Source organism: Lactuca virosa, chromosome 2 (assembly GCF_052849685.1).
Source record: "Lactuca virosa cultivar CGN04683 chromosome 2, Lactuca_virosa_CGN04683_v6, whole genome shotgun sequence".
Taxonomy (NCBI): Eukaryota; Viridiplantae; Streptophyta; class Magnoliopsida; order Asterales; family Asteraceae; genus Lactuca; species Lactuca virosa.
Window position 1 is genome coordinate 20,357,850 of NC_136427.1, and position 72,089 is coordinate 20,429,938.

Here is a 72,089-nt window from a genome sequence, read left to right on the forward strand (position 1 = left end):
AAACACTTTAATTTCCTTTTTGTAAGTCAATTTGAAGTTTGAACTTGTTTGATTTGTAGTTTAACCTAGTCATGTATGGTTGATTTCATTATCATTTCCGAATCTGAATTCTTAAGTATGTGTTGTTAGGTTGTAATTTGAACTTGATTTGTGTTTAACATCTAGTAATCTTTGATTTGATCTTAATCATGTGTTTGGTTAGTTCTCTTTTTCACTTGATCAATGAACTAGGGTTCTTATCAATCTAGTTAATCAAATTATGAAATTTGTATATGTTTTATGATTTGATGTTAGTAACACACACTTACTTGGTTGTAATTAGATCAAAATTAGTGCAATCAAAGATTAAATGTTTATATTCCCAAGCTTAAGAGGAATGTTAAACATTGTTGGTAATTAGTGCAAAAACTTAATGTCATTTAATGATTTGATGCAAGAACTTATTTGAATTGAATCAATTAAATGAAGTTTTATTTGAAGAGCTTGTTTTGAATAAAATACTTTTGCCAATTTGGATATTAGAGTTTATTAATATCTAACTTACCAACCTAGATTGAACATGAGTTATAATCATATTACATCTTTCAACATAATACATGTATAAGAGTCAGAATCGGAAATGTACTTCTTTTACTGCGTTTTGTTATCAATCTTTCTTATTTATGAAGTTTAATTCAAGTTCAAACACAATCCCCCATTTTAATATTATTTGTATTATGTGTGAAAATATGGCAAGATAAGAAGTCCTATATTCCTGTGGACCGACCCTGCTTACTCTATACTATCTTTAGTATAAGAAATAGCAGTGACTTGAGCTTTATTAATATTATTTTATCCCATTATTTGTTGGTTTGACACGCTTAACAATGGTTGACCAGGAATGATTCAGAGGCGCTGAATAAAAGACAATGCAACGTCATTCAGCGTTCAGAGGTTACTGTTCATAGTCAACGCTTCGACCCCTTCGAATTCGTAGATTTATCATTTTTCAAGGGTTGATAAAATTTCGTCTATTTGCAACAAGTACATTTCGTTTGTCATTTTATTTTCGACAAATTAAAAATCCAAAAAGATTTTCGTTTGTTTTGTCATTTTATTTTCGAAAAATTAAAAATTCAAAAAGATTTTCGTTTGTTTTGTCATTTAATTTTCGAAAAATTAAAAATCCAAAAAGATTTTCGTTTATTTTGTCTTACATTCGAAAAATCAAAAACATCAAAAAGATTCTCTTCATTTCGTTCTTTATTTTCGAAAAATCAAAACAACAAAAATATTTTGTTTCTTATTTCTTTTTAGTACTTTGTTGCAGATATTCATGATGATAAACAGTGGATAATGCTTGCAGTACTAGGGTCAGGTAAATTTATCTTACGAATCTTTAAATTTTTGAACTAGTTAAGTTGTCCCTAGAAGCATGCTGCTGCATGTTGTCCAAAGCCTCCAATTACTCAATGTGTGTGTACGAAAGCCTTAATGAAATATTTCATACGAAAATTTCTTCCAAATCAGGCTTCTATTCACATTAGTCTTCTGAGCTACCTGACTCTTCTCACAATGAGTTAAGAGTTTATTGTTTTGTCCAAATATAGCAGAGGTACATTTCGTGTCTTTTATCCATCTTTTTCATCCAAAAAAAAATTCTTACACGATCAAACACGAAGACATATGTCCGAGAGGTCTCTGAACACACCAATCGAGACTTAGACATATCAAAAATTTGTGTTCATGATCTGACATCATGAGACCGTGATGAAGGTGAAACCCAATAATCTAAACTTTTAAGGAATTGACGGGGAACTATGTTCCAGATTTTCACGAAACCTTTGTTTCAGTACCCACATTCGAAACTCAAAATCATATTTTGTTCATATGAGTGGTCTTAATCAAACATTCGAAACCAATGATGTTTGTTACCCAACAAGATCCAGCACAAATTTTTTTCTCGTGAATATGCTTTCCGTGTGAGTTTCATTCGAAATCCAAAGTCACTTAAAAATTTTCAAAGCAAACTTGTCACTGATTACAATGGTCAAACAAGTAATTTCTGTTACAATTTATCACCTTATGTTTAGGATGATATGTAACGAAATTTTTATAGCTACCCATGAAACCTTATAAAAGAAGCCCTTCGATACTTCTCTTCAAGTATTCGATTGTATTTCACGGGAACACACACAAGCAGTTGATCATCTCTCTTGGTGATTAACGAAGAAATCTTTGCCCGGGGTTATATCAGGCTTTGTGTCAAATTGAAAGTTTGACATCACAGTATCCCAAATTTTTCTTTTTATTGCTTCTTGTCTAAATTTTTTTTTGAAACACTGCACTCACGAAATCCTTGAGGTTCTTAGTAATACCAACTCAGGCTGATGATTTCAAACATCTGGCATATGACTTCGCTTTTCATCCCAAAAGTGAAAGAGCCTTTCCTCCATCCGAAGGATGCTGACGGTTACTATTCCTTGACGAGACACGAACAGACTATGGGAGGAGCCGTTTCCTTGTTTCAAGGCGATGTGACAGTTACTTTTTGACACCTGGACAAATTTTGGCAGACTGATGCGACTTTTAAGGTGCCACGTCGGATATCATTAATTGAACATCCGCTTCAAATTCAAATTCTAGGGTTACATATAAAAGGAAATTTCAAGGTCTCTTATCAGTTTACGCGTTCAAAGTAAAAATTCCCAATTCTCTCCGATCATCAAATCTTTCAAACTCTAACAATGGCGACTTCTGTTCATGTCGATGCTGATCCTTCTCACACCACTGAAGATGTGACTTCATTACTGATTATGAAGATTCAAGGGACTAATTATCAATTGGATGCTGATGTTTCTCAATACCCTGAAGAATTGAAGATGTTAATTGTTGCTTTAAAGAGTTCTGTTCTGTTAAAGGCTATGTTCAGTTCGTTTTCAGTTCCGATGTCATGGATTTCTCAAGCAGGATCAACAGCTACATACAACAAAGCTTTTGATGCTATTACTTTTAATCTGGTTAATGACAAAAAGGTCAGATTGTCAAAGAAACTCTTTTGCCAAATTCTTGAAATTCCAAATTCACCACCATATGTTGATTTCACTTTCCCTCAAATTGTTCATATGTTCAATGAGATGGGTTATCAACCACCACTAACTAAGATCAGTGATTTTAAGAAATCTGGTCTTCCTAGTATCTGGAATTTTCTATTTGGTATTTTTCTGCGGTGTTTAACTGGTAGAACTGTGGGTCTCGATAAAGGATGAATGGAGGTATATGCCATGGTTGCTAGGTTATACTATGATCTTCAAGTGGACTATTCTACACAGTTATGGAAAGAGTTTCAAAAGAGTGTAGAACACACGGATGCTCTTCATGGAATTTCGTGTGCGAGGTACTGGAGCTTGATTCTTCAATATTTTTACAACAAGGAGGGGATTTTGGTACCAAATGATGAAGAAAAAGCTGTTTTCCAGATCTTTCATAGTCCGAAGGATGTCACAGATAATGTAGAAGATTTTCCATTTGTGGCTCGTATTCCTGATGCTATGCTCAAACGAGTTGATCCTTCGAATTCTGTCTTGGTGGCATATTTGAAAACTATTGATTCTACTGTCGAAACTGGGATACTATTGGAAAAGGAAGATAAGAAATCCAAGAGGTCAAAGAATAATGAAACTACTTCTTCTGAAAACAAAGTCACAGAATTGAAATCTACGAAATCTCCAAAGAAGAAGCCTATTACAGTTGAAGTGTCTGTTGCTGAGACAAAAGTGATTGAGCCTGTTGTTGAAGATACTCAAGAGCAAGTGGTCATTCCTCCGAAGACCGGTATGTTTCGAAGAATCAAAATGAAGTCTACAAATAAAAGCAAGTCTCCAACACATAAAGTGGTCCGAAAGCCTCAAGTTACCCATCAAGGTGTTTTAATTCGTGAAGTGCCAGCACCTGTTTCTCCATTGTCAAAGAAACGAAGGGCTGAGGATATGGCCAAACATTTGTCAAAGAAGAAGAAGAAGAAGACACAAAAGCTTATGCTTTCCACTGAGTCTACAGAAGATGACGATGAGAGAATTCCTGAAACAGCAGAAGTAACTCTTCACGAAGAAAGTTCAACTCCTGAGCAGACAATAGTCATACCACCCGAAGATTCGGTTGCCAAATCAGTTTCTGAGGAGGTACGAACTTCAGGTATCCCTGCAAACGTATCTGATACGGATGCAAATGTCAATATGGGTGAAGGAGATTCGAAGAAAGAAGATCAAGGTCATCCTACTTCTATAGCCTTCGAAAATATTGTTTCTTTACCTCCACCAATCACTCCAATTACTTCAACCATTGATTCCCCTACATTCGAAAATATCATCAATCAACCCTTTACTTCCATTTTTTCTTCTCAATCCACTGATACACCCAAACTTAATTCGCCTGTTCAAGAAACTGTTCTTATGGAAACCGACACTGACAATGAAGGTTTTGGAGGCACGTTTGATGAATTAAAGTTTGATGACGAAGAAGAAGATTTTCTAGATCATATGTTGATGACGATGAAACAGTTTAAAATTTTGAATAAGAAGTTGAATTCCATAATTCAATCTCAAGCTGATTTGGGGGGTGGTTCGTCAGTCTCAAGTTTGGAAGTTGATACTATGTTACAAATGTTCGAAGCCAAGATAGTGGGTAAAGTCTCTGGGATGGTTAGAGACTCCGAGTCAAGAATTTTGGAGAAAGTTGATCATATTGATCAAAACAATGAGCTACGGATAAATTCTCAAAATTCAAAGTTTGCTGGAGATTTAAAAGACTTGAAGACAGCTGCAAAGGAACGACATGTTCTCTTTGTTCAAGATGTTAAGAAAGTCAGGGAGGATGTTAATTTGCAGATTCGTGAACTTCGCGAAGATATGCAAAAGGAGGTTGCTAGTGTCCAACATGATTTTGCATCTCTGAGTCAGAAGATTGACATTATTTGTGATGTTGTCACGAAATTTGTCAAGTTATACGAAAGTATGAGTCCTCAACTTACTCAACTTTCTACCATTGAAAGTAACAACTTTGTGGAAGTTCTTACATTGCTGAAGGAGTTAAAAGATCTATCTGTCAAGCCAGTTTCGTCTTCTTTGATTACTCCAGAATTCTTATCCCAGAAGTTCACCCAATTCGAAGCTATTTTACACAAGCAACTGGCCCCTCTTTCTCGTATTTCAAGCCTTCTACCAACAACAGATGCCCCACCTGTTTTTACAGGGGTGCAAGGGGGAGAAAGAAAAGTTGAAGATACGAAGGCTGGAGGTGAAGATGCGAAGGTTGTGGGAAAGGTGTTTTCTTCGAAGATCCCATCAACAAAGCCAATTGTTACATATGTTGGGCCAGTTACTTCAACAGTCGTAACAACTATGCCAATTACAAGACCAATTTCGAAAGGAATTGTGATTGGTAAATCTGCTGATACTGGTGGGAGTGGTTCGAAAACAAAAGAGGTAATAGATAATTCAGCTTTGAAAGATAAAGGGAAAACGATAGTTGTGGAAAAGTAGAAAGAAGAAAAGAAAGCTGAAGCTGAAGCTGAAATTGAAAAGCTAAGGTTGATTCAAAGCATAATGACTCAACGTGCAAGTGATCCAAAGGGTATGGACAAAGGTGATCCGTCCAAACACTACAATTACGAAACAATTTAAGCCAAGGTAGCTTTTAATCATATGTATTCGTTTGAGAAGAAACCAAAACAAAGTTATATGGTTACGAATACTGATACAAGTCAGCTGGACTTTCCAATGAATGAAATGATGTTCATCATGCCTCAATTTAAAGCAGAAGGAAATTTCAAAGAAAAGGATGATGGTACTCACATGAAAATTAGATTTCATGTTGTTCTTGCAAAAGCCCCTGAGGAAGTTTGGTCTTTGATGAAGATCAAGAAAGTAATAAGTATGAAAAAGGATGTGGTATTCGAAAACGCAGTCCAAAATATCAAGTATGTGGTTGCCAGGGCAAATGGAAATATTTGCGAATTCATAATTGCTGATTTTCCATTAATGAACTTGTATGATCTTATACAAGTTGCATTGATTCTGAAAGATAAATCATTTTCATATCTTCAAAACACTGAACCTGATGAATTTAAGCTTGGGGTTGCTCACATCAAGATTTTCATCGAAAATTATTATGAGTGCTTGGCTCTAACAGATGTGGAGTTAGCTACAGCTAAAGGTATGGAAATAAAAGCACCAATGGCACCTACGAAGACTCAAGCAGAATTGAAAAAGTATGCTGATGGTGAAATCTGCTTGAAGCCTTTTGGGATGGTCTTCGCAGGAAAAGACAAGGCTGGAAAAGCAAAACGTTTCTTATTCCAGGCATGCGAAGTGGAGAGATATTCAACGTCTCAATATACGAACTTAATTGTTCGTATGAATCATTGTAAGAAGAACAATGAAGGAGATAAGAAAGAGCTAAAGAAGATAATTTCCTGGTACACGGAAATTCGAAGAGTGATGTTGTATTCTATCCAGCTTCTTACAAATTAAGAAGTTCAACTATGATTACAAAGGGGGAGATTGTAAGGGTCAAAATGTTGTAATTAGTCGAAGTGTATTTTGCACTCTTCGAATGTGTTGTAATCTATTTTACTAAGGCGCTTTTATTCGAAGCTTAAGTGTCTATGCCTTAGTATATTTTTTGTACGCTTTCTATTCCCTACAAAATAGGGTTATTTACCAGAGTTAGATAAGAGTTTTTATAGACCTGTCTTTGTACTCGGTAAACATTCGAAAGCGTAATAGAGCTGAAACAAGATCATATTTACATCCGGTGTTCAATCTCGCATTCTTACTTGATTTTATACTCTGATTCATTTTGTACTCGATTCATTGATTCTTCAGAGGGAGTTCATCTCGTCTGAGATCACACATACTATTCTAGACCAGACTCCTGTGATCTTTGGTTCGGTCAAGGAGGCTATTTTGGAGCTTCTAGATGAGAAGCTGAGCGCTTTCCGCACTGAGGCTGTGGCCATGATGGGGTCGCGCACACTGAATTTCAGGGAGTTCATGGCTTGTAGAGCTCCCGACTACCATGGGGCTCGGGACCCCATTGCTAGCACCAGATGGTTCGCGGATGTCGCCAACGCATTCCACACCAGCAGATGTCCCGAGGGGGACAAGGTCAGACTTGCGTCCTGTCTTTTGAAGGACAGGGCACGTGACTGGTGGGAGGAGGTTGGGAGAGCCATTGGAGATGATGCAGTTTTGGATGCGATGGCCTGGGGTGATTTTTCCACCAGGTTTAGGGCCGAGTTTGCACCTGTGATTGAGGTGCAACGGTTAGCGAGGGAGTTCTAGGATTTGGAGCAGACGACAGAGACTGTGGCGAAGATCACCGCCAAGTTTAGGGAGAGGTCCCTTCTCATTCTGCAGTATGTGGCGGACGAGGAGATGAAGAAGACCCGATATCATGAGATGTTGCGGAGTAATATCCGCCAGTTTGTGAGCCACTCCAGCTGCAAGACATTGGAGGAAATGATTGTTAGGGCTAGTGAGAGAGATTGATTTGGAGATGGAGAGGAAGAGGAAGCCAGAGTCTGTGTTTGGTGTGGAGGGCTCGGGCAAAAAGTCCAAGGTAGATTCCCAAGGGAAGGGCCAGCAGGGCCGAGGCCGCTGCGACAAGTGTGGCAGGGGGCATGATGGGTCGTGTAGGGCTGGTAGTTCGGGTTGCTTCAAGTGCGGCCGAACTGGGCATGTCAGCAAGGATTGTACTGCTACCACCACTATCACATCATCTGATCTGATTTGCTTTCAATGCAATCAGAGGGGCCACAAGAGGTCCAGTGTCCGAGTTTGGCAGCAGCAGGGAAGGTGGCGACACATGCCCCTGCTACATTGAGGATTACAGACGGTCGTCAGGGTCGAACAGAGACGCTAGTGGCGAAGAGCAGAACCTTCCAGTTGACAGCAGAGGAGGCACGTGCAGCTCCTGATGTCGTTACGGGTATGTACCTTCTCCTTATCTCTTTATTTGTATTGATTATTGCTTATATTTATGTGTTTGTTATAGGATCGTTCTTAGTGAAAGGTATATCGGCCTTCGTACTGTTTGATTCAGGCGCTACCCGATCTTTTGTGTCGCTCACACTCAGCAAGCGATTCGTAGGAGCTCCGGGGGAGCTGGATTGCCCACTTGATGTGGAGATAGCTGATGACAGGACCGTTAGGGTTGCGAAGGTTCACAGAGTTTGTACACTATAGTTATTCGACGAGCAGTTTTCAGTGGATCTGGTTCCTATTCCTCTGCGAGGGAATAAGGTTATAGTGGGTATGGATTGGTTGAACCCCAATGGGGCAGTGATCGACTGAGAGCAGGAGCTAGTGAGAATTTGGACTCCTAGTGGGGGAGGGTTAGTGATACAAGGTGAGAGGCCGCAGAGTGGATTGACTTTATGCTCAGCAGCGAGGTCGAGGCGCTACCTTCAGCAGGGTTGCATCGGATGTGCATAGACTACCAGGAGCTGAATAAGGTAACGGTGAAGAACCGTTATCCCCTCCCAAGGATCGATGATTTGTTTGACCAGCTACAGGGTGCATCTTGGTTCTCCAAGATTGATCTGCGATCGGGTTATCACCAAATGCGAGTCAGAGATGAGGATGTGCAGAAAACAGCTTTTAGGACTCGCTATGGTCACTATGAGTTCGTGGTTATGTCGTTTGGGCTTACCAATGCTCCAGCCGCATTCATGGACCTCATGAACCACGTGTGCAGACCGATGTTGGATCGGTCTGTGATAGTCTTCATCGATGATATCTTGGTCTATTCCAAGACTTAGGAGCAACATGAGGAGCACCTGAGGGATGTGCTGGAGACACTGAGGAGGGAGAGACTTTTTGCGAAGTTCTCCAAGTGTGAGTTCTGGTTGCGCGAGGTGTAGTTTATTGGGCATCTCGTCAACCATAAGGGTATTCTGGTTGATCCGGCCAAGATAGAGGCTGCGATGCAGTGGGATGTTCTGAGGTCTCCAACTGAGATTCGAAGTTTTCTTGGTCTAGCGGGTTATTATCGGAGATTCATTCATAATTTCTCCAAGATCGTTGTCCCTCTGACCCGACTGACCAAGAAGTCGGTGACATTCCGCTGGGGGCCTGAGCAGCAGGCAGCCTTCGAGACTCTTAGACAGCAGTTATGCGAGGCACTGTTTTTGACTCTGCCCGAGGGAGTAATGACTTTGTAGTTTATTGTGACGTGTCGATTACGTGCATGGGTGCAGTTTTGACGCAGAGAGGTCATGTGATAGCTTACGCGTCGAGGCAGCCGAAGCCTCATGAGGCTAACTATCAGACACATGATTTAGAGCTGGGGGATGTGGTTTTGGCCCTCAAGATTTGGCGGCATTACCTCTACAGAGTCTGTTGTACCATTTACACGGACCACAATAGTTTGAGGTACCTCATGGATCAGCCGAATCTGAACATGAGGCAACGTCGGTGGTTAGATGTGGTGAAGGATTATGACTGTGAGATTCTTTACCACTCGGGCAAGGCCAATGTGGTGGCCGACGCCCTGAGCCGCAAGGTGGTGGCGGCTCCGATTAGAGATATATGTTTGAGGATGACAGTGGTTACTCCACTGTTGGAACAGATTAGAGAGGCGCAAGTTGAGGGCCTGAAAGAAGAGCGCCAAAAGTGTGAGCGGATTGTAGGCCGGGTGGCCTTGTTTGATTATGACAGTTGACGGTTGTTAACCCTGCATGGGAGGGTTTGGGTTCCGTACTGGGGTGGAGTACGGCAGGTTCTGATGGTTGAGGCCCATAAGTCGAGGTTCTCCATCCATCCTGGGGCGACGAAGATGTATCGGGATCTTCGCCCTGATTATTGGTGGCCCTGCATGACGTGGGGCGTTGCCTGGTACGTGGAGCAGTGCTTGACCTACAGGAAGGTCAAGGCTGAGAACCAGAGACCACATGGCAATATGCAGCCGTTAGACATTCCCGTGTGGAAATGGGATGACATCACCATGGATTTCATTACCAAGCTTCCCAGGACCGCACGTGGAGTAGATTCGATATGGGTCATCGTGGATCGGTTGACCAAGAGTTCTCATTTTATCCCGATCCAGGAGAGCATATCGTCCGAGAAGTTGGCCGAGATATACGTGCATGAGATAATGGCACGGCATGGAGTATCTGTCTCGGTGGTGTCAGACCGAGATGTTCGTTTCACTTCCAGATTCTGGAAGCGGTTTCACGAGGAGATGGGTACTCATCTCCACTTCAGCACCGCTTTCCACCCTCAGACGGACGGGCAGAGCGAGAGGACGATACAGACTCTCGAGGACATGCAAGGGTTCAGAGTGGACATGGGAGCCCGATGACTCTACAAGAAAAAGACTCTTTTACAACGCGCAAACCACGACACTCATTGATTTATGTTACGCAAAAGAGAGTGACATTAAAAAAAGTGTCATCTCTTCAAAAATTTTAAGGATTTAGGTCACACATTATTGCGTGCCCTTAAATTAGTGTCTCATGTAAAAAATTAAAAACACGGAGGGCACTTTATCTAAAATGTGCGTCCTCTGTGAACGCCGCTTTATGATTTTTACTCAAAACGCGCGTTCTTAAAAGGGGGAAATGAAATCCTCTTAAAATTCCAAAATTTTTAGATACCCCGCTTCAAGATCTCCTATCGTTCTCTTCTTCCTTTCTCTCTACAAACCCTAATCACGATACCATATCTGCTATAAACCTCGACAACTCATATAATCGTTCTATAATTTTTTTCTTAAAAACTCGCGTTCATTCCTAAAGATCACAAAATGGCGACCAACAACTATGGCTTTTATTTCCCACTTACATATGATCGTGATTTTCATCTAGAGTTTCAAAAACACTTCCCTCACGTACGCTTTTCTTCTTCAATCTCACATCTATTTAGGGTTTTGGCATACAAGAACTCTATTCGACTCATCACACACCCGCTATTAAGGGAAGACGTCAAAGCATTCATAGGCCGGATGTAGCAACAATAGAAGATTCACCTCGCCTCGCCTCGTTCATTCGACAACCTCTTTGGTCACCTCTCCTCCGGTGACCTCGTGCTCACTTCTCCTCGTCGGAGACCCTGGAACCTGACCTCGTTAGAGACTTTAACGATTGCTGAAATTTACACGCCCTAGTTCGACTAAGGTATGTTTTGTTTTCTCTCTCTTCCTAATGTTTTCGTTCTCCTATCCTCACTCCTCCATAATTTCTGAAAAATCCCGAAGCTTACTAGTTTTCTCATGATAAAAATTAGATATTAGTTGTTTTAGTCAATAAAGTTTTCATGGCAACATCTCTCTCTCTCTCTCTCTCTCTCTAAAACTGTTACCCTCCATGGCGACGTCTCCATTTCTTTTATCTTATATCTTTTTCAAAATTGATCCCTATCTATTTTTGGTGGGTGATTAATAAATAAATTGAACTCCCCATGTCAAATATCTCACGTAATTAGCTTAAGGTTCTTGGGTTCAGCTCCTGGTGTGTTTGGCGTCCTTGGTTGGTGGTTGAAGGTGCAAGTGTATATCGGTCATGGGCATTTTTGGTATATGGAAGATTATAAGTTTTTTCTTGTGGCTGCCTGGGTTCTTTTGAGGTCAGTGGGTTACAACAATCTTTCAATTTTATTTTTGCTTATCTATTCTGGATTGTATTGCTTTCGAAAATGGTGGTTACTTATTCAGGGGCATTTTGGTCAGCTTGTTAATTTTGATAGAATTCGGTATTACTGGGAAAAAAATGGGTGCACCCTGTTCCTTTTTATCGAAGTAGCCTCTTCTTTGATATTTTTTTCTTCTAATCTCCTTGGTTTGAGAAGCAGGGGCTGCTTGATCAGAAGTTTTTCTGTTATTGGTCCATGATTGACAAATTTATGGAAGGGTTTCTTGTTCTTCATACTGCTGATTTTGATCCTAGTCAAGACTATTGGGTTCATTGTTATGTCATAAACAAAGGGCAATACTGGAATCTTCTTGTTTGATTTGCGGTTGATCAAAATAATTTCTTTCCATTTGAAAATGCTGCTGCTGAGTTTGATTCTTGCCATGGCTGTTGGGTTAACTTTAATTTTAAAAGGGGAAATTTTGGAATTTTAAAGGGGTAATATGGGAAAAACCCCAAATCTCATAAAGTTGACATCACAGATGCAGTGGAACTAGTTGTTTCAACATCAGAAGCATTAACAATCCACGAGGTAGTAGTGAATCGTGTATGTCTATGTTTAGTTTCATGGGTCAGCTTCAGAATGTGGCCTTTAAATTTGCACGCTAAGTGTTTGTGAAAAGTCCTTATCAATGATTTGGCATTTAGAGACACCTTTTGGGATTGAGAAAGATGGGCATTCTTGAGTTGATCTATTATAATGTTAGAAAGGGTTAGAATTTAGAAGAATGAACTCAAGTTATATGAATGTTTGATTTTATAAAACAATATGAATGTTTTAACTTTGTTGTCTCTCTCAATTTCAGATGATTCATTATGTAAAAAAAAGGATAGAAATTAAGTTTACAACAAAACTGTTCCCTTTTTTTTGCTTTTATGTTTATCTGGTTTTACATAGAAGTTTCAATTCTACCGGTTAAACATGCAATGCGAATGGCTCCTAATATCTTTCCTCTTGATATAACGTAAGAATAAAATTAATTTTTTGTATTATTTGATATGCTTATTTTGCTTACATAATTTTTTTATTTTTTATTTTTGGTATTGCAGCGTGTCGGATATGCATTCCAGCAAATTTACTGGAGTGGGTTGGGCACTTGGGTTGACCGAGTTCTTGGGAGCGAGGTCATGCTAAAATTATTTTCTAAAGAGATGAAAGATTGAAACACCATCTCATGGCTTCAAAGGAGCTTCATCCATCTTTAATATTTGCCCAGAGTGAATATAAGGTGTAAGATGAGAGTTCTGATGAAGATTATCACAATCTTCATTGATGTTTTGTGAATACTTTCATTAATGGTTCTTATCTTGTAGTTTGTTAAGCAGATTATGGGAGTACTTTTGGTTGCTGTTCTTAGACTACAAGAAGCTCAATTCCCTTTAGTTCAATACATTACACGAGAGCTTTTAACATGCTTAATAATGGAACATGTAATGAGACTCGCAAGCCCCGAGTGAGTATTCAAGAATCATACTCTTTCTATTTCTAGTTCTCCACACTTTCAACTTTTGATTTATACACTTTTCAATAGGCGTATTAATGAGTTGATTGAGGGTATTTGTCTTGCTACCAATAAGGGGGAGAAAGAAACAGTTGATGATCAGTCCAATGTCACTATTCAACCCTAGAATCAACCTTCTGTTACAAACAATGAAAAAGGTCCAAAGTCAAACAGTGGGTCTTCTTCTAGTCAAAAGTTAGAGAAAACACCATCTACCCCTAACATCCAAAAGGAATCTTCTGTAACTGTAAACCCGTCTTCCACCATGGTTAGTGGGCCCATCCAAGATGAGTCCATGCCTACACGGACTTCTGATTGGGCCCGTATTCTTGTAGCAGCAGCCCAAAGAAGGACAGAAGTTCTTCAACCAGAGAATCTTGAAAACATGTGGACTAAAGGAAGAAACTATATGAAGAAATCTCAAAGAATTCTACTTCTTTCGTCATAAAAGGTGGAATCAATGAAAATTTGAATCCTGATATAGGAAGTGATCAATAAAGAGACCAAAACTCAAACTCAAACACAAGCTTAGCTTCTATCCCCCATCAATTGCTTTTTTATTATTCAGGTAATTAATATCTCTACCTTTTTTATTTAATTCACTAATAATATCTATGCATATACATCTATATAAAAAACACCTTTTTTCTATATTTTGATGGTATACACCTGTTCGTTGTGATTCGGTTGTTGGTGAGCTGAAGTTATCAGAGCCAACTGATGTAATTCTCCTAGGTATTAATTTTTTATTTTTCAAGATTTATTTTATATACTTTTCTTAAAATGCAAATTTGTTAAATATTATGTTACATTTAAGAGATTACAAGAATTGAGATGCTTGCGCTTACTGGTAAGGATTTTAATCCTTCTAAATTATAAAACTTACTTTGTTTCGTATTTGCAAATATTAAATACTTATTTTATCATACCGTATTAAAAAATAAAAAAGATAGGTACATTTGTTCAGAAGAGAACAAATCCTTTAAGCCATTACAATCATAATGTTCATGCCCATATAAGCTGTGATTTGATAACATTGGTAATTTCTTCAGATGTAAATTCATTGTAACAGATATATTTGGAAGATCGAATGAACCAACATATTCTGAAACTGCCCTGCTTCCCCTGGTCTCGTCTTCTATACTTGACCTTATTTCTCTTCTTATCTGTCATTTTTGTTACTTTGTAAATTCTATTAATATATAAACAGGTTTCTTGGATTTTTTTTCAGGGATTCCTAAAATAGAGAAGCTGGAAATTGAAGGGAAAGGTTTCCATACAAACTTATATGCAGTTCGTGGTAATTATAGTGGAGGAAAAGAGGGTAAGAGTAAAATCCTGTGGCTTAGATCAATGGTTGGAAGTCCAAATCTTATTTCTATTCCCGATATCTTTTTTCTTTTATAAAATTTTACCACTTTATGAGAAACAAAGTGAAATGTGGGTCAATAATTTTTTTTTTTATTGTAGGCGAAACAGGAAGGATCATCAAACATATGATCAACCTATTTGGGCTAGGATTGTCGGTTGCTCCTTCTCCTGCTCCTCCTCTTCCCCCATCATTTTCTTCCATTATGCAAAGGGTATTTTAGGTTCTATGATTAGAGAGTACTATGTATTCACAACACATTAAGTGAAGCTCCAAAAGTTACAGCAACTAAGAGGAAAATGATAAATAATGATCTTTTCTATTACTAAGTTGTCAAGAATTATCGATATTATAAATGATAAAGATAACAAAGAAAACATATATTATTGATATGGTTTTAATTCATCTTTTTCCTAGTTTATGCAGTAAAGTTGTTTTTGAAATATTGAAGTTTGTTGTTGCAGCTAAGGAGCATGTGGTAGGATGGTATAGCACTAGCCCAAAGCTAAGGGAGAATGATCTTGATGTTCATGGTCTATTTAATGAGTAAGCATTAGGATTTTACACTCAAATTAAATATTTTTATTTTGTGATATTGATTGAGGAACCTTGTTACTGCAAATAACTGAAAGAGTTTCCTTGCTACTTTCCGAAATCGAATCCCTTCTTCATCATTGAGCGAAAGCCTCTTTCAAGAAACAACCCTTAAAAGACCATTCAATATCAAGGTCCCAGACCATAGTTATAGCCCATGATTTCCACTGCTACTCACACCTTCTCATCCTTCTGTTCTTTATCTTTTGTTATCCAGCCAATATACAAACCTCAGCTTCAAATACTGCTCTTGAATTTACGTGCTCATGCGGACACTAGATCTGATAGAGTACCCATCTCCTGCCAATCTTCAATCCAATCGCCTTTCCCTTCATGTAATTTATATGTCTCAATTCCACTATTCTCATGTATATATTTCTAGTTTTTACATATATTTATATTCAAATGAGACTTAGTATGTAATTTCATGTCTTCTTGGTCCGACATAGTAGCTAAAGCTCTAACACCTGCATTATAAGCCGTTTTTTTGTTCTTACTAATTTGAACTTATTATGCTCAGGTTAGTGATGACGGAACTTCTTGTTCGATTTATGTTGCTTCCGGCTGCCATATCTACATAATTCTGGTTTTCTCTTCCTCCAGTTTGCTTTCTTTATTTACTTACTTGAAGTTGGCATTTGGTTTATGCATATTAGGTCTGGTATTAGGCAACATATATAATCTCTGTCATGCAAGTTTAATTTTTTTTATAGGTCTCTTTGGCAGATTCTTTAGTGGATAAAGGAAAGGATAGCCTCCTTATACCTGAACAAACTCAGGTAAGCTTTGACAGGGTCTTGTTGTTATTCAAGTAGTCCCATCTTTAAATTGGTGTAACTTTGAATGTTTCATTAATGTGCATTGATGTATTATTGTATGAAATCTTAATGTTTGAAGATTGTGGACTCTGCTATAGTGAATCGCTACCCTCATCGGTCGGAAATTGAGATGATAGTATTGAATGAAACTGAGAGTATGTGGCAAAAAATAGACTGACAAAAAATACATTACATGACATGATATGCTGGTTGAGTAGCTTTACAGGTTCTCATGGGTGGTGTTAGATGGAATTGTGATCATATACTCTCTAGTTCATAGGATCAAGGATTGTCTATTAGCCTGAGGTATTATCTGCAACGAACATTCCATATTTGATTCTTCTAATAATTATATTAGCATATTAATTTTTTGACTTTTATTTGATCAGGTCACAAGAATTATCGGAGCAGGGGTTCATTAGTCTTACAGAATTATGAAAGGCAAGATGCAACTCTATTTAGTTGGAATTTGATGTTTATCATCTTTGTGTATATCTTTTTAGTTTGTATAGCATTACATTGCAGAAGGTGTCCCTTAATAGCAATGTAGTATTGGGTTATATAGTTAGGGAAAACCTCTTAATAACAATGTACAATTAGATCCCCTTAATATCAATGTATTACAATTTTTTGACATGATGTTATTGGATGAAATTGATTGTTTTGGTATATATTTGTTTACATATTTTTGTATTATGCGTAAATGAGTATCGTAAAGACGCATTGTAAATGCATATCGTAAATGGTCACTTAAGTTTATGACACGCAGATGTGTGTCATCTTCATTTATGACAGGGGTTTCCTTGATACGCATTGCGTGTCATAAACACGCGTGTCGTCTTACTTTATGACAGGGTCTTCCTTGATACGCATTGTGTGTCATAACTGTGCGTCGTAAATGCGTGTCATAAATGCGCGTCGTAAATAGACGACGCGCAAAAGCGTGTCGTCTCTCGTTATGACAGGGCCTTCCTTGACACGCATTTGCGTGTCGTCTGAGTGTTTTACGACACGCATTGCGCGTCGTAAAAGGCTGTTTTTCTAGTAGTGGGAGGAGATGAGGGTGATGGTTTTACACAAACAATCCTATGTGTGCATGCAACCCTAATTGGATCTATGTTTTCACTATTAGACATACAACTTTATGAACACAAAAAGAAACCTGACATGCTCCTACAATTTTCAAAATTCACATAGAAGAATAGAACACATACCTTTTTTGTTATGTAGTAATAACAACTTGTTTCTTGAATCTCCTTAGCTTTGAAAGCAAGTACCACAAGTGTAGTACCTCTAATGGCTCACAAACACACTTGAGTGAAATGATGAATATGAGAGAGAGGATGGAGGGGAACAAGCTCACAAAATCGGCTCTGCTAGGGTTTCTCCAAGGGGTGCCAATTTTGAGTGCCTTAGGGTGCTATTTATAGTTGAAGTCAACTAGGGTTTCAAGGTGGAAACCCTAATCCCTTAGCTTAGGGCCTAAGCAAACCCATGGGCTCCTTTCCTTAAGCCCTTGGACTAAAACTCCTAGATCCTTCTAGGATTTTCGGACAAGCCTTAATAAAGGTGATCCAATGGCCCAAAGTCTCAACTATCAAATAATTACAAAACAGCCCCTGCACTTTAATTAATTCCTTTAATCCCAAAATTAATTCCTAATTAATTTCTGATTAAATACCAATTAATAATATGATTCCAAATTAATATATTATTCATATAATATATTAACAAATCATATTTATACCCCAATTTATTATTCTTAACAATAAATCAGCCTCTCTCCTCAACAGTCATCCTGTCTAGTCACCAGTGTGAAGGCAACCCAAGGACCATGCTACAACCAGGTCAAGTACATACCAAATATAGTTATGGACTTAGACACTAATCCAACAGTATCCCACTTGGATAAGTCTAATAACTACAAATGCAAGTACGACTTCAGGATCCGATTAGCAATCGTAGCTTTCATAAGCCGCTGTCGAACTCTGATCTTATCAGTAACTTGTCCTTTAGATAAGGTATCGTATAGTCCTTCGTTCTTGATATCGTGTGGACAATTACATGGAACATAGTCATACTTATTGTCCAACAGTTTGTTTCTCGATCTTAGATTTGTCTGACATAGAACTTAATTGAACACATCAATTCAGTCCTGACCGGGCCCGGCACATAAGTCAAACCAAATCATCGAGGGGCCCAGATATCGCTTTTACCCTCTTATGATAAAAGGAACAGATAAACTTCGACTTATATGCATTTACCATTCACTCATCAAATCATGCACAACAAGTCAACAATGCGTTTTATAACATCAAGTTACCGATGTGTTTACACATTATCAATGCACAACCAACTTGCAAACAATAAACCATATATCTAGGTTTCAAGACCATATGATATTATCTTCTTGCGATCACTCGTGATAAATTCCATGAAGTGAGTCCAGCAAGCGTAGGTCTAATCCAATGCTCAAATCTTATTCATAAGCACTTATGAACGTTGCAACATACTTTTGATATGTCTAATACACTTTAGACATTCTACAAACCAATTCATGGCAGTCTTCATTTATACCTACTTCCAAAGTATAAGCGACTGTGGACTGTTCGAATAATCTTATTATTCAGGAAGTCAAAACATGCAATGTGTAACAATAGGTAAACAATTAACATAAGATAGTAACTTTACTCATAAATAATACTCATTTATTTAATCATCAAATGTCAGTTACAATTTAACTATTACACGTTTCGAAACTATCTAATCTAAAATAATATCGTCCTTCAGCCCAATGCTCCTAGCGTGCTGCAAGTGCTTAACCCTACTCAGTCCCTTCGGAAGGGGATTTGTTGGGTTATCCTCTGACAATACCCTCTTCACTACGAGGAGTCCCTCTTCCACCCGATGTCGAATAAAATGATATTTCCTGTCGATATGTCGGGATCTGCCATGATCCCTCGGTTCCTTGGTCAAGACAACCGCTCCTTCATTATCGCAGAATATCTCCATAGGCTCCTTTATGGCTGGCACAACTCCAAGGTCTCCGATGAAGTTCTTCAACCATATTGCCTCCTTTAACGCTTCGCTCGCCGCTATGTACTCTGATTCGCACGTTGAATCAGCTATGGTCTCCTGCTTGGAACTTTTCCAAGTCACTGCTCCTCCATTTAGGGTAAAGACCCAGCCTGACTGAGAACGGTAGTTGTCTCGGTCGGTCTGAATACTGGCGTCACTATACCCTCGCACCCTTAATTCATCACTCCCACCGAGTACTAAAAACCATTCCTTGGTCCTCCGAAGGTACTTAAGAATATTCTTGACTGCGGCCCAATGTGCTCTGCTAGGGTTCCCTTGATATCTGCTGACCATTCTCAAAGCGAAGGCCACATCAGGGCGAGTACAAGTCATAACATACATGATTGAGCCAACTGCGGAAGCATAAGGTACTCGACTCATCTCTGCTATCTCGACTTCGGTACTCGGACTTTGAGTCTTACTCAACTTGGCATTACTTTGGATCGGTAACTCCCCTTTCTTGGAATTCTCCATACTAAAAAGTTTTAGTACCTTTTCCAAGTAAGTATTCTGACTAAGTCCTATTAGTCTTTTACTCCTATTTCTCACTATCCTTATTCCCAAAATATAGGCAGCCTCTCCGAGGTCCTTCATAGCAAAACACTTCCCAAGCCAGGACTTGACTTCCTGTAGGGTCAGGATGTCGTTTCCTATGAGCAGTATGTCATCGACATATAATACGAGGAAGCTAACTATACTCCCACTGGCTTTGGCATATACACATGATTCATCCTCGCTTCGCAGGAAGCCAAACTCTTTGACTTTCTCGTCGAAACAAAGATTCCATCTGCGAGATGCTTGTTTCAATCCATAAATGGATTTCTCAAGCTTACACACTTTATTAGGATGCTTTGCATCGACAAAACCCTCTGGCTGACTCATGTAAACATCCTCAGCCAACTTCCCATTAAGGAAATCGGTTTTGACGTCCATCTGCCATATTTCATAATCATGAAAAGCAGCAATGGCTAGCATCACCCTAATAGACTTTATCTTCGCAACTGGTGAGAAGGTCTCATCATAGTCAACTCCGGGAGTTTGAGTAAAGCCCTTCGCAACCAATCGCGCCTTATAAGTGTGCACTTTCCCATCCATGTCGGTCTTGTTCTTGAAGATCCACTTGCACCCGACCGTCTTATGACCTGGCACATTGTCAACCAAATTCCAAAATTAGTTGTCATACATGGACTGAATCTCGCTGTCCATAGCCTCTTTCCATTTTGCAGACTCCGGGCCTGCCATGGCTTCCTTGTAGCTGTTAGGTTCGTCCAAATTTATCAGCGTACTGTCACTAATAAACGTATCACCTTCACTTGCTATATGAAAACCATACAACACAGATGGAACACTAACTCTACTGGAACGTCTAAGAGGTGAACCGGAGTTTCCTCCTCAGGTTGAGCGCCAGCGTTAGAGGTTCCTTCATCGTTCGATTCTTAAATCTCTTCAAGATCGATTTGCCTCCAACTGTCCCCTTGGCTTATGAGTTCTCGCTCTCGGAAAACCCCTCTCCTCGCAACGAAGACAACATTGTCACTTGGTCTATAGAAGAGATATCCAAAAGACTTCTGCGGGTAGCCGATGAAAATACACCGCTCACTACGAGGTTCGAGTTTGTCGTGAGTCTCTCGTCTTACGAAAGCCTCGCAACCCCAAACCTTGATATGTGCCAACGAGGGAGCTTTCCATGTCCACATCTCGTGAGGTGTTTTGACAACCTTCTTTGTAGGGACTAAGTTAAGGATATGGGCAACAGTCTCTAAGGCATACCCCCAGAATGAAATAGGTAGCGAAGCACGACTCATAATGGAACGAACCATGTCTAGCAAGGTTCGATTACGCCTCTCAGCCACACCATTCAACTGTGGTGTCCTAGGTGGCGTCAATTGCGAAACGATTCTGCATTCCTTGAGGTAGTCATGGAATTCAAGACTTAGGTACTCTCCACATCGATCGGATCGAAGCATCTTGATTTTCCTTCCCAACTGATTCTCCACTTCTTTCTTAAACTCTTTGAACTTTTCAAAGGTTTCTGACTTGTGCTTGATTAAGTAGATATACCCATATCTGCTATAATCATCGGTGAAAGTCACATAGAAGCGGCTCGCATCCCTTGTGGTGGATCTAAAGGGCCCACACACATCGGTGTGTATGAGATCCAATAAACCCTCACCCCTTTCACAAGTACCAGTGAAGGGTGACTTGGTCATCTTTCCAAGTAAACAAGACTCGCACACGTCATTGTCCCTAAGGTCGAATGACTCCAAGACTCCATCCTTTTGGAGTTGGGCTATGCACTTCTTGTTGACATGTCCACGACGACAATGCCACAAGCATGCTTTGTCCAAACTATTGGAAGATTCGATATGCAATACATCATTTCCTAAGTTGTCTACAACCATCACAGTTTCATATATTCCATTACAAGGCAATGCTTCAAAATAGAAAACACCATTATGATAAGCATTAATAGAACCCTTTTCATTATCAAATGAATATCTAAATCCTTGTCTATACAAACCATGAAAAGAAATGATGTTTCTTGCCATTTCTGGAGAATAGCAACAATTATTCAAATCTAGTACTAATCCATTACTAAGCACTAAAGAGTAAACTCCAATCTTGGTGACAGGCGACGATCTTCTATTTCCCATGATCAAGTTTATCTTCCCATGCTCAACATCCCTATTTCTTCTTAGGCCCTGCAAATCAGAACAAATGTAAAAACCACATCCTGTATCAAGTACCCAAGAAATAGCATGTGATGAATCATTAGATTGAATAGTGTAAATACCTGCGAAGGACGGCTTGATCTTCCCATCCTTGATATCTTGTAGATACTTCGGGCAGCTTCGTTTCCAATGCCCCTATGTCGTGGCAGTGATAACACTCTGCATCCTTTGGGCTTGAGGTGGGTGCAGCGGGACCAACCTTGGTTCCACTAGAAGAGGTGTCATCACGGGACTTTCCCTTATGGTGGCTCTTTGAAGGAGCCTTCCTCTTCTTACCCTTCCCTTGCCCAATAGCCAAAATTGGGGCAGCAGTAGGAGTAGGAGTTTGTGCAATGGATTTGTCTTTGAGGTTGCTCTCAGCAGTCCTCAACAGCCCTTGAAGTTTACTCAATGTGACCTCCTCTTTGTTCATGTGGTAGGTCATGCGAAACTGATTGAAGCAGGGTGGCAGTGAATGAAGAATGATGTCAATCGCCAGCTCTTCATCGAAGTTAACATTTAACTCCAGCAGGCGGTCGACATACCTCTGCATTTTCTGTAGATGAGCAGTGACAGACTCTCCGTCCCTCATCTTGGTCGTGAGCATAGAAGTGATGATCTCGTACCTTTCCTGCCTCGCACTCTGGTGGTACCTTTCAAGTAAATCCTGATGCATTTCGTAGGGATAGTAGTCCTCGTAGGACTTTTAGAGTTCAACAGTCATGGTCGCTAGCATTATGCAATGGACTTTCGTGGCATCACGCTCATGGGCCTCAAAGGCAGCGATCTCCTCGGGAGTAGCAGTGTTGACATTCACCTCCTTGTCGAGGACATACTCCTTGTCCTCATAGCGGGTAACCATTCGGATGTTTCGGATCCAATCATTAAAATTGGTCCCATCGAAGATCACCCTCCCACACAGATTCATAAGTGAGAAGGAGCCGGAGCTGTTTGATCCTGAAGCGTTGTTGTTGTTTGAGTTCGACATCTGAAAAGGAAAAGAGACAAAGTTTTATTAGAAAAGAATTCCCAATTAAACACCCAAATGAGAAATTAGGGCTAGGATCCAATAACATTATTTGCAATTTAGAAGAGGGATACCGTAATCTAAACAACAAATAATTTGAAGGTAAGTGAATCACGATTCACTAATTTCCACCATGAAAAACGAAAAGGATTAAGTTTTAAATGTATTGAAAACTCCTAGATTTTTTTTTAGATTCATTGAACTTTTTAATGGCATGTTTAAATCTCGATATGCCCCTCAAGTTTGTGACTGGGATACCGAGGATCACAAACAGGGTGTGAATAACCATGCAAATGTACATGGTGCCCTCAATGTTACATTCACCTAATCAATGTGCCGGTTAGCCACACACGCTCCATTGATCTATGACAAACATTGAGTCACCCTTTTCCACCTTTTCTAAGACCCAAATTAGTGTGTCGGTTAACCACACACACTCCACTAACGTCTCGGCAAGGGTACAAAGTGTAATTCCATGGAATAGCATCAAATTCACATTTTCCCTAAAGTAACTAAGATTGGAAATTTTATGAAAACATTTAGTTACTTTATTAATCATTATACTTTTAATGAGGAATTAGTTTTGCCATATCCTACCCCGTTCGGCTAACGACCCTCCACCAATCAAGGAAGCGGTGGGTGAGAGTGGACAGCCATTAAACGTCCATTTTATAGGCCATAACCTTATACCCTCCTTATAGATCGGCTTCGTGAATGAGGCCTACTAACGGTAAGACAAACTTAATTTTATACATATATATAATTATTAATCTTATAATATTATAATAGTATAAGGGTGTATTTTAAACATTTCAAAATACTAGGGTTTTAATCAAATTTAAAATTTCCAAAAATTAAAACCTTTTAATTTTAAATTTTAAATATTAAAAATTTTATTTAATAATTATCCCAAAATTAAACAATTAATTTGAATTATTAAATCTTGGAGGATTATCTATTAAATTAAACAATTAATTTAACCTAATCCCTTAATCCCCTAAAATTCGAAAATTTGGGATGGGATAATTCAAAAAAATCTTTAATTACCTTTTAAACAATTAAAGGGATAATTACAAGATATGGCAATATCCTAATCCCTAAATTTAGGAATCTTATCTTGGGGAGGAGGCAATTTCGAAAACCCTAGGGTTAGACAACCCTAAATTCGAAATCTTGGGGCTTAGGAAAGGGTTGGGTAACCCTAGCAAAATTTCGAAAACTAGTGTTTAGGAACCCTAATTTCGAAAATCAATCCCTTTAGGGTTTATTAGCTATAAACCCTAATTTGTCAAATTCATACTCTTGTATTAAATCTAATTGAAAACAAAACCAAAAGCTCTGATACCACTGATGGTTTTACACAAACAATCCTATGTGTGCATGCAACCCTAATTGGATCTATTTTTTCACTATTAGACATACAACTTTATGAACACAAAAAGAAACCTGGCATGCTCCTACAATTTTCGAAATTCACATAGAAGAATAGAACATATACCTTTTGTTGTTATGTAGTAATAACAACTTGTTTCTTGAATCTCCTTAGCTTTGAAAGCAAGTACCACAAGTGTAGTACCTCTAATGGCTCACAAACACACTTGAGTGAAAGGATGAATATGAGAGAGAGAGGATGGAGGGTAACAAGCTCACAAAATCGGCTCTGCTAGGGTTTCTCCAAGGGGTGCCTATTTTTAGTGCCTTAGGGTGCTATTTATAGTTGAAGTCAACTAGGGTTTCAAAGTGGAAACCCTAATCCCTTATCTTATAAAAACTAAGCAAACCCATGGAATCCTTTCCTTAATCCCTTGGATGAAAACTCCTAGATCCTTCTAGGATTTTCGGACAAGCCTTAATAAAGGTGATCCAATGGCCCAAAGTCTCAACTATCAAATAATTACAAAACAACCCCTGCACTTTAATTAATTCCTTTAATCCCAAAATTAATTCCTAATTAATTTCTGATTAAATACCAATTAATAATATGATTCCAAATTAATATATTATTCATATAATATATTAACAAATCATATTTATACCACAATTTATTATTCTTAACAATAAATTAGCCTCTCTCCTCAACAGTCATCCTGTCTAGTCACCAGTATGAAGGCAACCCAAAAGGACCATGCTACAACCGGGTCAAGTACATACCAAATATAGTTATGGAATTAGACACTAATCCAACAGAGGGAGCACTAACCGGAGTTGTTTTCAGACGCAGCAGACTTTGAGGACGAAGTCTAAGACAAGTGGGGGAGAATTGTAACGCCTGGACTCTGGTACGCATTTATTTACAAATTATTATTGTTTGAAAGGCTACTGAAGCCCCAGACTCGCCGAGTAGAAGTTAGCCTTGGACGCGGGATTCAGCCACCTACTCGACGAGTCAAGAGCTCTTGACTCGGCGAGTAGGCCTGGTAGAGTAAAACCCTAATTTCGGGGTTTTGCACCCTATTTAAGCATCTTAATCCCCACCCCTTGGCCTCATTTACAGCCTCCTTGTCCCAAACCCTAATCCACGAAAACCTAGAGCATCCTGTGAGTGTGTGAGCCATTTGTAAGCAATCTTTTATGTTCTTGAAGCTTGAAGAAGAAGAAGGAGTTAGAAGACTCAAGAGGAAGAGAGTAGATCCAGAAACTACACTTCTTTGGTTACATTTTCTGGTAATCAAGTCTCTAACATGATTATTCTTTCCTTAGATCTATTTACTTCCATTTTATGAGGGTTTTGGTTCAAGAACCTTGGTCTTTGGGTTTTGGACGTCCCAAGTGGCTTATATTTCAGATCTAGGATCTAGGAGGGATTCCATGGTATAAAGGTGCAAATTTTATGACCATGGAAGCCCCATGCAAGCTTTTAAGCATTTATATGGCCTTTTTAGCCCTAAAAGGCCATGCATGGAACGAAAGCTAGGAAATTTACATGTCCAACTGATATTTAGAGCCTATATCTAGTATAGTGTGCCTTGGTTTAGGGTATTATGGCTTGTGGACCAAGATCTATGTTCTAGAGAGTTAGGGTTTGAGCTAAACCCATTAAGAAGGACTAAGGACGGGTAAAGTTGGAAACTTTACCCTTAAAAGTGTATTCCCAGTGTGTAGATGAAGTTTGGAGTTTGGATTTGAAGGGTAGGAGCTTAATCCATTGAGATGGATCAATAAGACAGGGGAACTCGGCGAGTCCAAACAGGGACTCGACGAGTTGATTTGGGTTGTCCCGTTTTAGCTTAAGGAAGAACTCGACGAGTCGGTGAAGGGACTCGGCGAGTTAAATCGGTAGATCGCGACTGAGAGTAGCCTGGAAACTCGACGAGTCAGGGGGAGACTCGACGAGTTAGATCGCAATTTCAGGATCTAGGACTCGACGAGTTGATGGAGCAACTCGACGAGTTGGGTCAACCAGAAGGTTGACTTTGACCCAAACGTTGACTTTGACCAGGAGGTAAAATGATCATTTTACCCTAAGAAGGATTATCAGATTTTGATTAAGTGTTATTATGAAATTGATAGATGGGGAGTCGCCGGAGCAGCAGTCAGAGATTCCTCACTCGAGTTTTCAGCAGTCAGCCTTGCGAGGTGAGTTTCCTTCAGTAGGAATGGGTCTACGGCACCAAGGTCGTCCCGTATATGTGATATGATAGTAGACGAGTGTGGGCGGGGCCCAAATCTCATACCAGCCAAGTGTGGGCGAGGCCCGAATCTCGTAGTATTATTTGAATATAGTTATGTGACTGTTTGATAAGAGTAGATATACTTGTTGTCTGTGTGATACTTGTATGCATGTTAGACAGCAGAGTGTGGGCGGGGCCCGAATCTCCTAGACAACAGAGTGTGGGTGGGGCCTGAATCTCCATGAGAGTGGGCGGGGCCCGTATCTCTTAGTTGCATGTTATATGTATGGTATCTGGTAGCTTGGGGAGACTCACTAAGCTTCTTGCTTACAGTTTTCAGTTTTGGTTTCAGGTACTTCCGGTAGCAATGGGAAGGGCTCGGGATGATTGCAGCGCACACACTATTTGTTCAGTCTGGGATGTTTATAATATGATATTTTGATATACATTGATATGATGTTTGAGATATTATGACATGTGTTTTGGATAACTATGGTTTTATTAATAATTAAAAACGAAATTTTTGGTCTGTATTTTTGGGATGTTTCAGATGAGGACCATAGTCAATGACATGAGTATGAGAAAATCCTTTTACTAAAAGTTTTGCTTTAAATATGTATGGTTATCCATGTAATTTATTCTTTCCAAAAGAATCATTTACTCCTTCTAGCCTTTTTATAGGGAGAAATTTTAATCAAGCCGATACTTGATTCTCATACATGGATTACATCTCATGTTCATGACTCTAAGTCATTTATCATATTCGAGATCTGACATAACATTTTGGTATTTGATGGATTTTCCAGAAACCATCAGTAAAATCTCATCAATAAGAGATCCCACATTTCTCAAGTCATTGATGAATTCTACCATTAATGCGAATACTTTGTGTTTGTGAATAGCTATTATTCTATTTTAACAACCCTTTATTAAAACTAGTGCCAACTATTAGTACATAAGGATATGGTTCTTGAGCTGTTTCAAGTTCCATGTTCCTCTCACTCGCTTTGTCATTAGAAGCTTGCTTTCTACTAACTTAGCTTTCATAAGAATAAAAGAACCTATTCTTGGTGGGTTTTTATATAACAATCTAAGCCATATTTAGAATATTACACAAATATGTATTTAATAGATTTTGGGTTTAGAAGCTTTAGTCCAATATCAGCTTCAAATCCACAAAACATCAAGTAAGATGAAGATGGAGCCTTTCCATACTAAATCTTATAAAGTGTTTAATCTACTTATTAGCTGGTATTTGTATTCAAGATACAATTTAATAGTGATTGAATTATTATCCCAAAAACATTAAAGGAGGATATTTTTACCGATTAGAAAGTAAATCATACCAAGTAAGATTTAATTCATCATTTATTATCATTAAGGCCTTAGATGGTTCTTACCAGTTTGTATCTCAACTTTTTGAAACCTTTAACAAAGATTTCACAATTATGCTTTACCACGTAAAATATAATTAAAACTACTATAGTTGTTAACAAAGTTGATTTGGTATGTTGTGATTAATCTCAGACATTCATTAGAAAGAAAGTCATACACCAAAGTGTATAGTTTCTTAATTATTTTATTTACACCTTAGTGAAAATATCATTATGAATCCTTTACATATAAATAAGGTTCACATATGTCAAGTAAACTACATTATTTGCCTTCAAAGATCCCTTTCTTGAAGTTGGAATATGTGAATGTCATTTATATAATAAAGATATAAATGTCCAAGATAAGTTTGATTTAAAACAAGTTTAAGTCAAAAGTGCTTGTATATAGAACTTGATTTTATTTATAAAATGTTGATATTTACTTCATAATTCTATTAAGAGATCTAGTCTCATAAATAGAAGTTAATCATTTCAGAATATGAATATTATCGTTATGACAAACGATTAAGTAAATGATCAAACATTTGAATAAAATAACTGAGACATAAATTTAGGCATGCTAAATTAAAATATACATTGTTCCAAAACAAATATTGTTTTACATTACAAGTAATTTATGTTCTAAGCATAAATAATAAACTAAACTCCGAGAGTGTAGTTCCAACTTGATTGTGCTCATCTTGTTTACTCTTCAATAAATATTTGCAAGCCATTTACAAATATTAGATTAACATTTAAGTACCAAGTACCTAAGTGTTATATGAAAAGTATGAGTTCTATCTAGTAGATACTAGAAGTACTAGTCTCTTCCAGTCTTTCATTCCAAATAAGAGGAGTAAATCCTCTTCCAATGTCCAGTTTCTTCACAAAAGAAACAGGATCCATCTATGTGGGCTTTAGTAGATTTCTTGGGCTTAAGGGTGTCCAGTCCATAAAACATGGGCATCTTAGATCACACAAGGTGATTCTTTTAGCCTTGCATTATTCCAATGTTTAAACTAACTTTAAATAAAATATCATTGTATTTATTGGAATATTGTTTGACCTGTTATATCATCAGATATATGTTTAAATTATCCAAGACTTCCTAGAAGTCATGAATAACTATTCCTAGCTTGATGTTAGAAACATCTTAAGCATCACAATGATGCCTTTACTAGGTATCATGCTCAGGTTTAATTGCTCAAGGCAAATAGTTTAGGACTAAGACCCTTAAGTGTATACAATTTCATATCTCTCACGAGATTGTCTCTTAAGACATGAACCCATTCATTGAAGTTGTATCTATTGAATGTTACTGTTTCATTTAGTCATTAAAGAAAATGACAATTCATGATAATGAGAATGGATAAATTAACTACAAAATTTTAACAAAATTCATTTAGTATTTTGAATATTTAATCTTTAATAATTAATACCCTTTTAGTTTCCAAAAACATTAATTATCAAAGCCTAGGATCCAAGTTGCAAAACAAATAAATGGTTAGGTATCCTTTATCCCATCCATTTGAATTCAACTCGGTAGATATCGATTATCAATTATATCTTGCTATATAATTCCTAGATTTATGGGATCGCTAATAAAAAATTTAATTAGACATGTTTGATCCCATTTATGCCTCGGAACTCTCTTGCTTAGGTATCCTTTATCACAAAAGATTTCCGATCAAATGTTGTTTTGTTTATCGTTGTACTTGTGCTATATATTCAGTGTATCTGTGATCCATGAACTTACTCGCACTCCCGGCATGTTCCGCCTCGACCGGGGGTGTGACAAAATAGGCCCCACGGCATGGCGATCACTTAAAACGCGTATTCTCCAAGGCATAGATCTGATCGCGACAAACCAACTCACCGCGGCATAGCAGGAATGCCCCACATCATGGGCTTCAGAATTCTTGATTTCTTTGACTTTGATTGACTTGGTCCAATATTCCTGCTTCCAACTCCACATTTGTTTCCTTTTTATCCTGAAAATCTATTTGCTGCTACAAAACGGAATTTAAACATATTAAGTACCTTTTGTCTTAAAATAAGCACAATTGTAGTTAAAGATATTAAGATAATGCACAAAATATATGCTTAAATATGCAAATATTAGTATAAGAACCCCCAAAAAGGATTTGTGTTTTGAGTGATTAAAGACCCAAGAAACACCCCTTGAACCCTCTTTTTTGCTGTTGAAATCGAAGGCTAGAAACAGCCCCAAACCTCACTTTTTTTCCTTGTTTTTCTTGTTGTTTTCAATTGAGAAAAAAGACACAAAAAGTTCCTATTTTGTTGCCATTTTTCGAAATCAAAACAGCCCCATTTGTGAGGTGACCTTTGACCTAGTTGACTTTTGGTTAATTGCAAGTTTTGATGGGTAGACTAAGGATTTATCTTGTGTGGTGATTTAGGTGGCGTTTAGCACCTATTTCCTGATTATGCGAGCCGTAGACTTTTGACTTCATTTGTGAAGTGAGTCTTCTCACTTTACTTGTGGGTCGAAAACACCAATGTCAGACCACTGGATTGTGTTATGTAGAATGCTAGTTGCTTTTGTGATACTTGCATGGAAGACCCCGGGGGTAGCCTGTGTCATTTGTATGAAAAACCATGTGGGTAGCCCATGAGACTTGTACGTAAGACCTTGAGGTAGCCAAGGCACTGCAAGGGAAGACCATGGGGGCAGCCCATGGCAATGGTATGAAAGGTCACGGGGGTAGCCCATGACAATGTATGTATGGTATGCGATATTTTTGGAAACTTACTAAGCTTTGTGCTTACGGTTTTATGATTTAACATTTTCAGATACTTCCGGTTTGAAAGGGAATGACTCGACGTGATTGCACAACATCCCCTTGATTGTTATTCTGCATTGACTTTGATTTCACTATGATGTTGACAATATTTTATACTATGGTTGATTTGAAACAAATTGATTGTATTTTGAGTGTTTGAAAAATAAAAATTTTACCATTGTTTTTGAGATGTTACATGTGTGGTTAAAGTCATGAAATAAAATGGTTTTAGTTTATTGATTTCTATTGCTAATATCACACACACAATGGTTATGGATGAAGAGAAACCCCGGATCACAAAACAACATATAAGAAACCAAAAAATCAAAATCGATGAACAAATAGGTCTACAAACAAACAATTAACTATCCAAACTTTACCCCAATATAGCACCGCATAGACCAAAACCATACGAGTTCAAACAAAACCAAACAAAGAAAAAGAAAAAAAAAATTAGAGTATTATTATATATATATATTAAAGTTGTGGAAGAAAGGAATAGTAAACTTGAGATATTTTGTCCAAGTTTGGTCCCTTGATTTACATATCCGGTCCCTGTACTTCTTTAATTAATTTATTCATGTCCTTTTGTTTGTGTTCCATTCAACTTCCCATTTTTTTGGCAGAATTGATCCCTGTATTATTGTTGGAAGTTAGGAATACTAAATTTGGATGTTTTTTGGCAACTTTGGTCATTATTCTTTACCCATTTTGACACTTTTGGTCCTTGCAATCAATATTTTTACACTTTTTTGGAACCTTTTAATATTTAAAGTTTGGCCACAAAACTTTAACAGTTTGACAACTTTGATCCCTTTTCTAAAAAGTTGCTAATTCCTACCCCTTTAATTCTTTAGCCATTTTCACACTTCTGGTCCTTGCAGTCAAAACTTTTACATTTTTTGTCCGGGGTAAAGCCCGGACTTTTCATCCTTGCATTTTTTATGTCTTGTCTTACATATTTATCAATTCGGAAACAAAATTGAAAGCTTCTGCCCCTTACATATTTATCAATTCGGAAACAAAATTGAAAGCTTCTGCCCCACGTAACGGGGGTAACCTTTCTAGTTGGTCATTATAATTTGTAAATATACATAATATCTTTTTTTAGGTCAGCATATAATGCGTGTTACACTTACAGTACAGATCAAGACTCTCTCGTCGCCTCTTTCGTTTAATCTCATCTCAGTTCCCCAAAAACATTGCCGCTCCGCTCACACCCTCACAACTCTCGAGCTTTCGCAACCGCCGGCCTCCTGCTCCTATTGTTTATCCGATTTCCGACGCGACATCGACGACCTCCGGCTCCGAGTTCCAGAATCCAGACTTCCGGTACAAAAGCACAAAACCCTATCCCTATGATTCCATTTTACTGATTGTTTTTGTTCCTAAATGTTAGTTCTTGTTCTTGTTCGTTAATCCTTAATTCTTAAATCAACATAAAATGGTCACTGTATCTCTTCTTTATTTGTCGATTTTATTTCTGTGTTTAACAATAATTTGTCTGCATTTTATTTGTCAATGTGACTGTAATTCATCGATCCTCTCCTCCGTCGTCGCACTTGGTTCCTTTCAAACAAGTAAAGTCTCAATTTATCTGCATAAATATCAATGTATATGAATGCCAGTAGTATGGATTTCTATTATCTTCCCCAAATCAGTTTCATTCAACATCATCATGCTTTCTTTGTGTTCTCAGTTATATTCTCCATGTTCGTCAACCTTCATCAAATTTGTTGATCATTTCTCCATCCAAATCATTGGCTTCCGTGATCCAATGAATAGCTCAATGGCTAATTTTGACGAACAAGTATAATCAGCCTTCATGTTAGTTTGATTTGTTTTCTGTAATAGTGTAATATCAATCCAACATTATCCATAGGGATGCAAGAAATAGCAACATATTTTCGTTTGTTTTTGTTTTAAATCCTTCTACTTTTATTTCTTTCTGTTATAGTAGTCTAACTCTAACCAAATATCTTCTGAATTTAGCAAAAATGGCTGGAAATTCAATCAAATCTGTTGTAAAATCCATTGGAACTGAATTCCAATACCCTTGGAGGGAAAAATTGACAAAATACAAAGATGAACTCTCAAAGGGCGTATGGGGATATTGGCAATTAGGGGCATGGAAGCCTTTAGGGATTAGTGCAAGGCGTAGGGCCCGCCTTAGGAAAGAAGTTTTGTTAGCTGGACAAGATTGGCCCTTTGACCCTGAAAGGAAAGAAATGAGGACAAAAAGAAAAGGGCATAAATGTGATAGAATTTCAGCTGAAAAAAGAGCAAATACAGAGGAATTAATGAAGAAAATGCCACAAATGCTTGCGGATTATAGAAAGAAGAAATGGGAGAAGAAGATGAATGAAGAGGATGCTGCTGCTAAGAAAGTTTAAGGTTTCAATTACTTTTTACTGTTTCTTTTTATCTTTTTATCAAATTTGAAACTTAAATGTTCTGTTTTAGGGCAGATTGAAAATAAGCACATTGTTTAATGGTGAAAAGTTAGTTTTTGATTTTTGACATGAAAGGAAGATGTAGAATTATTGTCTTGGTGTTTTGAGTTGTTATTGTATTGTGTGTGTTTTGTTTTATCACAATTAGGAAGTTTGCTGCTATATTGTGATGTATACAAGGAGGGCATTCTCGTCTTTTGTACATTGGATGCATTTGTTAGGGGTGGCGATCAAAACCTAAACTTGCTAACTCAACCAGAACCCAACCCAACTCAACCCAATAAATTATGGGTTGGTTTGAGATTTTCAATATTTTTAATTAAAAGCATTGACTTGTTTAACCCATTTGTTAAAATGGGTTAGGTTATGGTTGAACTTTTCAACCAGATTTCAACCCGTTAACTCGTCCATGAATTTGTTTCAATTTATATTTATTTAGTACCACTTTTTAATTGATTCTTATATTTTATTTAATTTTTACTTTTGTAGGTTATAGTTTTACGATAGGCAAAGTTAGCTTTAACTTCTTACATCTTATTTACACATTTTAAGTATTATCATATACAATAATGTATTTCTTATAATTAATTATTAACAGTAAGTTTATATATTTTATTTACACATTTTAAGTATTATCATATACAATCGTGTATTTGTTATAATTAATTATTAACATTAAGTTTATATATGTTAGACTGCTAGGAGTACTCCCGTTATTAGCTAAAAACGCAGTGGAACACCGCCCCCGTTTGGTTTTATTAGATGTTGTGTTATCAGGATGTGGTAACGTGAACGGGAGATAACACCCAATCACATCATTTTTTCCTCTTTTTCTCTCTATCTCTCTCTTCTTAACACCATGTTATAACATGTAATAACATGGGGAACACCACCCCCACTTCATGTTATAACATATAATAACATGGAACACCGTTGACCATACCTAATAGCCTTATGCAAAAATGGAATCCCAACTTGAAGAGCTTTGTGGTGTCAACATGACTGAGGAGTAGAGGTGAACATTTGGATCTTTGGATCGGATATGAACCTAGATCTGCTAAGCCTCAATAGGTCCGATCCAAGGTCCATCAATATCTGTCAAACAAGTTTAGTCCAAGAGTTAGTCCGATCCGGTTCGGTCAAAATGTTTATCCATACAGTAGTAATATATAAACTAACTTTCGGTTATGCTTTAACAAGTTGTACTGTATACACCTAAAGTTGTACCAGTCCAACAGGTACAAGAACCGAAAAAGCTAGACCTGGACCCAGTAAGCCTCAATAGGTCCGCTCAAAGGTCTAACAATTTCTTCCAAACAGGTCTGGTTCAATCCAAATATTCACCCCTACCGAGGAGATGGACGATCGATAGGAAAATCATATCGAAAGTGGAATATTCACCCCTACCGAGGAGATGGACGATCGATAGGAAAATCATATCGAAAGTGGAAGTCAAGTTACGTGGAATTTAGGAATTTAACATCTATAATGTTTTTTGGTTGTAAATACTTTATTTGTCTTTGCATTATGAACATATGGCCTTATGATTGTATTATTTCCAAACATGAACAATTATTGGAGTTTTTAAGTTTTATGTAATTTTATTTTAAAGATGATATGATTTTTAAGGGTTTTTTTTCTTGGAAATTTAAATAAGTGACTTTGGGTCTAATCTATTGGGTTGAAAAAGTAATCCTAATTTTAACCCATTTACAAAATAGGTTGTGTTGAGTTGAGAATTCTCAATCTGATTATTTATTTAAGAGTAAATTACACGAATGGTCCTTATGGTTTGGAATAATTTACGCGTTTGGTCCCTAACTTATTTTTTTAACTCGGAAGGTCCCTACTGTTTGTTTTTATTACGCGTTTGGTCCCTACTATTTGTTTTTGTTAAACGTTTGATCTCTGTCTTACCTAAAAATACTATTATTTAAATAGGGAAAAATGATGAGGTATGTAAGGTAAGGTTAGGGGGTGGGGTTGGGGTGTGTGTTTATTTAAATAAATTAAAAAATTAAGGGCAAAATAGTCTTTTTAGGTAAGACAAGGACCAAGCACGTAACAAAATTAAACAATACGACATTCTGAGTTAAAAAAATAAGTTAGTGACCAAATACGCAAATTACCCTAAACCGTAGCGACCATTCGTGTAATTTACTCTTTATTTAAATAGGTTGAGTTAGGTAGAGATCTTTAACATGTTTAATTAAACATGTTAACACGATTACGGTCCACCCGATCTATTGTCATCCATAGTTTTGTTCAAACCTTATTCAATTTCATGACTATAATGCCTAAACGGTCCTTACCGATCCAATTGATTTTGTGTTTTTTCCCGAACCAATTCTAGTTTTTCAAATTTTTGGCCAAAACCGATTTATTTGCCCACCTTTATATTGGGTGTTGGACTAATAATAAAAACTTTTTTTTTTTCGGATTATTTTAGTTATCTAAAACCCCACAACTTGTTTTGGTTCAACAGAAATTATAATCCCACAACATTCATGCTGAGCAAATCCAAACAAAAGGTGACAAGAAATTAAACTAACTGTTTGATAAATAATCTTATGTTGGCACGTCACTTCACAATATAAACTTTGTAATTCACGTGGTTTTGAGATACACACGTCTTTGCTTTTACATTTTACATTCCATGTAAAGAACATCGATGAGTTGCATCAAGTACAATGATTATTAAAAAAAAAAAACCAAAAATAGTGATTATTAAAGTTATCCAAAGATAATAAACTCTTTTCTTTGTACGATATCACTATTATATTGAGAAGAGAAAAACAGATATTGCTTTGTCTATAATGTCTACACAAGACTCGTTTTTTATAACGTGAAGAAAACAAAATGACTGTTACAAATTCCCATCATATTTCTTTCGCCTAACCTTAACGTTAATGGAAGTGTATTGTGGCCAATGTATAAACTATTGTTACAAATCCTTCATTTTTACATTTGTATCTCGTGTTATCATCGATGATTATATATTTAACCACAAAATTCTTTTTTCGTGAAACAACTTTTTAACGGCTTTACAAAGCTAAATTATTTTTCAAGACTTATATTATAAGTTATTTATAATAAAACAAGGGGCCTTGTTATCAAAAGTTAGTTTCTATTTTGGGTAACCGAATTTCTTATTTTATTAGTATAACTTTATAACATATGCACTTGAGCATTTGGGTAAACTATATGTAAAATATGGTAGCGAATCCATAATTGAGACTTATATGTGTTCGACTTAACTGAGTTTTTGATGTTGCAAATCCATGACCAAATAAAATACAATCATTTTGCAGTGCTGCAAGTAGTTAACCAATGTTTTTTAATTTGAACTTGTTTTTCCTTTAAATTTGATTTATTGGTTTAATCACAGACAAAATATGATTAAAATGATATCAAGAACTTAAGACAAAATGAGGCACAACATGAAATATAAAGCTAAGTGTGTGTCCATGGACAAACACACACACGTAAATTCGCCCATGGTATAATAGAACATACATACAAAACTAACACTAACATCTACGGATAGTCATAAGATTTTAACCACATATAATTTCTATTTCAACCATGCTCCTTATTTAAATAAATACTTTTTAAAAAACGTTTATGTATGAAAACAAATTTCCTAAAATAGAAATTAACAAAAAAACGTTTTGTTTTAATGCACATAGTCACATACGTTCGTATGTATCTTATCCAAACACTTTTTTAATACCAATAAAATAAGACATAATGGTTAATACATAGTGGTTTTTACAGTTCAACCCATTATACGTCCACTTCAAATTCTCCAACCTTAGTGCTTCACTTTCTTTCCCATCATTCTCTATAAGTCTCTAACCACATATTTTTTCTATATATACGTATTATGTGTGTTTGTCACATAGAAACAATTCTTAAGGCAAAAGCATGAAAAGTCTTTATGTTTTGTGTAGCTTCATCTTTTTTATATATTCGTTTAGAGAAATTAAGGCAGATGAAGAAGGAAATAATGATGTTTATATTGTATACATGGGTGCTGCTGCTACCTCAAGGGACAACCATGATATACTTCTCACTTCCCTTGTAAAAAGGTAACACAATCAACACACACATACTTTTATTCTTTTTCATCGGGTTTTATTTGGGTTAAATGAAAGAAACAACAATAGTAGTTTTATTGATTTGTTTATTGTAGCATCCTGCTTTCATTTCTTCCTGTTACAACGTTGTATCTTTGAAAAATTACACAATTATAGCAAATGTCATATGACATGATAATGTTCTAATAATAAAATTTGTATAATTTAATGCTATAAGAAAATAATCGGAAGTAGAATGCTATAATACAAAGAAATGAAGTTAGGAATTGGATAATTTTCAAATAAAGCTTGAACTTTATTTTGAATAGAGCTAAATGCAAGAAAAAGTATTGTACTTTTGATTGTTTATGTATTATAGCATCCTACTTTAATTTCTTTTTTATAACAGTTTTTTTTTTCTAATTAAAATTGTATTTTAAAAAATCTACCAAAGTATAGCCCTATATTCTCAATTATACTTTGAAGAATCTACCTAAATATAGCAGTGAAAATTGTTTTATATCACCGTTATAATTTGGATAGATTTTTTCAAGTACAATGTTGTAATAGGAAGAAATGGAAGTAGAATGCCAACTCAATTTCTTGAATTTAACCTACATACAATTATAAATATTACACTACAAATATAAAAATATACGTTTTTTAAATAAAACAATTTAGTGTTTTAATCATTTAAATACACTTTTTGCGACTTTTGACGCATTTTGGTTTTTAACTAAGTTTGTAAGTTTTACCCATTTGACTCATTGAACAACATATATTACATGAAATCTACCCATATTTACATAAATGGGTTGAAATTGTCATCTAAAAGGTTCCATAAAAATGAAAATATTAAATAGTTAAAACAGATAATTCATACATTTGTGTTTGTTTGTTTGAGAAATTAATGAAACCTACCCTTCATTTGGGCCAGTAAAAAAGATGCAGTCGTGCAAAAATACCAAAACAGCTTCTTGGGATTTGCTGCGCGTTTAACCGATAAAGAGGCAAAAGATATGGCAGAAAAACCAGGGGTAGTTTCGGTATTTCCAGATCCAGTCCTCCAACTTCACACAACACGTTCATGGGATTTCCTTAAATACCAAATGGGAGTCGAGACTGATTTTAAACCAACCAAAAGTTCAAACGCACCTTCAGATCTCATCATAGGTGTTTTAGACACAGGTAGTTAGTTACACATATATTAAAGTACCCTTATTAGTATTATTATTATTATTATTATTATCATAATCACCATTATTATTATTATTTATTTATTTATTATTATTATTATTATTATCATTAATAATAATAATAATAAATAAATGAATCAGGTATTTGGCCGGAGGCAGAGAGTTTCAATGATGAAGGTTTTGGACCAATTCCATCAAAATGGAAAGGAACTTGCATGAACGGGAGGGACTTCACAAGTTCAAATTGTAATAGGTACCTTAAAACATCCATCTTAACATTTTACAAATTTGCCCTCATTAATTTCAAGTGTTGTTTATTTTTTGATTTAATGCAGAAAGAACGACTGAATAAAGTCATAAAGATAGCGAGTAAAATAAAACTTTGTCATTTTGTCTTAGCATTTTACAGATTTGCCCACATTTATTTTCCCCTTCCATTCCTCAAATGTGTTGTCATTCTTCTCAAATATCTTTTAAACATCATTTATCTGGAGACAACAACAACAACAATTAATCCGTAAAATGAGAATAAAAAAAGTGAAGAATAATACTATTTTTTAGAAGTACTTACTTTTAGTGTGTATACATGGATACAACTACCATAACACAAACTCTAAGGGGATGCACTATAATAACAATATTTTATTTTTCTACACTACTGGATTTTTTGGGTTTTTTGGGCTAAATGCAAGAAATAACAAAAGAATTTCATTTATATATGCATATTGTTATACTTTTTTTTTCCTATTAAGGCAATACTACATGCCTACACAAATAATCTACACAACTTTAGGAGTGAATTTGATTTGTATTTGAATGTAATTGGGTAGAAATCAAGTAATCAACAACTTACTTTCATTTACATGTTTTTATTATAACATCCTACTTTAATTTTTTTGTATTACATAATTATACTTCAAAGTTTTTTTTATTCTTATCAAGGCATTAAACTCTCCAAAACTTACCTAATTATAACATTGTATTTCCAATTTCTTTTTCTTATTAATCTACTTTAAAAATCCTACCTAATTGCATATTGCTATAATTATGAAGAATTTTCAAAGTACAATGTTGTAATAACAATACCTGAGTTAAAAATATGTTATCAGGAAAGTAATCGGAGCAAGGTATTACAGAACAATCGGCGATTACAGCACCCCAAGGGACATGAACGGACATGGGACCCACGTCGCCTCAACAGCCGCCGGAAACACCGTCTCCAACGCTTCTTACTACGGGCTCGCGATGGGGTCCGCCAAAGGCGGTTTTCCCGGCGCAAGGGTGGCGGCGTATCGTGTATGTGGGGCTCGAGGGTGCCTTGGATCGGTTATATTGAAGGCATTTGATGATGCGATTGAAGATGGTGTGGATGTGTTGTCACTATCGCTTGGTTCTTCGGCGGGATTTGGGCCGAATTTTCATAGAGATCCGATTGCGATTGGATCGTTTCATGCGGTGGAGAAGGGGATTATGGTGGTTTGTTCGGCGGGGAATGATGGGCCGAATCGGGAATCGGTTGTTAATATTGCGCCGTGGATACTTACGGTGGCGGCGACTTCGATTGATCGGGATTTTCAGGCGGATATTATTTTGGGTGATAAAACGGTGGTAAAGGTAATCACTGACACTCGGTTCCCAAGTTCAACTTAAGCACAGAAAGAAATGGGTGGAAATTTGAGAAAATAAAAGAAATTGGTGTTGAAATTGGAAAGAACAAAATCGTTCATTTTCCTTCCACTTCTCTCCAACTCGGGAACACAAAAGAAAATTTTGTTTTCTTTTTTTTTTTTTTTTTTTTTTTTTTCTCTCGTGACTTTCTTTTCTCTTCTCTTTTTTTGTTTTGTTAAACTCGGGAACGAGGTGTGAAAGAAAATATTGGGAGTATTTTTTACCTGTAAAAAAAAAATCTAGTTTTAAAGATGTTGAAAAAAAAAACAATTCTAGATTATTGTGGTAAGGGAAATCACTAAAATGAATTTTTCGATTTTTTGGTTTTTCATTTGAAAAAATTATTGTGACCATTTTCTTGTAGAAAATTTTAAAAATAAATAATTAGAAAATTATTTTTCCGGTTTCAAACGTGTTTTTAATAATTGTGGTAAATGTAAAGGTTTTCCTGTAATTATTGTGATTGTTTTCCAAATTTTTGGTTTTTCATTTGAAAAAATTATTGTGATTGTTTTCCTGTAATAAGCTAAAAAGAAAACAATTAGAAAATTATTTTTCTGGTTTTTAAGATATATATATTTTTTGAATCTAAATTACTTTGGTAATTAAAGGTAATCCTGAAAGAATTATTTTCAAATTTTAGGTCTTTCATTGGAAAAAAAAATATTGTTATTGTTTTCTTATAACAAATTTTAAAAATAAATAATCAGAAAATAAATTTTCAGTTTTAAAGATGGTTTATTAGAAAATCTAAATTATTGTGTAAACGTAATCACTGAAAGAATTGTTTTTGGTTTTTCTCTCAATAAAATTACTGTGAGTTTTTTTTTTTTCTTTAACAAATTAAAAAAAAACAATTAGAAAATTATTTTTCAGGTTTTAAAGATGGTTTTTGAAAATTTTATAAATTTTAATGGTTAAATGATAGATCATAAAAACATACACTGTCAAGGGTTAAACCTGAACTATGAACTTAATTTGAAGGACTAAGACATAATTTCTCTTAAATTCAAGGGTGGAGGGATAAACTTCGCACAAATCGATAAATCTCCGGTGCACCGGTTACTTTATGGAAGATCGGCCAAAAGAAATTTTAGCATGTATGACGAAGTTGATGCGAGGTAATTCTATTAACAAAATTTTCAAGTAAATTTTCATCTTTTACACTTTAAGTTTGATTAATTCATTTATAACACCTGAGTTTTTCAGAAACTGCATACCACGTGCATTAGATGTGAACAAAGTAAAGGGACACATTGTTCTTTGTGAGCATAGAGACGGAATATATACAGTGAAACAAAAACTACGACGTATTAAACGACTTGGTGCACTTGGGATGATTCTTGTTAGTAATAATGCAAGAGGAGTGGCTACCTCTTCTGGATCATTTCCAATGGCTACGGTTGATCGAAATGCTGGGAGTAAAATTATATCGTATGCTAAAACCAAAAGGTAAATATTAAATTGAATTATTGCAACTATATTGTTTATCATGTCTATTAATGTATGTTTGATACTATGAAATTGAATTTTAAAGGAAGATAATAAGCAACAATTATGTGAATTAGATTGAACTGATTAAAGAAAAACAAAAGAGGGAATTACTAATATAGCCATTTTTCCTAATTACCTATTAAAAAATAGCAAAAAAAAAAAGACTTTAGCCAAAAATAGCCCCCAAAAAAGTAGATGACTAGAGTTGACTACGGTCAAAGGGGGGTAATCTACTGTTTTAGGACAATGAGCTACTGTTTCCCGGCCCGTCTATTCTTTCGTGACCCATTGGCTCATAGTATATAATGTATAATTTTTCAGATTAGGTTACTTTTTGGTATTTTTTCCTTTGTTTGCCTATTATTTTCTCTCAATAGAGCACCCGAAGAACAACGAGATACATCTATTTTTCTTATTAAAATTTTACCGTATTCTTGATTAGAAGTAGTTTTTGTACATGGGGATAACTTTTTTTTAAAAAAAAAACCGAATTTTTTTTTTATTAAAACCGTAGGCTTCATACGAAACCTACGGTGTACAAGTCCACAATGCACAGGTTGTGCAGTGTGGACTTGTACACCGTAGGTTTCGTATGAACCCTACAGATTTTTTTTCGTTTTTTTTTTAAATATTGTAACTTGTAACCAATTATGTCTATGTTATGATTCCATGATTTTTATTCAAAAAACTTTAAAAAAAATAACGAAACCGTAGGTTTCCAAGAAACCTACAGTGTACAATCAATTAATGCACAGTTTGTATATTAAAAGGTTGTACACCGTAGGTTCCCTTAAACCTACGATTTTTTTTCGATTTTTTCAAAAAAAAGGTTATAACCAATAAAAAACTACTCTACATTTTACGAACAATATTTTTTTATCAAAATAATTCTAAGAAAAACTACTTTCCATTTATTTAAAAAAAAAATTATAGACTTTAACCCAGAACCATAGGCTACGGTTTGGGAAATCGCAGTTTGTTGAGAGAAAACCGTAGGTTTTAAAATAACATACGGTTTTAGATGTTCAAAATGGAAAAAAAAAATTATATTTAATCCGAAACAGTAGACCATTTGGCGAAACAGTAGCCCATTCTAATTACCTACGGTTTCCTGGGCTATTTTTGGACAATTGCTAATTTTTGGCTAAAAATAATTAAGTAATTATTTAATTAGGCTAGATTAACAATTACCTCAAAACAAAACAGGGGTGGCTTCCTCTATTCCATTTGTATACGATTAGTGGGTAGTAAAAACTACCTTAATTGGATTAAAAAAACAAAAGAAAATTAAAAGGGACTAGATTGATTTTACTTTTTGGTACTAAAAAATCATCAACGACTAATTTGAGGGAATATGTGAAGGAAACCTGTGGCAACTATTCTACCAAGTGTATCAATGACTGGATATAAACCAGCCCCAGTAGTCGCTTACTTCTCAGCTAGGGGTCCTTCATTTGCTACAAAAGCTATACTCAAGGCAAGGTCACTTTATGTTATGAAAGTTTAGTTTTATTGTTATGAGAAATACTTGTTATTATTATTAGGGTTAATATAAAAAAAATAGGTAACAAACTATTTGAAACATCTAAAAAGAATACTTTTCTTTAAAAAAATAAATATTATAACCGTTATAATGTTAATTTGTGAACAAACATTACAGACGTTTACCTTCTAATAAAACTTAAAAAAAAAACAATAATGTTTTGTAAAAAACAAATATTTTGTTACTTATTTGTAACATTAACACCTATTTTATCATAAATAATGATTATCATTAGAGTTAATGTAATAAATATGTATCAAACTATTGAGATGTTAAAAATCACTATGGTTTTAAAAAAGTTATACATAAGTTATAAGCCGCTAGAACCTTTTGTTCACAAAGAGCGACATGGGTTTAGTATAAAAATCGGAAGTTATTTATTTATTTATTTTCTTTTAAGTTTGTAAGTTTGGCAAATGAGACCCCTGAAATATAGGTTAGTTTTCATATTCCAGCATCAAGGTCGGATTTAATATTACAAACCTGATTGCATACTTTCTTAGTATAATTATATACTAATTAAAAAACTTTTGTGATTGTTTTACTTTGCAGCCTGATGTTGCAGCACCAGGTGTCGCGATTCTTGCTTCATGGCCAGTCAAAGATTCAGTAGCAACACTCAATGGAAAGAATCCTCCACAGTTTTATATAATTTCAGGAACTTCAATGGCTTGCCCACATATTTCTGGCCTCACAGCAATGATCAAATCTCAAAATCCCAATTGGAGCCCATCTGCAATCAGATCAGCAATCATGACAACAGGTTAGTGTAAAGAATTTAATAACAATGGTTTACACATGGAAATATATTTCAATGTACATGATAAATGAAGAGATAATCACAAAAAATGACCGGTATAAGATGTGTGGTTTAAAAAATTGACCATCTTTTTTAACATTAAAATCGGCACCAATTCACAATTGGTAAGTTGGGAATTGTGAAATTGTTTTTTGAATGGTTCACACCACAAAAATACCTTCAAATATATATTTTTTAAAATTATATTGTTCAATTATGTTTGCGAACTTATTAAAATTGTGAAATATAAACAACTTCGCGAAAAAATAAATACATTAAGGGGTCTTTTCCCCAATTAAGTCATGCATAGGTATAGTAGTTGAATAGTTAATTAGTGTCCAGTTTTATAATACGTGTTTAGGTCTATTTCTTTTCTAGACTGAATGAACTATGTGCACAACAAAGATAAGTGATCATTTTATCGTTACATTTCAACGAACAATGTTCACAATATTTATCATTTAGAAAATGATGTTTGATTACATTAAGATAGGCATCTGGCTTAACCCATTAAGTCATTTATACGGATTAAGTTGAAATTACAAGCTTAACCCATTAAGCTCGTTCAGTAAAATGAAACAACCCCTAAACGTTCTTGTAGCTTTTTGCAGTAAAAAGTAATTTCACAACTTTTTGAAAAATCGGAAACTAACCAATTGGAAACTTATCGGTCATTAGATGGTTATTTTTGTGATTTTCCCATAAATGACACACTGCTATTTCTTATATCTAACCATGTTCCATACAATCCAAACAAACAATATGAAGAAATTAAAGTATATGAATATTTTCATAGAAATTTTTTTTCTAGCTTTTTGTGCCTTTTGTCGGGATAAAGTAATTTCGCAATTTAACAAGAAACTTGCAAAATTAGTGGTTATTTTGTGTTATGGATAAAAAAGATGGCCATTTTTGTGATTATCCCATAAATGAATGTACATTGCCATTTCTCACATGTAAACCTTTTCAATTGCAGCAACTCAAACAAACAACATAAAGAAGCCAATAACAACAAACTTCGGTTCAATCGCTACACCATATGATTTTGGTGCAGGGCAAGTTGCATCAAGCCCATTACAACCAGGCCTTATTTACGAAACCGAAATAATTGATTATCTACATTTCTTATGCAACATTGGCTATTCTATCACTAGAATTAAACGCATTTCCTCTACACTTCCTCAAAATTTTTCATGTCCCTCTGACTCAAATTATAACTCGGTGTCTAATATGAACTACCCATCAATAGCGATTTCTAATTTTAATGGGAAAGAAAGAAGAGTAACTAGAACGGTTACAAATGTTGATGGTGATGACACAAGTTATACTGTTTCAGTGGAAGCCCCAAAAGGGTTGAAGGTAAAAGTTTCACCAAGTACATTGGAATTTACAGAGAGGAATAAAAAACAAACTTATGAAGTGATCTTTAAATCCAATGGTAAATTGGGTGAAGATAGTTTTGGGGCGATTACATGGTCAAACGGAAAGTATAGAGTGAGGAGTCCATTTGTTGTGAGCAAGTAAAAGTAAAACACAATTCTGCGGAAGTTATAGTCTTCATGTAGTAGTATAGATAAAAAGAAAATGACCTATGGGCTTTTCCTATAATAAATGTGAGTTCCTTGTATTGGTTATTGCAAATTGTAATACACTTTATCTTGTTAAGTAAATGTGGTACACCACTTTTTTATTGAGATAACTTGTTTAGCCTTTTTAGCTTTCAACTATCTTATTTTATGTCCAATGTGTAACAAAAATAAGCTAATATGCTAGTAACGTGTAACGTACCAGTAATACCTTGCTACCGTCGTTTTATGATATGAAAGAAAGAAACTTGATTAAGAACACTAAATTTGTTCTAGAAAACGATAGAAAAATAAGTATTTTAAGTGGAATATAATAATTTTTATATGTTCTAGGCATACAATCGGCTTCTCACAAAAATGATAGTAAGAAGTTATAATAAATAAAAGTTTAGAAAGTATAATAGTGTAGCAAAAAAAATTGTATTCGAACAAAACATCAAAAAACTAGAAAAATTCATACAAATAAAACTAAAAAAAATGTAAGCGAAAATGTAAAAAATTTAAACTATACATACATACATACATACATACATACATACGTACATACATACATACATACAAACATACATATGTGTGTGCGTGTGTGTGTGTGTGTGTGTGTATATATATATATATATATATATATATATATATATATATATATATATATCCGGTAACAATTTTTTTGGTAGGAAAGTAAGAAATTTTTTTTCAGCATATTTTTTTGGCGAACAAAACAAATAAGTCACTATATGAATAAAAAATAACATGATTCATAAAAAAATACCGAAAAAACATCTCACCGATTCATTTTTACGATGCTTTTGTTGATATATTCACTAAAATTGTTATAAAAGTGAATTTTTTTATTGATTACTTAAAAATGAATAATGAAAATGTTTTTTTTTTGGAAATTTTTCTTGTGAATCATCTAATGTATATAAAAAATTTCTTATATTCCTATCAAAATTTTCCTTCTTATTTGACTTTGGATATATATATATATATATATATATATATATATATATATATATATATATATATATATATATATATATATATATATAAGAAATTATAAGTGTGTAATAGAAAATAAAAGATAAAAGGAAGGGTAAAATGGTCTTTTTAAATGGACTAGGAATGTGTAGTGTAATTTCCTTAAACCACAAAGATGCATCTTGTTAAATTTTCAAAATTTGGACTAAAAGTACAAATTTGACCAAACCATAGGGACTAAAACTGTATTACTCTAAGTTTTATTTTATCTAGATGTTGACTTATATATGTTCTTGTTTCTCCAAATATGAGATAAATCATAATCAGTTTTGACTTTTTTTTTTAAGACCAAGAGCTAAAACTTTTTGTATCGCCAAAATCATGTTGTTAACGTATCATATTTCTCTAGTGTTCTAGATTTGAATAACTGGAATGAAGATTTAATGAAATAGCAAATAGAAAAACGTCAACAAATGAGATGGGAATCCCTTGAGATTCACTGAGTGTAAGCATGAAAAAGATAAAAAAAGAAAATCAAAAAGTGAACCACAGTAATATTAGGGTTTCATTATTTTTTTACCGAATTAACATAGTATTCACTTAGAATAGAAAGGGTTCAATCCTTAGTGACACCCTGATATTCGAATATTTGGAATGAGTAATATACTAATGTGAAATTCAATCGGCACGATATTTCATTTATGCATCAGTCTGTTGTTGTTATGATTTTAATGTCAAGTTAATCAAGATTATACTTAAATGGGGGAGGTTTGTTTGTGATTTTATATCACTAATGTTATTTAAGTGTAATGGGGTTAATTTGTTGATCAATGTCACTTTGAAAATTATTGAATAAATCGGTATGGTGCGGAGTGCACATTTGTTTAATTTTGTCTTTGTTGAAAGTATACTGCTATTTAGGGGCGAAGCCCCTGAACCGATGGGGGTCCGGGGGCAGCGCCCCTGGAAGCGGGGTCCAAGGGGCGGCAACCCCAAATTTAAGTTTCTTTATGACCGTTTTTAGACAGTTTTAGGACATAAAACTGTCATGTGGCAGTTTTAAGACAGGAAGGTTTTCTGGTTATATGATCATATTCGAAATCTGTTGTTGGTACACTTCTTCTTCATAACATCTTGAACATTCTCTCTTCTGTTTTCTCAATTTTTTGAGTTTTATCTGATTAAAGATTGGGAGTACCACCCAAATACTTTAATCTGAAAGTGTTTAACACGATTCTCAGAATTTCCAAGCCTTTCTATACCCAAAATTCTAACAAGTTGGAGGAACTAATCATATGTGGGAAGAAAAGATAAAGGAAGAAGGTGTGTCCAAGCCAATCTTGTGCACACAAGAGCAACGAAGATCCACTTCGGAGTTATAATATTAATCAGTGGATAGAAGTGAATAAACTGCGGTTGAACCTCAGTTAAAGAATAAATGGTTTAAACTATACAAGAGGTTCCTAGATGTGGAGCACACAGTGGGAGGTTTGCTTAGATTCCTGTTACTTCATAGAAAATAAAGTTAAATTTCAAAGTACGACTTTTTGGGGTCAAATTATTAGGGGTCATCTTAAACAATATGGTATCATGGGGATACAACCAAGGTAGATGAAATGAATAAATAAGAGGGTTAGTGCTTAGCAGTGCTAGAATAGTCAGAGGAACACATGGGATATTCAAGGAATCAAGGACATTTAGGAGTTATGTAGAGTCATCAGGAAGATATGCATGATTATAATTACATATGCTTAGAATTTTTGATTGTAGCCTTGTTGCATGTTCTGGTTTGATTTTTGCTTTAGAGTAGAGTTAATTATTAGAATGCCTATCTAATCTGGTATTACATATAACTGCTTAGAAAGTATTAAGTCTATATTCAAGAACAAGGGTTCCAGTAAATAGTCCAATACAAGTAACCAATATGTATTAAGGTCGTGCACTAGAAAATTAAGTATAAAGTATAAGTACAAGTATTAAATGGATTATGACTACATTAAAGGAAGAAAAGTACTTAATTAGTTACAAAGGATTATGAAGGCATCATAAAGTACAATAGTAGTAATGTCGCAGTTACGAGTGGGCTTGAAAGTCAGAATAAGAAGTATGTGGGACTTAACCACATATATTCAAGGATTACATTTCGAGGACGAAATTCATATAAATGGGAGAGAGTTGAAACACCCCGTTTTTATTTTAGTTAATTAGGAAAAGAATTTAATAAAAAAATAAAAATATTTAATAAAAGGAGTTATATAAAATTTAAAGAAACTAAATTATAGTTAAAATAACAAAATATGTAGTTAGTGAACAATTAATAGTATACAAATGACTTTAAAAGAAGCAAAGTAATTTATGAAGGACTATTTAGGAAGTTCTGGAATACTTTAATTGTCAAAATATTGGTTATATTGACTAATAATGTCATTATGACTAAAACCAAGGGATCAAAGGTGGCATTTTGAAACTTTTGCATGACGGTCATCTATTTCTTGCTGCTACGGGACTACTTCGCAACCCAAGCCAAGTATCAGGATCCCCCCTTAAGCCTCTTTATAATCCCTCATGTACTGTACTCTAAATTTCCCTCCCATTTTTAAGTACGTGCATAAAAAGAAAAAAGGAACCGGGAGAAAGAAAACATCGGGAAAGAGAGAGAAGAAAAGAGCGGAATAGATATGGGAAAAGGAAGAAAGAGATGAAGAAGAAGGAAATCTATTAGCTTCCAGTAAAACTCTACCAAAAAGTTGTTTTCAATGTGTAGCCACCATCAAAACCACCATAAACCATCACCACCGTCGGCAGCCTAGGCTACTGGGTTTGGCACCACTATCATGTTGGTGGTTGTGGTTGTCCCTCATGTTGACCTCAAAAGAAGCTTGCTTGTCTATGTGCTTAATGGGTTAAGTTTAGCCAAAACCCTAGCATAGACTTGTGATTTTATGTGAAGGAAACCTTGTTATCATCATGGTTAATCTCATACCTAAACCCCTTGTAAAACTTCTTAGTTCATGATCTAACAGTCTTTTTCAGAGCTTATTATTTGTAGGACTTAATGGCTTATGCCTTTCATCTAAACGCTTAAAGAAGTGTGTAAGAGAAATCAACATGTAGGTTAAACGATGAAACTTTTTGCACAAGGAAATGGAAGGAAAATAATGACAATTAGAAAGGGAGGGGAAGGAAAAATTTCCTTATTTCTTGTTACCGAGTTCGAAAGAAAAGAAAGGAAAAATTTAAGTTTTTGTTTTCCCGAGTTACGAGTTAAAAGAAAAGAAAACTAAAAGATCACAATTAAACCCCTATTTACATATCATGTTTAGAACATGTAAACAGTATGAATCAACTACAGTGGGAATCTGGGAATCAAAATCAATCAAATACTTTTAACCAAACAGTCAACTAATGAATCAAACTCAAGTCAACAAAGAAAAACTAATGAATCAAAATTTCAACCCGTACAAATGAAGTCCAATGCAAACTATCATAAAAATACGAAAAAACCATAAAATTTGAAGATATGACTCATTTTTTTTAGCTCCATCCATCACCTTTCTTAGAAAGATCTTCCGGCATCTTCATTGAAGAACTAAAAATTGTCCTAGCATCGGCTTGATTACGCGACAAATAGATGAAAGCATCTACAAATTCATTGACATCCACACCCATCGACTCTAATTATTTCTCGATTTTCTCACCTGTATAGTCATGAGATTTGTTTCCTTCCCTCATAAAGTTAATGGTAAAAAATATATAAAATAATAAATCAAACGTAAAACCAACATGTACACTAATTAATTGTGCCCATACTTCTTCCTCTGCTTCAATGTATTTTGTTTGAGAATTCCAGGAGAACACACTCAATGAAGTACCCCGATACATGTAATGTCCCAAATTTCAAACCAAAAATTTCATTTAAAAATAAAAGGATTTGTTCTAATTACAATTCAAGGATCTAAATATAAAAATTTGATTCAAAACATTTATCAGAGTATAGACATAAGAGTTATTAAGTTTAGAAATTTCCAATGGATGCGATGTAATCAAGTCGCAACCTTCTTTCAATACGAGAAAACCTGAAATAATTTAAACTTAAAACCATAAGCACATAGCTTTGTGAGTTCCCCAAGATACAACATACCATACATATCAGTGGACCCAACCCTAGGGGTATATTTCAACCCATTTAAATGTTATGATACAACCATAGTCTTATAATCACTTCTGTTGCTACAGCCCAACTGCAGTCTTTCCTGCCATAATCCAACCATGGTCTTCAATGCTACAACCTTTCATGCCATGATCCAACCATGGTCTTCCATGCAAGTCATGAAGACAAACAAGTTCTACGATCCAACCAAAATCTTTCATACAACTGTTGTGATCCAACCATAGTCTTTCAAACAGGTGCTGTGATCTAACCATAGTCTTTCATGCAAGAGTCACAAAGACAATCTAGCAACCTACATAGTATAGTGAGAAGACTCACCTAAAGCAGAAAAACACATAATAAAACCACTGAAGTGGCTAGGATGGATTTCCAACTTTTTTTACACCTACAAACATATTAGTAATTCCCACTTAGCTCATATTTCAGATAACACTTGGTCATTATTGTTGGGTTTTGTATACTACAACATCATATGCTGCACATACAACCCTAATTGCTTTGGATCTATGTTTTCTCTAATTATACATGCAGCATTGTTTCCAAATCATGAAGCCGACAACTAGCATACAATTGACATAAACAACATAGAATTGAGTTATAGAATTACCTCTTTGTTGTAGCTTGTAATTTTGGCCTTTAAGAACTTAGCACCTAAATGTGATGCCTCAAACGTTTCACAAAACACCCTTGAACAATTGGATGACTTGAGAGAGATTACTAGGCACACAAATCGGTTATGAACTCCAAGAACACTTGTTGTAACCGATTTTAGCCACGGGGTTATGTATATATATGTAGGAATCCAAAAGTCATGGGTAAACCCTAATCCATACACTTTGGGTTATGTCCATATTTCATGTGGGCTAAGTCTTCATGGAAACTTGCATAAACTTAGCCCATCATGGATCAATAGCCCAAACCATATATATATCATTGATTTACATAATCAGTCCCCGTTAATTTAATTAGTCTCTTTTTATCACTAAATTAATTCCAATTTAATTCTTGATCAATACGAATTAAATAATATGATTTCATATTAATATATTAGAACTTATAATATATTAATAAGTCATAAATAACCTCTTACTCAAATATCCATCCACAAATTGTCCTGGTGATATGCAACCCGAATGGACCATGCTACTCTCGGTTCAAGTACATACCAATTATAGTTATGGGCTTAGACACCTAATCCAACAGTCTCCCACTTTGATAAGTCTAATAACTATTATTTCAAGTACGACTCCACAAACCGACTAGCAATCGTAGCTCTTAAATGCCGCTGTCGAACTCTGACCTAGTCAATGACACATCCATTATTAGATAAGGGATCATATATTCCTCCATTCTACAAGATATCATATGGACTGGGACATGGATTATAATCATTCTCTCTGTCCATCTGTTGTTTCCCGATTTCCGATTTATGACAACCGACTAATTGAACAAATCAAATCAGTCCAGGCTTGGCCAAGCGCTTAGGGTGTCATCACTAAATCATCGAGGGGCCCAAAAATATCGCTTTTATCCCTCTAAGGGTAAAAGGACTGGATAAACTTCGACTCAAATGCTTTCTTGTACTTACTCATCAAATCACACACAACAATATGTTTTATAACACTAAGTTACTGGTGCATTTACATATGTCAATGTGCAACTGACTTGTAAACTATAACTCACATGTCTTGGTTTCAAGAATATAAGATATTATCGTCTCACAATCACTCGTGATAAAATCCATGAAGTGATTCAGATGAGCGTGGGTTTAATCCAATACTCGAATCTTATTCCAGGAGTACTCATGAACACTGCAGCAAACTTGTGCTATGTCTAAAACACCTAGACAATCTACAGTCAGATTCATGACAGTCTTGCCTCAATACCTACTTCCAAAGTATGATCGACTGTCGATGGTTTGAATAACCTAGTTATTCGGGAAGTGAAAACATGCAAAGTGAAACACAAGAATAATCGAATCCAATATGGTCTCAGAACATGTGAAAATAAATAAAACATCTTTTATTTAATCACCATATTGATTACACATTATTCATTGTATAATGTTTCGACTAATCAACTTAATAATTAAATTAAAATAATAGTTATGCCATGCTCCAAGCATGCACACTATGTTTGCCTATGGTCATTTCTTTGTGAAATAGATCAATTGACAAAATTTCAATGATGCTCATTTCATAATTCCAAATCCTTACCGTAAATGTAAGAATACCAAATTCTTGCCATTTGCTATAATCTGTTTAGATTCTAAACTTATATGCAATGATCCTCTTGTAATGACTATGCACAAAAGTCACAGAGACTTGGCAACAGATATTACAAAGTATTCCAATGGAGATCAATTCCATGGAAACGAAGTCTCACATTCAAATTACATTCCTTTGAACATCCTTCTTGCATTAAGTTTTCTAATCTTACACAGATTTAAAGAACAACTTCCACTTATGGAAACATTTCCATATTCCCATTTTGACTATCACTTCTGAACAAGAGTTACCTCTTCTCAGATTATGTCAACATGGTCCTTCCAAAATTTACAATATACTTCCAACTGTCCATAAGCAACCAATATTTGGTAAACCTCAGATTGTTCTCGACAATTGCGTAACCATTTTAGTCATATCTCGTTCTAGTGCCTTTTCCCTCTTAATGCCCTAGGCATTTGGAAAATTAGAACATATTAATGTTATACCATATGTGATCAATCCTATACCTGAAGCATATTGTAACACCCGAAATCTAGAAGACCAATAAAGGAAACAAAACCCTAAATCAATAAGGCTACTCATCGAGTCCAGGGAGGAACTCGACGAGTAGAGGTGGATTTTGGGTCGCGGGTTAAGTGATATACTCGACGAGTTGGGGGACCAACTGGACGAGTAGGTATGGGTTTGGGAAACCCTAATTTCGGTCTTATGTAACCTATTTAAGCATCTCATTCTCTACCCCCTGGCCTCATTTATAGCCTACATTGCCTCAAACCCTAATCCACGAAACCCTAGTGCATCCTTGAGCTCGTGAGCTTGTTTTTGAGAGTTTAGTGTGTGTTTGGAGCTTGTGAAGAAGAGATGAAGCTTAAAGATTCAGAAGGAAGCTAGTAGATCCAGCAACACCATCTCATTTCCATCATTTTCTGGTAATCAAGTCTCTAACTTGATCATTAGTTCATTAGATCTCCTCTTTTATCCTTTTCGAGGGTTTTTGGCCAAAAAGTGATAGCTTTTGGGATTGGACGTCCCAAGCTAAGATCCTTTCAGATCTGGAAGCACAAAGGGTGGTTAAGGCATAAAGGTGAAAAATTTATGCCATTGGAACCCCCATGAAAGCTTTAAGGAGTTGTTATGGCCTTTTTAGCCCCAAAAGGCCATGCATGGAAGAAAAGGCAGATACTTTGCGTGTTCTTCTGATGTCCAAGGCCTGGATCTATGTGGATGTGCTTTATTTTGGAATATTGTGGTCTTTGGACAATGAATCTATGTCTTAAGGAGCTAGGGTTTGAGATAAACCCATTAAGAAGGACTAGGAATGGGTAAAGTTGGAAAATTTACCCTTAAGAGATCATTTCCAACATGTAGACGATGTTTGGGACTTAGATCTGAAGTACAGGGGCTTAATCCATTAATATGGTCCAAACAGACTGAGGGACTCGATGAGTCCAGGGAGGGACTCGACGAGTCAAAGTGAGTTGTCCCGTTTCTGTTTCTGGTAGACTCGATGAGTCTGAGGATTGACTCACTGAGTTGATTCGATAAATCGCGACCATGTTTAGCAAGGGAACTCGACGAGTCAGAGGCTGAATCGACGAGTTGGATCGTGATCTCAGGATTCTGAGTTTTAGAACTCGATGAGTTGAAGGAGCAACTCGACGAGTTGAGTCAACTCAGAGTGTTGACTTTGACCGTTGACTTTGACTTGGACCAATGCTGACCTAGTTGATGCTTGAGGACATTTTGGGACTAAGTGTGTTTTGTTACCGATACTTCGGGGAGCCGAAGGAGTAGCAATTTGGGGAATTGCCAGTAGCATCCAGAAGAGTATCAACATGACTTCAGCAGTGTGAGGTGAGTCTCCTTATTGTGTGCATGGGTCTACGGCCATAATGCCGACCCATTATGTTTGAGTATAGTAGGAAGACCCGGGGGTTAGCCCTAGGAATTTTTATGATAGATGTTTCGGATTACGATCCGATGCCGGGCGAGGCCCGAGGTGTGTTAGTATGCTAGAGGTCTATGTGATTCTTGCATGTGTCGGTAGTATGTTCCGAACTAGGGTCCGATACCGGGGTAAGCCCGAGGAATGTTATATGTTGCATAGTAGATTATACTTGTTATCTTTGTGATACCCGTATGTGCCTGGTAGGGAGGTGAGTGTGGGCGAGGTCCCGTATCTCACCACTAGCTGAGTACGGATGGGGTTCCGTATCTCATTATTAGCAGAGCAGGGGCAGGGCCCGGTATAGGAGAGAAGTGAGTGTGAGCGGGGGCCCATATCTCATCATTAGCAGGAGCGTGGACGGGGTTCCACGACTCTTCAGTTGCAGGACAGGGGCGGGGCCCAAGACAGGAGAGGTCTTAGAACATGAATTCAGTAGTGTATGTTTACTTTATGTGCTAGTATGTTTATGTGATTGTATGTGTATAGCGGGCGGGGCCCAGAGACAGGCGAGGCCTAAGAGAAACAGACCTGTATACCGAGCGGGGCTCGATGCCAGGCGGGGCCTGATGCCGGGCGGGGCCCAATGGTGGAGCGAGTTTTATGCCGGGCAAGTCCTGATGCAGCGGGCGGGAGCCCAGTATGTGGTTATGTGTATGATATGTGGTAGGTTGGGGAACTCATTAAGTTTCGTGCTTACAGTTTTTAGTTTTGGTTTCAGGTATTTCCGGTAGCGGAGGGAAGAGCTCGGGATTATTGCATCGCACACACCATGACGTTTAGCCTGGGATGTTTTACTTTGATTTTTGATATGGAACTCTGATGAAAATGTTTTGATGAAATGTTTTGTTAACTTATGGTTTTATTAATTAATTAAAATGAAAATTTTGGTCTTGATTTTTGGGATGTTACAAGTTGGTATCAGAGCCTTGGTTTGAGGGATTTGGGCACACTCTCAGGTTTGTCTGAACTCAAACTGAGGACTTGGTATGAAAAATTTTCTAAAGAAAATCATTTTTATAAAAATCTTTGAAAAAGGAAAAGAATATTGAAAAGAGAAAAGAACTTTGAAAAGAGAAAAGGGTGTGGTGCATGCAATCAGCCGAGCTCAAGCAAGTTCTACCAAATTACCCATACATGTTTGTTTAGATATGATATGCTTATGAGAATTGCATGCTAGACTATAGCTAAGGATATAGGAGGATGCCTTATGTGCCTGTTATATGTGTATGAGCTTAGAATCGCATGCTAGTACAGATTCCTGATATGTGGATAAAATTGCTTGATTATGTTTATGGTTAGATTTTCCGTTGGTCTGAATGCTGCTTGCTTTCTGCTTTGTGGAACTTTGATTGATGGGAGTTAGCTACTAGGTGAATAAGTTAAGTCACATGTGATCAAGGTTGGATAATCTCAGAGTGCTTGATTTGACCCTATTGCGCAACTCTCGTTTGAGTCTAACCGTTGTAGGGATGAGTCCTTTACTCGAAGGATTACCCGAGCCTCGTTACATCTGATGGTATTCACGTAGTGGTTAATTGGCATTATGAAGAGTCCTTCAGCAGCTGAGGACTGGGCTGGGCTATAGATTACCCTAGGGCAAGCCTAGAATGAGATTAGTGCTGGGAGCAATGGTAGTAGTGCAAGGGATTTGGTGGAGTCAAGGAAATCTTTGAGGAAAGTACGGATAGATGTGGAAGGTAGTAGGGGCCCATACTATTGAAAGCAGAGGATCTGTACTCGAATCAAAGAGGGCTGAGATAAAACCAGGGAACTTGTAGTGCGTGTGTGATCCCTCTGTAGTGATGAGTATTCTGATGGTTATTATGATATGTTGCAGAATGGTGACGCTACGGGGTAGACCAGTTGGCGATTCAGGCGCCAGTGAGGGATCAGCCTCGGGCTCAGGAGCCGAGCAGCTCGGGGAGCAGATGAAAGAGTTTATTTCAACAGAGATTACGCGCATTATTCTAGACCAAACTCCTGTGATCTTTGGTTCGGTTAAGGAGGGTATTTTAGAGCTTCTGGATGAGAAGCTGGGAGCTTTCCGTACTGAGATGATGTCCATGATGGGGGCGCGTACCCTGACATTCCGAGAGTTCAGAGCTTGTGGAGCTCCAGATTACCATGGGGCTTGGGACCCCATCGCTAGCAGCAGGTGGTTGGCCGATGTTTCCAACACTTTCCGTACGAGCCGATGTCCCAAGGGGGACAAGGTCCGACTCGCCTCCTGTCTTCTGAAGGACAGAGCACTGGATTGGTGGGAGGAGGTTGGACATGCCATTGGGGATGATGCCGTGTTGGACACGATGACATGGAGTGATTTCTCGGCCAAATTCAAGGCCGAGTTTGCACCGGTGATAGAGGTGCATCAGTTAGCGCGGGAGTTTCAGGACCTCCGGCAGACGACTGAGACTGTGGCGGAGATTACCGCCAAGTTCAGGGAGATGGCTCTTCTTGTTCCGTAGTATGTGGCGTACAAGGAGATGAAGAAGGCCCGATATCACGAGATGCTGAGGGATGACATCAGACAGTTTGTGAGCAAGTCCAGCTGCAAGACGCTGGAGGATATGATTGCTCGAGCCAGGGAGAGGGAGATCGACCTAGAGCATCTCAGGAAGAGGAAGCCGGATGAGATTCAGGTAGCCACAGGTTCAGGCAAGAGACCCAAGGGGTCAGACTCGAGATCGAGGGACTATCAGAGCCGAAAACGATATGGCAAATGTGGCAAGACGTACGAGGGTGCGTGCATGAGTGGTAGTGGTGGTGATTCTGGCTGCTTCAAGTGCAGCCCGATTTGTCATTTTAGTAGAGATTGTACAATTACCACCACCCAGGGATCAGCGGGGCCACAAGAAGGCCTAGTGTCCGAGTTTGGTTTCTACGGGACAAGTGATAGCACCTGCCCCTGCGACGTTGAGGATCACCGACAGCCGTCAGGGCCGGGCAGAGGCACCTATGGTGAGGAGCAAGGCTTTCCAGCTGACTACAAAGGAGGCACGAGCAGCTTCAGATGTTGCAGGTGCGTATTTTTTGCTTTCGTATCAGCTTTTACTTATGATTTTATTGTTATGGTACTAGATAGATATTGAGTTATATGCCATTTGCATACCTTGTATTTTAGAATAGTAGTTAGAGGTCGTTACCTTTTAGAGAAGGTTATCAAGATGCAGTAACTGTAGCAACCGTGACTAGCACTCGGGGCATGTGTAGCTAGTACTTTGATAGAGGTATTGATTGGTACTGGTCAGTTAGATCACTAGCAGTGTGAGCGTCGGATTACGAGCGGATCGATCATTGGACGGTAAGAAGGATGGGGAATCCCTTCCATGGCTGTAAGCTGTAAGGAGTTACCTGAATCGAAGTGGGGGAGAACCATCCGAGTATTCAGAGCAGAAGTAAGTATGAGCCGGGGTACGTTCGCATCCTATTTGGTAGGGAAGCAGCCCGATTGACCATGTGGATAGAGGAGTGAAGGAATTGTTGGGAAACTTCCTGATGTAGGGCTCGCGTATGCACGACAGCGGATAGCTGGTTTGGGGGAAAACAGGTCGGAGGATTTCCGACAGGACGTGGGTGTAGCTAGGATGTAAGACTACGGGATGGTCGTGGAGTCCACCAACAGTCAGACGGTGAGAAAGGTTTGTAAGTCTACGGGATAGCCGTACCATTTATTAGCAGCCTAGTTAGCAGAGTGTGGGAGAGGGCCCGTATCTCCTAGACAACGGAGTGTGGGCGAGGCCCGTATCTCCTAGTGAGAATGATGGAGATTGGGAAATGATAGTTCATTGAGTTTCAGGAGGGAGTTGGTCCTGCATAGCCCTAGATAGGTAAGACCTGTGGGGGAGGCCACTTCGAGATATAGTTTAGGTGAGACCCGTGGGCAAGGACCGTGTGATTATAGCAGCGCAGGTGGGACCTGGTAGAGACCTTAGCGTCAATATAGGGGATCGAGGATCCCAGGACTTAGGGAGTCAGAGTGGCAAGGTAGATGGAGCAGTTTTAGATAGCCGGAGTTTCTTCGAAAGTCGCTGGGAGCGACTGAGAGTTCGAGCTTGGGTTTAGTAACCGGTGGGGGTCCGATAACCCAGATAATGGTAGACCAGTTGGGACCAGGGTGGTCCCGGTTCATTCGGAAGGCGGATAAGAGACAACAGGATATTCAGACAGGTAGTGATAAGAAAATTCTGGAGTGGAGCAGCTAGTTGACTGAGAAGTGCTACGTCACTCACAACTCGATTAAATAATCTCAGATTAAAGGGTTTGACTCTGTTGCGAAGCTCTCGTATGAGTCTAACCGTTGCAGGGATGGATCTTCTACTTGAAGGATTATCTAATTTTCACGCTGAGTTGAGCGTTCAGCATCTGGACATAGTAAGTGGAAGCATTCAGTGGGTAACAACGAAGGGACCAACACTGGGAGTGGCTGGAGTTTTAGTTCAGTAAAGGATCTACCCTTCACAGAGATAGGAAGGGTGTTGATTATGTACAGTTGCCTTGGGAAGGCCGTGGACTGCGCAGAGTAAAGGGGTGAACCCCTTGGGATGTTAAGTCTAGGTACTCGGGGAGTACCGGAAGGGTTGTCGGTTGGGTAAGAGAGAGATATACTCCAGATTGATAGTGATTAGAGAGCTCTCAAGGTTTTCACCTCCAAGGATTAGCTTTTGCTCAGGAAGACCGGACGGGATCCCCATAGAAGCGGTCCTTCGAGGATTTGACTGAGCAGACAGAGTATGCATCGTATGGGAATGCTGTGAGTGGTTGTGGAGTAGGTGGCCATAGCCGACTTCGAGGACGAAGTCTAGTTTAAGTGGGGGAGAGTTGTAACACCTGAAATCCAGAAGACTAATAAAGGAAAGAAAACCCTAAATCAATAAGGCTACTCGTCAAGTCCAAGGAGGAACTCGACGAGTAGAGGTGCATATTGGGTCGCGGGTTAAGGGATCTACTCGACGAGTTGGGGGACCAACTCGACGAGTAGGTCTGGGTTTGGGAAACCCTAATTTCGGGCTTATGTAACCTATTTAAGCATCTCAGTCTCTACCCCTTGGCCTCATTTACAGCCTACATTGCCCCAAACCCTAATCCATGAAACCCTAGTACATCCTTGAGCTTGTGAGCTTATTTTTGAGAGTTTAGTGTGTGTTTCGAGTTTGTGAAGAAGAGAGGAAGCTTAGCGATCAGAAGGAAGCTAGTAGATCCAGCAACACCATCTCATTTCCATCATTTTCTGGTAATCAAGTCTCTAACTTGATCATTAGTTCATTAGATATCCTCTTTTCTCCTTTTTAAGGGTTTTTGGAAAAGAGTGATAGCTTTTGGGATTTGGATGTCCCAAGCTAAGATCCTTTCAGATCTGGAAGCACAAAGGGTGGTTAAGGCGTAAAGGTGCAAACTTTATACCATTGGAACCCCCATGCAAGCTTTAAGGAGTTGTTATGGCCTTTTTAGCCCCAAAAGGCCATGCATGGAAGAAAAGGCAGAGACTTTGCATGTTCTTCTGATGTCCAAGGCCCGTATCTATGTGGATGTGCTTTAGTTTGGAATATTGTGGTCTTTGGACAATGAATCTATGTATTAAGGAGCTAGGGTTTGAGCTAAACCCATTAAGAAGGACTAGTAATGGGTAAAGTTGGAAACTTTACCCTTAAGAGACCATTTCCAGCATGTAGACGAAGTTTGGGACGTAGATCTGAAGTATAAGGGCTTAATCCATTAAGATGGTCCAAACAGACTGAGGGACTCGACGAGTCAAAGTGAGTTGTCCCATTTCTATTTATGGTATACTCAACGAGTCTGAGGATTGACTCGATGAGTTGATTTGATAAATCGCGACCACGTTTAGCAAGGGAACTCGGCGACTCAGGGGCTGAGTCGACGAGTTGGGTCGCAATCACAGGATTCTGAGTTTTAGAACTCGATGAGTTGAAGGAGCAACTCGGCGAGTTGAGAAACATATCTATATACCAAGCGGGGCTCGATGCCAGGCGAGGCCTGATGCCGGGCGGGGCCTGATGCCGGAGTGAGTCCGATGCCGGGCAAGTCCCGATGCAGCGGGCGGGGGCCCAGTATGTGGTTATGAGTATGGTATGTGCTAGGTTAGGGGACTCACTAAGCTTCGTGCTTACAGTTTTCAGTTTTGGTTTCAGGTACTTCCGGTAGCAATGGGAAGAGCTCGGGATGACTGCATCGCACACACCATGATGTTTAGCCTGGGATGTTTTACTCTGATTTTTGATATGGAACTCTGATGACAATGTTTTGATGAAATTCTTTGATAACTTATGGTTTTATTAATTAATTAAAATGAAATTTTTGGTCTTGATTTTTGCGATGTTACACATATGGGATACGATACATAATGTCTTAGATAAAGACGTGATACTTTACCAGTCTCTTGCTATAACATTTCCATATATAGAATTTCCTTATGTCGAATCTTTTCAACATAATATTCATATATATCCTTGACTAAATTTGATTAAAATCTCAATCTAAGCTTTTAGATTTGAAATGAAGTATGAATTCCTCTCCCTTAATTATAGCAAAACAACTTTTCAAACCCTGCAACTTTGCGAATTGAAACTTTTGTTTTCTATAACTAACATTGCTAACTCGCAACACTTAACGTAATAATTGTGCTCCCACTAGCATAATAATTACATTCTTATTAGCATAACACTTATGCTCCCACTAGCTTTGACATGTACCCAGAAATCAGCTGAACTTCTAGAAATCAATACTTATTGACTTTCTTACCAAAGTTCAGATTTCCGATATGAGATGCTTCGATAAGACTTTATCTAGGCTTCTCAAATTCATACACCTTTCCTTAGATAGCTCACATGTGTGTCTAAACAATTTTAGAATTTACAACCATAAATCTGAAATGTTTAGACCTTTTGCCATTTCTCACAATTCGAACTATGAAGAGGTATGTCGTAATCATAATCGAATTTCAGAATGCAAATAACACAATTGCTATCTCCTTAAAATCTACTTAGTGAAAGTGTTTCCTCACAATCATTTTCATGAATTGGACATGTACCCATGTGAATTTGTCATAACCATAATCACAAGAGAAGGTTAGTGACAAATCCAAACTCATATGGACTGAAGTTGTTCAATCTTAATTTCTTGCCACTTGGCAGCACAGAGCTTGTCATTGCTTCCAGGTTGTTATGCAAACAATTGAGAACTCATAGAACTCACATGCATAGTTAATTTTTAACTGGATTGGCCACAGAAACAAGAATATGTCAACACGATAGGTTACCAACCTCAAGTCGTGTGCTAGTGATTAACAATAGGTTTACTCTTGATTAGTTCTTGAAACTATTCAAGATCATTAAGACTCCCACTGTCCTCTTGACATATAAGATTCTCTTGTCAAGAAACATTCCTTGACAAACAAATATTCAAGAGTTAGTGCGGTTTCTTATCAAGATAAACACTTCTCATAATTTGCCTTAGTTGGTCTTTGCTTTATCCAAAACATCACAACGTACCAATTTCAAATGTACAAGAGTAGAAAACATTTTACTCTACATTTGATAAGTGTTATAAACCTTTCTTAAGATTATTTCACTCTAAGACATGATTTTGGAACGAAGTATGATTTATCTTCTTGATTTAACCATTTCAACAATTCACGATTCCTCTTCTTAGCCATACAAATGCACTAAGATGTCCTTAGAGGATCAATTGTGATATGGTTTCATAATTGTCACACCCCGCTAAAGCGGAAACACAGGGCGTGGCAGTACAAAGGGTTTCATCGCAAAAGTTGAAAGACAACACCAACCATAGTATTAAAAATCATTACAAATTCACAATGGGTTTGAACAACTTTTAAAAGAAATTACAATGTAAATTGAAATACAACACATGCGAATGCTCCTAAAAGTGAAGTGTCCCTAAGTGCCACTTACTCGATGATTCCTGAAAAAGCATGTAAAACGAGCGTCAACTATAAAAATAGTTGGTGAGTACTCACAGATAAACAAAATAATACTGGTTCCATGAATTGAAATCAAAGTTTTGATAAAAGTTTCCAATAATAAAAGTATATTGTTAAGATGAGTAAATAAGTTTGTAAAAACAAAGTTCTTTGTCATCATGAGAGATAAGGTATGTTGCCCAAATAAGATGCAACATTCATATTCTCATGGAAGATAAAGTTCGTTACTCAAACGAGTAAACAAGTTTCATTGCTAAAATGAGCAATCAATTTCGTTGCTACAAGGAGCAAACAATTTCATTGCTAAAACATGTATATAAGTTTTCAGTAATAACAGTTCGTTGTTGTAATGAGAAACAAAGTTCATTGCTATAATTAATAAACAAGTTTATTGCTATAACGAGAAACGAGTTTGTATGTGTATGAGCAAACAATGAGTCTCAACCAAACCTATGACTGAAGCCCTATCAAGATCTATGCTTATCGTTCCATAGATGAATATGGTATCATGCACTCCAGCAATAGGGCGAGTGAGGAGTTGTCAATTCCTAATAACGCTATCCATAATGACCATTGGCTCAAAGAGTTAATGGTTAGAGATAAGGGAAGGGCCTTAGTACGATAAGTTCTCATGTTCCGTGTTGCATAGACATACATAGAGAGACATAGCAATAAAATAGCAATCATGTTTGATACAAATCAATTTAAATAGAACATTCAAATAATAGTTTTTCGGGACATGCTTTTCCACCCCAAAACATAAAAACCGAAAATAGGGGAGTGCGTGAATACTCACAATATGCAAAATATAGTTATCAAGTTTATACGAGTCAACTAAATATAATGAACATAAATAGTTTAGGACATGCTTTTCCACCCCAAAACATAAAACCGAAAATAGGGGAGTCGTGAATACTCACAATATGCAAAATATAGTTATCAAGTTTATACGAGTCAACGAAATATAATGAACATAAATAGTTTAGGACATGCTTTTCCACCCCAAAACATAAAACCGAAAATAGGGGAGTCGTGAATACTCACTATGCATTGAGATGATGCAAATGATGCCTTGAACTACGTTCCACGTGTACCACTACCGATTCCTACAATAATGGTATTCGCTAGTGAGTCTCTAATCGAAATCTAACACTAGTATACTTACTACTACAATAGAATTATGCCAATAATGTGTCAAAATTTAATATTGATAAGTTACAAACATTTTTCTGTGGAAATTAAGTTTCAAAGAATCAATTGTTATATAACAATTTATGTGGAAAATTTCCATTATTGAAATGTTAATATTTAACATTTTAGAGGTGTTCCAATGATTAAATATTCAAAACTAAATCAATTTAGTTCTAAACTTTCCCAAACTTTGCATTTCAGTTTTAATTGAAGTCAAAGACCTTAAGATAAATTTTCTTGAATTTTTGATTTGTCTGACTATTTTTCACGATTTTAGTTTCTTGAATAACCATAAAATCATGAAAAATACTAAACTGTTAATAAAAATTACCAAACTTTAGATTTTGGTTCTAAATGTACTAAAAGACTTCTAGATAAATTTTCATGGATTATGAATATGTATAACCATTTTTCACATATTTAATTCTCTAAATAGATACAAATTCATGAAAAATAGAAATCAGTTACGAAAATACCCCAAACTTTTTACAACAATGTCATTACACATACTTAGGCTGGGAAAAATATAAAAAGGGGTTTCTAAACTGTTTAACCCAATTTTATGATTTTTATGCATTTATTCTAATACAAATTGAAATAAATAGAAAACAGTTTCCAAAATTGCCCAAAATTTTTGTAACACTTTTATTATACATGTAGAAGCTGTGAAAAATATAAAAGATATTTTTCAATTAGTCTTTCTATTTTTCTTTGTTTTATCCTCTTAAATAATCATTAATTGGAGAATAATTATTAAACAGTTAAAGTAAATTACCAAACTTTTTGTACACTTCATATACAGAGTAAATAATCTGGGAAAAATACCAAATGTGGTTTTGTATATACTTAAATCCGATTTTGTGTATTTAAGTGTATTTAATCTTAGAAAATAGGAGAAAAATAGTATACAGAAGAGAAAAATGATCAAAATTTTTATGTAGCCTCCTAATGTACTACAAAGTGTTGCGGTAAATGTTCATGAATTTTGGGTGAGCAGAACTATTTTTTCTATGTTTAGGCCATTATAAATACAAAAATCGGGGAAAAATAGGAATGCATTATGAAAAATTCTGAAAATATTTTTCTAAGTCTTCCACAGAGAGTATAAGCTATGAAAATTATTATATACCCTTTTCAAATTATCTAAAGCGGTTTTATGATTTATTGGGGCTAAACAAAAAGAAAATTGAAAACCATATTAAACAATAGCAAAAACCGATGAAATTTAATGTGGGATCATTATGTAGCATAAGGGTCATCCACGAATTTACCTAGAATTTATAGACCCCAAAAAGTATTTTATATGATTTATTGCCCTATTTTATTTCAATAATTATAATAATTCAAGATAAATGAATTATTTTCTGGAAATTTGTAGAACATGTCATTTTGTTGGTAGAAATCTGGGAAAAATCGGATTTGGTCAGAAAAGGAGTTTTAGATATTTATTTGGAAATAAATCCTTCATGAACATATTTGAAAGCTTTTAACAACATACTTTGATGATCTAGCTTCTAAGCTTGAAGATCATCACATGCATGTTTGTTTGAAGTTCATTCATGATTTTGAAATGTTTAAAATTCGTTTTTGAAAGAAAACTTTGGATGCATGTGGTGATTTTCCACCAAAACGTGTAGAAAAATGCATTTCCATGGTTTTGACTTAGGTTTAGGTCATGGATCTTCACCATTTTGTAACATGCAAGATGTTTTTGGTGAAAATATACCACCATCATCATCAAAACTGAAGTGAATGAACATTCACACAAATTTTCTAAGAGAATGGTGTAGAAGAACAAGGAAATGCAAGAAAAACCTTTAAAACTAGAAAGAAAAGTGAAGGAGATTGAAGGATTTTCGTGATTACCATGAAGAACAACCCTAGAAGATGAAGATTTGAAGGTTAAGAGATGTTCTTGGCTGGAGAATTTCGTGGTTTTAGAGAGTGAAAGAGAGAGTTTGAGTGTGGTAAATGGTGGAGTGTGAGAGAGAGTGTAGAGAGAGAGAGAGAGAGAGAGAGAAGTGAAGGAGATGGAGTGTGAGAGAGGAGTGATTATGTGTTTTGGGAAGAGGGGAAGCATCTTGGGAAGAGGGTTGACGGTTTTGAGTGTAAAATGCCTTCCCTCTCTTTTAATTTTATAAAAAAAATTCAATTCTTTTATAAAAATATCAAACTTTTTATAAAATATACACCCTAACCAAGTTTTTGCTCATGAAACCTTGATTTTTGACTTATAAATTTAGGGCAATTGTTAATGAATTAAATTTTATTTTCCTTAAATGCATTTTCATAATTTTAATTATTATAAGATCATATTATAAGTTTCATAATTATTTTTATAGAATTTTGAAGGTTAAAGTTTATAAATATGAGTTTTTATGGCTTTTAGGGTCTTGAGATTTTGTAAATCTTTGGATATCAAAATAAATAGAATATTTGAGACTTTAAATTATCTTATGGTATTATAACTCTTTTATAGTTATAAATAATGTTTGTAATTTATTTTTATCGGTTTATTGGCATTCTATGTAGTGATTCTGAGATTCAAGCGAAATTGAGGAATCAAGTATACTAGTCCTAGTCTTCAACTTTGACTTAAGTTTCTATGAGACTTTGACCTAATTTCTACTACTAGGTCAAGTGCATGATGTGTGTATATGATTCATGAAATGGTGTTCGAGTCAAAGAGTGACCCAAATATGGATAGTCACTACAGTTAAGTAGTAGTAGAATTCACATATCAATGTGAAATATAAGTACACTATCATTCGATCCTACTTGTTTCCAAGTTTGTAGTAGGTTATAACTTAGCTTCTAGTTACTAAGTCTATTATGTGTCGTGCCTATATGTGCAACTAAGTTTATTCAAATCTAGAACCGACTCAAATTTTGACGGCTGTCACAATAATCACTAAGATAATCATAAAACACTATACTCAAGTACTCTCCCTTCTTCTCAGATTGGAGAAACTTTTATCTTTCTGCCTAATTTGATTCTTCTTATTCGTTCTGCCATACATTTAAACATTTTCAATAATTCAGAATTACACTTAATCTTGTAAGTATAACCATATTTACTAAACTTTAGTAAATCATAATGAATAGTCTTATCGTTCTTTGTGGTGGACCTGACCAGTACACAACCAAGTGTACTCGATCCCCTAGTCCTTCACTTGACTCACATATACATGTGAACAAGGAATTAGTCTTAATTTTCCAAAGATGAAGTTCTCATTCATCACACAATACAAGTTGCATGATTCCAAGTTTCTATCCAACTGAAACTTGGGTGATGAGAATATTTCCTTATATGGTAAATCTTGACACTACCACAAATGAAAGAATCAAATCTATTTTCCAATATTATTATCAATGGAAACATACAAACATCATTTTTCACAAATGCCATTGCAAGGAAATATAAAATAAGATAAATTTCAAAAATGGCCTTTATTTATAGAATGCGGAAAAACTTTTCTTTACAATGCAATTAAAAATGAAAACTATGTTGTTATCTATTCCTAAGCAATCTATCATAACTCTTAAGCAGCAAATCAAAAATCTGATCATCGAACCATTCGATCGAAATCCATCTCTTCGCGATCAGACTCAACATACTCTTCCTTTAAGCTTCCTTTGATTCTACAAAACATCAAAATGTAATATCATCACATCATGTACTAAGAATCTCCAAATAGGAACTTAATGGAGTTAGATAGTGGGCTTACCTGAAGTAGAGTCAAACTTTTTGACTTTACCATCCTTGCGATCTTTCAGGTAAATATGGCAGCTTCGCAACCAATGCCCCTTCTTTTGGCAACAGAAACATATGGACTCTCTGGGAATGGTACATGGGACTACCTCACACTTAACCTTTCTCTTTACCATTTGGTCAAATGAATTGACCATGGCTGATCCCTTTCTATTGGGAAGAGAAAACTTTTCTGGACTTCCAATGTTACCATTGTCAATGTCCATGGAAGTTTTGGGAATAGATCTTTCAGTCAAATTTGCATTACCAGTGCGCCAAATCACTGCTGATTCATCAGCAACAAGCAAATATGTTAGATCAATAAGGGTCATGTCGTGATCTCCCATATAGTAGTCCTTAAAGAACCCGCTATATGACTTAGGAAGTGATTGAACAACCAAGTCAACAACCAACTTCCTTGAAACAACGACACCCAACATTCCCAGCCTGTCAATATGTGACTTCATCTCCAAGACATGTGCACACACATACCTTCCATCTTGGTGTTTGCTTGCCAATAGGGCTTGAGTGACCTTGAACTTTTCAAGTCTTTGAACTTGTGGGTTAGGGATAATTATTGGAGGAGGTGGATGAAGAGAAATTCCACTACAACACAAAGAAGGGATTAATCTTTCACCTCGATCGTCTTGTGGAATATCATCTTTATAAAGAAAGGATTCGGGAAAACCATAGTACTCTTTACTAGACATCTACAAGCGAGAAATTCAAGTTTAGTTTATTTAAGTCCTTAATATAACACCCAAATGAAATATTAAGGCTAGGACCCAACACAATATTTTACAATTCGGAAGAGGGATGCCGTAATCCAGTTGAAAAATATTTGAAGGTAGGTAAATGACGATTTACCAATTTCCACCATGAAAAGCGAAATTGATTATTAAGTTTTAAATGAATTGAAATTCCTAGATTCTTTTGAGATTCATTGAACTTTTCAATGGCATGTTTAATCTCGATTATGCCCTTCAAGTTTGTGACTGGGATACTGAGGATCACAAACAAGTGAATAACCATGAAAATTAGCTTGATACTCTCGATCTCATTTATCACCTAATCAATGTGCCGGTTAACCACACACGCTCCATTGATCCTACAAAACATCAAAATTTAATTACATTACATCATGTATTAAGAATCTCCAAATAGGAACTTAATAAAGTTAGATAGTGGACTTACCTGAAGTAGAGTCAAACTTTTTGACTTTACCATCCTTGCGATCTTTCAGGTAAATATGGCAGCTTCGCAACCAATGCCCCTTCTTTTGGAAACAGAAACATATGGACTCGCTGGGAATGGTACATGGGACTATCTCAGACTTAACCTTTCTCTTTACCATTTGGTCAAATGACTTGACCATGGCCGATCCCTTTCTATTGGGAAGAGAAAACTTTTCTGGACTTCCAATGTTACCATTGTCAATGTCCGTGGAAGTTTTGGGAATAGATCTTTCAGTCAAATTTGCATTACCAGTGTGCCAAATCATTGCTGATTCAGCAACAACAAGCAAATATGTTAGATCAATAAGGGTCATGTCGTGATCTTCCATATAGTAGTCCTGAAGGAACCCGCTATATGACTTAGGAAGTCATTGAAAAACCAAGTCAACAACCAACTTCCTTGAAACAACGCCACCCAACATTCCCAGCATGTCAATGTGTGACTTCATCTCCAAGACATGTGCACACACAGACCTTCCATCTTGGTGTTTGCTAACCAATAGGGCTTGAGTGACCTTGAACTTTTCAAGTCTTTGAACTTGTAGGTCAGGGAGAATTATTAGAGGAGGTGGAGGAAGAGAAGTTCCACTACAATACAAAGAAGGGATTAATCTTTCACCTCGATCGTCTTGTGGAATATCATCTTTATAAAGAAAGGATTCGGGAAGACCATAGTAGTCTGAACTAGACATCTACAAGGGAGAAATTCAAGTTTAGTTGATTTAAGTCCATAATATAACAGCCAAAATGAAATATTAAGGCTAGGACCAAACACAATATTCTACAATTCGGAAGAGGGATGTCGTAATCAAATTGTAAAATATTTGAAGGTAGGTAAATGACGATTTCCTAATTTCCACCATGAAAAACGAAAATGAATGAATTGAAATTCCTAGATTCTTTGAGATTCATTGAACTTTTCAATGGCATGTTTAAATCTCGATTATGTCCTTTAAGTTTGTGATTGGGATGCCGAGGATCACAAACAAGGTGTGAATAACCATGAAAATTAGCTTGGTACACTTAATGTTACAAATCATCCAATTAGTGTGTCGGTTAACCACACACGCTCCATTGATCCATGATTAACATCGAGCTACCAAATTCACATTTTTCCTAAGTAACTAAGATTGAGAATTTATAAGAGTATTTAGTTACTTGGTATTTCATTATAATTTTAATGAGAATTAGTGTCCGATCCTACCCGTTCGGCTAACGACGCTCCACCAGTCAAGGAAGCGGTGGGTGAGAGTGGACACCCATTAAACCACAATTTTATAGATAGTAACCTTATACCCCCTTATAGACCGGCTTCGTGAATGAGGCCTACTAACGGTAATACTGACTTGTCTTATACACACACACACACACACACATATATATATATATATATATATATATATATATAATTATTAAACTTATAATTTTATATAGTATAAGGGTGTATTTTACACTTTTAAAATACTAGATGGTTTAATCTATTAATAAATTATACTATTAATTTAATTAAACTTAAACAATGTTGTTATGAAATTATTAATTCTCTTTTAATTAAACACTTTAATTAATTTAATAAAGTCCGTAAGGTGCAATTTGAAATATTCAAATACTTCAAGGTTCTAAATATAAAAATTCAAAATTAAAAACTATTTAATTAATTTTTTTAATTTATGAACCCAAGAGTTACACCTTTTTAAATACAAGAGTTTTTTTTTAATTTGAGACTTTTCAAATACCAAAACTTGAGGGCAAATTTTGTAACTCTTGAAAAAACCTTTGATTTCCATAACTTATGAGTTTAATGTGGTTTTTATGGAAAAACTTTTCATGTTCCATAACTTGATGACAAGTTATGGATGACTTTAAAGAACATTTAGATCAATATTTTAAACAAACAAAATTATCTTATAATTTTCCTATGATCTAATTAAACTCATATGTAACGCCCCGTTCCTGGTACGCATCAGTTCATTTAATATTAATTTTGTAAAAGCTACTTGATGAGTTGGTAGCCCTAACTCGTCTAGTAGATGCCAGATTGGACGTGGGGATTTAAATGGTCTACTCGGCGAGTTGAAGCCTTGACTCGACGAGTAGGTCTGTCAGGAGGAAACCCTATTTTAGGGGTTTTGCACCCTATTTAAGCCACTTAACCCCTTTTAGGCCTCCCTTACCAGCCTCCCAGTCCTCCAAAACCCTAAATCGTTGTGAGCTTTATCCTTGAGAGATTATTGAGGTTTTGAGTGTGTTTTTGTGATATAGAAGAGAGTTGGAAGAGCTTGGAGCCATCAAGTTTGTGGAGAAGATCAAGATCTAGGATTTCATCCATCTTTGGCAACCTTCTGAGGTAAAAAGCTCTTATCTTGATAACCCATAGCTTAGATCTCTTTTAGTGTTGATTTATGGGTCTTTTTGATCCATTTGAGAAGGATAAGTTACTCTCCATGGGTTGTATGCCAAGAAATCCCTTTTTCCTGTGATATTTAGCCTCTAGAACCATAAAAGAGGTATTGAACCCGTTTTTGTCCAAGCAATGGTGATGTTCATGGAAGTAGGTTGCTATAACTTAAGTTTGGATCCATTTGAGGTGTGCAAAGCCATCAAGTCTCCAAATTTATAGAAATGGACCATGGGAACGATCTGGATCTGTATTTTGGAGCCTTAGAAGTGTGAAATCTGCTGTTTAGGTTAGATCTGCAAGGGACTCGACGAGTTCATATGGGAACTCGACGAGTCCGATCAAGGATCCTCGATGATGTTCATGGAACTCGACGAGTTGGAGCATCTTGTCCCTTTTCTGACTATGCTAGGACTAGCAAGTCTGAGGATGACTCGACGAGTTAGTTCGTCCAGTCGCGATGATGGGTAGCCTGGGAACTCGACGAGTCATAGGGTGACACGGCGAGCCGAGTCGCGATTTTAGGGTTTCTGAGTTCTAGAACTCGACGCGTCAATAGGCTGACTCCGCTTGTTAGGTCAACCTGGAAGGTTGACTTTGACCAAAACGTTGACTTTGACCAGGGGTAAAATGGTCATTTTACCCTAAGCAAGATTTGCCAGATTTCTTACTAAGTATTATTATATAGTGGTAGCCGAGGAGTTGTGGGAGCAGCCAATAGAGATTCCTCATGTACGAGTTCAACATTCAGTTTGAGAGGTGAGTTTCTCTCCAGTAGGAACGGGTCTAAGGCCATAATGCCGGCCCGTTTAGAAGTCAGTAGTTCCAGACTCCGGTCCGATGCCGGGGCGGTCCCGAGAAG

General features: G+C 36.4%; 2 protein-coding genes and 2 long non-coding RNA genes across 4 annotated transcripts; 3 read left to right on the plus strand and 1 right to left on the minus strand.

The window, feature by feature from the left end:
• The first annotated feature begins 12,724 nt into the window (after positions 1 to 12,724).
• Positions 12,725 to 16,620, plus strand: LOC145156262 (uncharacterized). Its single transcript, XR_013736577.1, has 13 exons — positions 12,725 to 12,897; positions 12,983 to 13,122; positions 13,201 to 13,738; positions 13,875 to 13,905; positions 14,243 to 14,298; positions 14,402 to 14,494; positions 14,641 to 14,753; positions 15,004 to 15,085; positions 15,351 to 15,468; positions 15,654 to 15,719; positions 15,847 to 15,912; positions 16,031 to 16,257; positions 16,341 to 16,620. It is a non-coding gene; the product is annotated as an uncharacterized LOC145156262 (long non-coding RNA).
• A 15,058-nt stretch (positions 16,621 to 31,678) lies between these two features.
• Positions 31,679 to 33,146, plus strand: LOC145158949 (tyrosine sulfotransferase-like protein). The gene is made up of 2 exons (XM_079077812.1): positions 31,679 to 31,887; positions 32,548 to 33,146. The coding sequence occupies exon 2, from the start codon at positions 32,553 to 32,555 to the stop codon at positions 32,946 to 32,948; it is 396 nt and encodes a 131-aa protein (XP_078933938.1). The 5' UTR covers positions 31,679 to 31,887; positions 32,548 to 32,552; the 3' UTR covers positions 32,949 to 33,146.
• Positions 33,147 to 36,898: 3,752 nt separating this feature from the next.
• Positions 36,899 to 45,497, plus strand: LOC145158950 (CO(2)-response secreted protease-like). The gene is made up of 9 exons (XM_079077813.1): positions 36,899 to 37,099; positions 38,025 to 38,275; positions 38,425 to 38,536; positions 39,393 to 39,897; positions 40,966 to 41,072; positions 41,161 to 41,403; positions 42,808 to 42,922; positions 43,541 to 43,751; positions 44,764 to 45,497. The coding sequence occupies exons 1-9, from the start codon at positions 36,936 to 36,938 to the stop codon at positions 45,309 to 45,311; spliced, it is 2,256 nt and encodes a 751-aa protein (XP_078933939.1). The 5' UTR covers positions 36,899 to 36,935; the 3' UTR covers positions 45,312 to 45,497.
• Positions 38,633 to 39,504, minus strand: LOC145158951 (uncharacterized). Its single transcript, XR_013737373.1, has 2 exons — positions 39,370 to 39,504; positions 38,633 to 38,771 (listed from the first exon to the last, which is right to left on the minus strand). It is a non-coding gene; the product is annotated as an uncharacterized LOC145158951 (long non-coding RNA).
• Positions 45,498 to 72,089: the final 26,592 nt, after the last annotated feature.

Excerpts from the sequence above, each read along its gene's own strand:
- LOC145158949 (XM_079077812.1), top strand. The coding sequence starts at position 32,553 with ATGGCTGGAAATTCAATCAAATCTGTTGTAAAATCCATTGGAACTGAA.
- LOC145158950 (XM_079077813.1), top strand. The coding sequence starts at position 36,936 with ATGAAAAGTCTTTATGTTTTGTGTAGCTTCATCTTTTTTATATATTCG. Across the intron at positions 41,073-41,160 it reads TATGACGAAGTTGATGCGAG|AAACTGCATACCACGTGCAT; the intron begins GTAATTCTATTA and ends TGAGTTTTTCAG. Across the intron at positions 41,404-42,807 it reads TCGTATGCTAAAACCAAAAG|GAAACCTGTGGCAACTATTC; the intron begins GTAAATATTAAA and ends GAATATGTGAAG.